The 72089-nt window shown below is 38.8% G+C and overlaps 4 protein-coding genes, 1 long non-coding RNA gene and 1 pseudogene across 5 annotated transcripts; 3 read left to right on the forward strand and 3 right to left on the reverse strand.

Annotated features, from left to right (window-relative positions):
* Positions 1-5323: 5323 nt before the first annotated feature.
* On the forward strand, positions 5324-8737 carry LOC122028998 (vacuolar protein sorting-associated protein 27-like). Its single transcript, XM_042587964.1, has 3 exons — positions 5324-5429; positions 5537-5597; positions 7304-8737. Exon 3 carries the CDS (start codon positions 7307-7309, stop codon positions 8735-8737), a length of 1431 nt encoding a protein of 476 aa, XP_042443898.1. The 5' UTR covers positions 5324-5429; positions 5537-5597; positions 7304-7306.
* Positions 8738-12820: 4083 nt separating this feature from the next.
* LOC122030114 lies at positions 12821-14267 on the forward strand. The gene is made up of 3 exons (XR_006125312.1): positions 12821-12913; positions 13021-13081; positions 14209-14267. It is a non-coding gene; the product is annotated as an uncharacterized LOC122030114 (long non-coding RNA).
* A 352-nt stretch (positions 14268-14619) lies between these two features.
* On the reverse strand, positions 14620-17501 carry LOC122030533 (G-type lectin S-receptor-like serine/threonine-protein kinase At5g35370). The gene has a single exon (XM_042589746.1). The coding sequence runs from the start codon at positions 17432-17434 to the stop codon at positions 14828-14830; it is 2607 nt and encodes an 868-aa protein (XP_042445680.1). The 5' UTR covers positions 17435-17501; the 3' UTR covers positions 14620-14827.
* Positions 17502-26445: 8944 nt separating this feature from the next.
* On the reverse strand, positions 26446-27667 carry LOC122030102 (protein FAF-like, chloroplastic). Its single transcript, XM_042589258.1, has one exon. It carries the CDS (start codon positions 27636-27638, stop codon positions 26649-26651), a length of 990 nt encoding a protein of 329 aa, XP_042445192.1. The 5' UTR covers positions 27639-27667; the 3' UTR covers positions 26446-26648.
* Positions 27668-41365: 13698 nt separating this feature from the next.
* On the reverse strand, positions 41366-41928 carry LOC122029802. Its single transcript, XM_042588933.1, has one exon. It carries the CDS (start codon positions 41861-41863, stop codon positions 41495-41497), a length of 369 nt encoding a protein of 122 aa, XP_042444867.1. The 5' UTR covers positions 41864-41928; the 3' UTR covers positions 41366-41494.
* A 19189-nt stretch (positions 41929-61117) lies between these two features.
* Positions 61118-65259, forward strand: LOC122028999 (annotated as a pseudogene).
* Positions 65260-72089: the final 6830 nt, after the last annotated feature.

The following is a 72089-nucleotide window of genomic DNA, read 5'->3' on the forward strand; positions in this document are numbered from 1 at the left end:
AAACATTGGAAACACGTTATGCTAAGAATAGTTGTTGTTGTCAAATGTCTTGCTATACATAATTTGGCATTTCATGGTACACATGACAAAATTTATAAAGATGGTAATGGTAATTTTTTGGGTTTACTTGAAATGATTGCAGATTTTGATCCAATAATGCAAGAACATTTTCGACTCATTCAAGATAAAAAGATTTATTATCATTATCTTAGTCATAAAATTCAAAACGAGTTAATATCTATTCTAGCCTCCAAAGTCAAGAATGCAATAATTAAAAAAAGAAAAAGAGACAAAATATTTTTCAGTAATTTTTTATTGTACATCGGATGCAAGTCACAAAGAACAAATGACTCTCATATTAAGATGTGTAGATGTTTCAGAGACTCCAATTAAAATAAAAGAGTACTTCTTAGAATTTATAAATGTAGAAGATACAACTGATTTAGGTCTTTTCAATGAATTGAAATTTGTTTTACAATCTTTAGAACTTGATATTGATAATGTGAGAGGGCAAGGTTATGATAATGGATCTAATATGAAAGGCAAAAATCAAGGTGTGCAAAGAAGATTGCTTGACATTAATCCTAGAGCATTTTACATACCATGTGATTCTCATTCTCATAACCTAGTTGTTTGTGACATGACAAATTCTTGTGTTAAAGCAAAATTATTTTTTGGAGTATGTCAATATATGTACACCGTGTTCTCTAATTCAACAAAAAGATGGAATGTTTTATTTGAATAAATTGATGGATTAACTTTAATATCATTGTCAACTACAAGATGGGAAAGTCATATTGAAATAGTTAAAGCAATACTATCTCAAGCTTCCCAAATTAGAGAAGCTTTGTTCAAATTAGCATAAATAAGTGAAGATAGAAAATTAAGTAGAGATGCTGAAACGTTAGCATCTGGTGAACTTTCAAGTTTTGAATTTATATTAAACCTTGTTATTTGGCATGATATTTTGCATAAAATTAACTTAGTTAGTAAAAAATTATAGTCAGAGGATATGCGTCTTGATGTTGCTGTAAAATAATTGTCTGGTCTTGTTTCTTTTTTTGAAAAATATAGAGAAAATAGTTTTTCTTCTGCTATGGTTAATGCAAAAAAAATAACATCTGATATGGAAATTGAGCCTGTATTTCCTACAAAACGTAAAATTAGTAGAAAGAGGTATTTTGATAAGATTGTTAATACTGAAAGGGAAAATCAATCACTAAAAGAGTCTTTTCGAATAAATTATTTTATCTTAGTGATCAATATTGCTCTTGGGCAATTGAAAAGTCAGTTTGAATAGTTGCATTATTTTGAATATATATTTGGGTTCTTGTATGATGTTGCAAAATTAGTTTCGATAGATGATGATGAATTGATGAGTTCTTGTGTGAATCTTGAAAATACTTTAAAAAATAGTGACACTTCTAATATTGATGCAAAATATATGTTTTCAGAATTACAAGTTTTGAAAGTAATGTTACCCAGTGAATCTTATGAAACAAGTAAAAAATGGTCTTCCATTCAAATATTAGAGTTTTTAAAAACAATGGATATGTTTCCAAATATGATGATTGCTTATAGGATATTATTGAGAATACACATAACAGTGGCATCTGCCGACAGAAGTTTTTCAAAATTAAAATTAATAAAATCTTATTTACGGACCACAATGACTCAAGATAGGTTAAATGGATTAGCAATTTTATGCATTGAAAATAATATTTTAGAAAACATTGAATATGGTGATATTATTGATGATTTTACTTTTAAAAGTACATCACGAAGACACTTTAAATGAGTTGCCTTTGTGTTTTTTTATAGGTGTATTACAGCATTCACTCTTATTTTTTTTTTTTTATTTAGTGAGGAGGAAGGGAAGAAGAAGGTTTACAATGTTTGTGAGTGATACTTTGGATTTAGATGTGAAATTAATGAGGAGACATCCAACAAGCTAGAAGGTTTGTGTTAATTATGATGAACTAATATTTTTTTATAAACTAAAATTTATTTTACTTTTGTACTGAGTAACCAAGTAGGTCATTCTCCATGGAAAGTTTTTGCTCACCACATGATGCCTTAGTCAATTTGAAATTTTAAAAAATTATAGTATTTTTAATTTTTGTTATTACTATGATTCCTATATAAAATTTAATTCATTTATACTGAGTTTTAATTTTTCTTATCAAATAAAGTATATAAGCAATGTAACTTTTTTTCTCAACATCAAGTCAGCTCTAACACCCAACTTGCCTTAACTACTATAACAATTGGAATCTTTAGGAAAACTAATAATTTAGCTACTATAAAAAAAGTTAATCAGATCTTGTCGAGAATCTATTTTTTGGATATTCATCGTTTTCTATGGTTACTGCTTAAGCTATAGTGATAGAAAGTTTATGTATAAGAAAATTGTCATCTGATGAGACATGTTTATTAAGTGCAATGTTTTAAATCATGGATCGTTAGCTCAGAAAGTTTATTTGTTTAACTTAGCTTTGCCATAGCATGTGGAAGATTTTAATTCAATAAAACTACTTTGGATCTTACTATTTGTGCATGTCTCTTTATGGCTACAGGAACCCCTAAACTTGGGCATTGTCATTAGCTTTTCTGATCATGGTTGTCATCTTCATTTTGATCCTTGGTCATGGGTGTGGTTTTTTATAGGATGCTCAACCTTCTTTTATGCCCTTTGTTTCTAAAATCTATATGCATTGTCTTATCAATCCTCTGGCAACTCATGTTCTAAAGGCTATACATTCCTCAACCTAACTCATTCAGGTTACAATACCTTTTTTGAGCATATGATGTTAGATGATCAGCTATTGTTGCCTATAAAGTAGGGTTGAAACTTCTTCTCTCGTGTTACTTCAAATCAATCTAATACAATATAATAGTTAAATAATTTATTATAATAAAAAAAAATAATTTAACTTTCTGTAGGGTCAATTAAAATGAAATTAAAAAAATTCTAGATATCTAAAAAACTATTTTTTTTATATATTGCTTCTAAGTGATGCTTCCAGAACATCAATAAGCATGTTATTACTTAAGTTTTTTGTTTTGACTTTATTTGTGTGATTCTAAAACATTCCACCACCACCCATGGCATTTATTTCTTTGTTGAATATGTGGATCGAAAAGATATAGAAATTCTAAATATTGATTCATTTTTGTAAATTCCCCATAAATGAGCTTCATTTTTTTTTCCTTGTCTACTGCTTGGAGAGGAATAATGGTTCACTGTTGGAGGTCAACATATTCCTTTTGGTGAATCACCATAGGTAAGTTTATTTTGCCTTTCTCTGATAGTTATGGTATGTTTCCTTAAATTATCTCCCATCATCTCTAGTGAAAATATTGCTGCTATATATCTAGCAGTCACTTCTTTCTGGCATGCCCCCTGCACATCTCTATTTTCCTCAATAAATTGCAAAGTTTTATCGTAGTTTCACCCAAATGTGTTTCCATGACTTACAAATTTTTATGATTTTTGTAGGATATCTGGACTGAACTTAAACCTCCTTGTGGAATCTATCAGAAGCAGGTGAATGATTTTACATTTCAAATATATTTTTCTTGTGCTCTATTCTGAACTCCTGAGTACTACTTTATAGGGACTAGTGTTTGGAAAAGATTTTAATTCTTAACTACTTTGCTGAATAAATTGTTTAAGTTGCTCAAACTCAAAGTGAATATATTTGTGATAGCTCTTCCTGATGTTCTCTTCGTTCTTCTAGATTCGTTGATGTTGAAAATAAGGATTATGGAGGTAAGCTGACTAGGCTACACTTCTTTATTATTTTTCAGTTTAGTGTCTGAATTTTGTGTTACATTACCCTGCTTCTCTCTTTGCATTCTTTGTGTTACATTACTCTGTTAATCTCTTTGCATTCTTAAATTAAAATTTTCTTCATTGTCAATGTTCTTTTGTTAAAAAATCAAGTGATTACTCTTTATAAACACCTTTTGCATTCTAAATGAAATTGATTACAAATAGAATTGTTATTCTTGGATAATTTAATAGTGTAGGAATGGAAAAAAAAACTTTATTTCAATAGTTTTAGAATTGATACTGCATTCTTATTTCTATGTTAGAATGGTAGGAATTTATGTGTAAATAAAAAAAAAACAATCATCCTAGACAAAAAAAAAATCTTATTTCCTTATCATATTTTAAAAATAAAATTTTATAGATTAAAATAATTATTATTTAGATTAGTGGAAAGATAAAATTAGAATATAATTAATAATTTCGTCCATAACCTTTAAACCGGCTCTACACTACCTTTGATGCATTATGGAGAAGTGCATGAGCACACCAATTGAGCTAACTTTTCCTCTTCCTCCGTGGAAATTGGTTCCACCTCTGGGCATGGAAAGGTCAGGGTTGTTCAATGAGGGAAGATGAAGCGCGAAGATATTTCCAACAACTTATTTATGCCGTCGATCACTGCCATAGCAGGGGAGTTTACCATTGCGATTTGAAACTAGAAAACTTACTACTCGATGATTAGTGTAACCTGAAATTTTCAGACTTCCTATTAAGTGCATTATCGCAGCAAGTCAGGGATGATGGCTCGTTTCATACCACTTGTGGCACTCCAAGTTATGTTGCTCCAGATGTTCTCAATGATAGAGGCAACGACGGAGCAACTGCAGATTTATGATCTTGTGGAGTCATCCTATTCGTGCTGCTTGCAGGTTACTTGCCTTTTGAGAATCCGAATATTATCACCTTGTATAAGAAAATTTCATTTACCGAATTCACATGTCCATCTCCATCTTGGCTTTCCTTCTACTCTATGACATTGTTGTCAGATGTTATTATGTCAAGATCGATATTAACTGAATTGTGATTTGATTATGTTAAGTGTGGAAAAAAAAAAAAAAAAAAAAAAAACCATGCCACTCACCCACGTGCACATGCCCTCCCCCACACCCCCTTTTTCCTTTTCCCTTTTCTTTTCCCCACCGATGCCTCAAAACCCTTCTCTTCTTCTCCTTTCCCTTCTCTAGCGACGACGAACTGCGGATTTCTTCCTCATTCTTCTTCTCCAAGCTTGCAACCCCCTTCTCTTTTGTTTTTCTCTTCTCCAACGACCACAAGCAACAAGTCTCTTCTTCCTTGTTGCTGTCCTGCTTCTCGGCAACATCGTCGGAGCTCCTCGGAGTGTGCCGGAGCTCGCCGGACCACTAGGAAAGGAGGGAAAAACAAAGCCCTAGTTGCTCTCTCCTTTTCCCCTCCAACAGCAGCACCTTGCTGCCTTTTGTTTCCTCCAACAGCAGCCCTAGCTGCTGCCCTTTTCTTGGCAGCACTGCCGGAGCTCGCCGGAGCTCGCCGGAGCTAGCTGAGGCGGCCAACGACGAAGGGAAAATAACCCTAGTTGCTGTCCTCATTTCCAGCAGCCACACAAAACCCTTAGAAGGTATATTTTAGGTTGCTTTGGGTTAAGTTAATGTGTAGATTTTAGGTCATTATTATTATTAGATAGTATTTTGATTATTTAAGTTATGTTTGATATTGTGTTTGTAGATCCGAGCTCGAGTGGAGCACGGTGACCTGCCGATACTCGGAGATTTTTGCTGTATATAAGGTGGATATATCTACTCTTGTCTATTTCCTTGTGCATGAAAAAAATATATAAATTGGAATATGTATATGTTGTATTATTGTTTTCAAAATGGGGATTAAACTGATATTAGAAATAGCGAAATGGGTTAGAATATTAAAATTATTGGAGGGTAAATAATTGATATTATTTCTTGTTCATATGTGGGTTCATATTGGGATTGATATGGGGAGGGTTGTTTTTAAAATTAAAGAAATATTCGAAATTTATCTTCTGTTGCTACCTTGTCTCTTTTGACTTGCTTGACCTTTCATACTTCATGCTTTTGATACTCTATCTGTTGATACTTGTAACTTTTTATCTGTGGACCCTATAATGATAAACTAATAGATTTGATACGAAAATATTACCTTGATTGACCAATTAATATGAAAAGAGAATAATCATGATAAATGGATGAATATAATCATAACGGTGAATTAATAAAGATAATAAATGAAGAATTAAAAAGTGAAGACCATGAGCCTAGCTTTATACCAGAGCTCTATATTAGAGTACTGGACCGCCCACATGTTATTGTGGTAGCGCGGTGGCCGCGGTCCAGAGTACCTGACCGTACACCCGAGGCGTGTTGGCTTGATGTAGCCCTCGGTCAGTGTTTATTATGTCTTCCACCGGTGAGGGCTGATAGCCCGTACGTCAGATGACGTATGCGACAGTTTTATACTCTTAGGAGGCTTTTAGCCTATCCATATGATATTTCACTCTGATGATATTGGCTCCAGTGATTCACTTTTTAGTTGATTTATCAGATTCAGACTATTGATATACATGTTGATCTTACCATGATAACTTATAATTGAGTGATTAAATAATAAGATTGAAAATTTGATTTTATTAATGATGACAAGTGATGATAAGGTGAAGATCCTAAACTCTAATCTAAAAATTTTACCTGATTATAGATAATGAGAAGATGATTATACATATATATGTATAAATGTAGAACTTTAAGAATAATCCTAAAGTTGTAACAAAAGATGATGATTTATTCTACTTCCTTGACTTCTTCAAGAAGATTAAATTCATGCACATCTTTCTTGAGTATCCACTTAGCCATTTGGCTAATTTGCTACATTCCTTGGTCTCCAGTTTTGCAGACACAGGGATCCTTTTGATATTACTGTTGATTTTGGACTTTCATAGAGTTGCTCAGAGATCTCGACGTGTTGATTTTCTGGTTTGTTTTACTTTTGTTTCGCTGTATTTACATTTTGCACTTTTGTTACAGATGTCGTTTATCTGTATAGTAATTGTAGTCTATGGATAGATATATATAATTGATACATTTCGTGGTTATTTTGTTTCTATTTTCTGTATGTTCCAGCCGTGGGGGCTGATGAATATGTTGTTTATGTTTATATATTGTGATGTATGTATGTATGCTTCATATTGTCACCGGTACAGGGGAGATGCTGCCGGATTTTTGTCTGGCAGGGACTCCTCTGGGGCGTGACAATTTTATTGGTATCAGAGCTCGGTTTTTCGTTTTCTGTTCGTGGGTTTTGGCTTTATTTCGAGATTTTTGTTTTCAGTTTATGTACTTCTCGAGCAAAGGAATTTTTATACAAGTCGAGTTGTATCTCTGAGCTATAGGATTTACGGGGCATTCTTTGTTTTAATTATCGTGATTATAAATGATTATTGAAAATTTTCATCTGATTTCATAGGCAATGCCACGAGCCCGTGGTCGCGGTTGGGGCGGTAGTCGTGCCCGTAGTCGCAGGCGTGGTTACGACAGTGGTAGTGGTCGCGGTCGTGGTCGTGCATGTCAGCGTGCCACTACTACTGATCTTGGTTTGGATGAGGCTCCTATCTCTCCATCTGAGTTGGTACCGGGAGCTCAGGTTGGTCCCAGTATTGGAGTCGGTGGTCAGACTGAGGGACAACCTCATCTTGTTGCAGCTCAGGTAGCCGTACCAGCCATTCCTACAGCATCGTTTATTATGGAAAAGGCCCGTATTCCTTTGCTTGCTAGTTCAGCAAAGGATCGTTTTACGCTGTTCCATGGAGGCACCGATCCTTGGGTGGCGCGTACATGGTTGGAGGATATTGAGGGCACTTTTGGGTACATGTCCTGTTCAGACACAGAAAAGGTAGAGCTAGCCGCTTATCATTTTCGAGGGCAAGCATCCACATGGTGGAAGATGCAAAAGACAGTCTTTGGGGATCAGATTATCTCTTGGCAGTCTTTTCGAGAGGCGTTCGAGAGACAGTATTTTCCTGCAGCATTTTGTGTTGCTCGACGCCAGGAATTCATGAGTCTCAAGCAGGGTGACCGAAGCGTGCTAGACTATAGTGCAGAATTTAGCAGACTTGCTGAGTTTTGCCCACATATGGTTGCTCAGGACTCAGACCGTATGTTTCACTTTACACAGGGACTGGCAGCATATATTCGGATCAGGATGTCTGGATTTCCTGTTACTACTTATCGAGAGGCACTTGATCGAGCCATATTTATTGAGATGACTCAGCAGCAAGTCTCTCAAGAAAGAGAAGCCAGCCGACAGACCTCGCAGAGCTCACACTCTAGACAGCAGAGTCGAGGTCGTCGATCTCGTGGTCAGGATACGACTAGAGAATCTTCACGGTCACGAAAGGTGGCCAAAGTATCACAGGGATCTAGTCGCCCAGTTCCATCACAGCGGGGCCAGATATCGGTGAAGTGTTTTCAATGTGGTGCACCAAATCACCTGGCATCAGAATGTCCATTGGATAAGAGTATATGTTTTTATTGTAAACTGCCCGGACATATGCAGAAAGATTGCACTTTGAAGGCACAACATCAAGCAGGAGGATCACAGTCTCAGCAGGCTCGACCTACCTCACGACCTCCACAGTCTCGGCAGCAGAAAGGCCCGCAGAGATCCCAGCAGTCTCAGCCACGAAATCCCCCACCTACACAGTCTGCTCACCAGCCACAACTCTATCATTTGCAGTCCCAGGTGGAGAGTGAGTATCACTCAGTACCTCCACTTCAGCAGTATCTGCCAGCTCCATCTCAGCAGTACTTGCCAGCTCCATCTCAGCAGTATTTGGTGGCTCCACCCCAGCAGTACCTGCTACCTCCACCCCAGCAGTACTTATTACCTCCACCCCAGTAGTATCAGCCACCATTATCTTATCAGCCTTCGACCCAGTCATACCAGCCTTCGCAGGATCAGAGTCAACCCTCTTCTTCTATCCAGAGGGGTCAGCCATCAGGTCTTGAGCCGGGACATGTTTATGCTTTGACTCGTGAGGAGGCACAGCGAGCTGGAGGATCTGTTATCCGAGGTATTATTTCTGTTTATAATATTCCTGCGGATATATTGATAGATACGGGTAGCTCGCATTCCTTTATTTCTCCTGAGTTTGTATGCAAGATTAGGAGGGTCCCAACTCTTCGACCTTATGGATTATCAGTAGTGACACCCTCAGGTGGAGTATTGATGTCAGATCAGGAGGTCAAGAGTTGTCCTTTAAATTTCGATAGCCATATCCTTACAGTGGATCTCCATGTGCTAGAGATGACTGAATTCGATATTATTTTGGGTATGGATTGGCTGTCAGAGCATCATGCCACTGTCGATTGTCGAGCCAAAGTGGTGACTTTTCAACCCGTAGATCAATCATCATGGGAATTTATTGGGATCAATGATCGAGGGGTATCTATTATCTCAGCTCTCCAGGCTCAGCAGTTGTTGGCTCGGGGATGCAAGGGGTATCTCTTGTCTTTAGTGAGTTCCAATGTGGATAGTTCTGTCCAGCTTTCTGATGTCCACATAATACGTGAATATCCCGACGTATTTCCTGAAGAACTTCCTGGCTTGCCACCTCGGCGACAGGTAGAGTTTGCCATTGAGTTGCTTCCTGGCACAGCTTCAATATCGAAAGCTCCATATCGGATGGCACCAAGAGAACTGGAGGAACTAAAGATTCAACTTCAGGAGTTGTTAGACAAGGGTTTTATCCGTCCTAGTGTTTCTCCTTGGGGTGCTCCAGTGCTCTTTGTTAAGAAAAAAGATGGATCCTTGAGGCTCTGTATTGATTATAGGCAGTTAAACTCTGTAACTATCAAGAACAAGTATCCTCTACCTAGAATAGATGATTTATTTGATCAGCTTAAAGGTACTTGTGTGTACTCAAAAATTGATTTAAGATCAGGCTATCACCAGTTACGAGTTAGAGATACAGATATTCAGAAGACTGCCTTCCGTACTCGATATGGACATTATGAGTTTTTGGTAATGCCGTTTGGGCTTACCAATGCTCCTGCAGCATTTATGGATCTAATGAACCGGGTATTCTTAGAATATTTAGACCGGTTTGTTATTGTCTTTATTGATGACATTCTGGTATATTCGCGATCAGAAGAGGAACACGAACAACATCTCAGAATAGTTCTAGAAACTTTACGGAAGGAACGCTTATATGCAAAGTTTAGTAAATGTGCTTTTTGGCTTACTTCTGTGGGATTTCTAGGGCATGTAATCTCTAGCAAAGGGATTTCAGTAGACCCCCAGAAGATTGAAGCAGTTGACCGATGGGAACAACCAAAGTCAGTGCAGGAAATTCGTAGTTTTCTCGGATTAGCTGGGTACTATCGGAGATTTGTGGAAGGATTTTCTAGTATTGCTGCACCTTTGACTCGATTAACTAGAAAAGGAGTCAAGTTTACTTGGTCTGAGGCTTGTGAAGCAAGCTTCCAAGAGCTCAAGCAGAGATTGGTGAGTGCTCCAGTATTAGTTATTCCCTCTGGAGATGATGGATTCATTCTTTACACGGATGCATCTATTCAAGGATTAGGGGCAGTTTTGATGCAGTATGATAGAGTAGTAGCTTATGCTTCTCGTCAGCTAAAAGATCATGAGAAGAATTATCCCGTGCATGATTTAGAATTAGCAGCCATCATTTTTGCCCTTAAAATATGGAGACATTATCTCTACGGTATTACCTTTGAAATATTCACCGATCACAAGAGTCTGAAATATCTTTTCACTCAGAAAGAGTTAAACCTTCGACAGAGAAGGTGGATGGAGTTTCTGAAAGACTATGACTGCACTATCAACTACCATCCTGGAAAAGCTAATGTAGTCGCAGATGCATTGAGCAGGAAGTCTAGAGGAGTATTGGCAACTCACAGGGTGGCAGTTACAGATCTAGTCAGACAGTTTTCAGAGTTAGATTTAACTGAAGTAGGGCAAACACAGCATGGTATACTGGTCTCCTTGATCGCACAGTCCCCATTGGTGGAGCGGATTAAGGAAAGTCAAATGGAAGACCAGTATCTCAGATCTATAGCTAGTGAGTTGGAGTTAGGCCCCAAGCCAGAATTCACACGTGATATGGATGGATCTCTTCGGTTCTGAAGCAGATTATGTGTCCCAGAGGTACATCCTGTTAAGGAGGATCTCCTTCAAGAAGCCCACCGATCGAAATTTGCAGTTCATCCTGGTGGTACACGGATGTATCGAGATTTGAAGCGATCATATTGGTGGAAAGGTATGAAAAGAGGTATTGCAGACTTTGTAGCTCGGTGTCTAGTTTGCCAGCAAGTTAAGGCAGAACACCAGAGACCGACCGGGTTACTTCAGAAGATTGTAGTGCCGGAATGGAAGTGGGAGCATGTCACTATGGATTTTGTCACGGGGTTACCAAGGACCCAGAGGAGACATGATTCAATCTGGGTGATTGTCGATCGGTTAACTAAATCAGCACATTTCTTACCGATTCGTAAGACAGAATCTCTAGATCGTCTAGCAGAGTTATATTGCAGAGAAATTATTAAACTCCATGGTATTCCCCTCAGTATTATTTCTGATAGAGATCCACGTTTTACTTCGAGATTCTGGCAAAGTTTTCAAAAGGCGTTGGGAACCGAGCTACGCTTTAGCACCGCTTTTCATCCTCAGACTGATGGACAGTCAGAGCGCACTATCCAGACTCTAGAGGATCTGTTGCGTGCTTGTGTGCTAGATTTTGGGGGTAGTTGGGAGGACCACCTACATTTGGTAGAGTTTGCTTATAATAACAGTTACCACTCTGCTATTCAAATGGCACCGTTTGAGGCACTCTACGGCAGAGCATGTAGATCTCCTATCTTATGGGACGAGGTCGGTGAACGTCAACTCTTGGGCCCTCAGAGTGTTCAGCAGGATGCTGAACTAGTACGAACTATTAGACAAAGACTGTTGACTGCTCAGAGTTGCCAAAAGAGTTACGCAGATAAAAGACGAAGAATGTTAGAATTCACAGTAGGTAATCACGTATTTCTTCGTGTTTCACCCATAAAAGGAGTTAAGAGATTTGGGTTAAAAGGGAAGTTAGCACCCAGATTTATCGGACCTTTCCAGATTCTTGAGCGGATTGGTGCTATTGCATATCGACTTGCGTTACCCCCAGCTTTAGCAGGAGTACATAATGTTTTTCATGTTTCTATGCTGCGGAAATATGTTCCGGATCCAACACATGTCTTGAAGGATCTTATAGTTCCCCTACAGTCTAATGCGACATACGAAGAATTCCCTGTTCGTATTCTAGATCGCAAGGAACATCGGTTGAGGAACAAATGCCTTCGTCTCGTAAAGGTTGGGTGGCAACACCACTCTGATCAAGAAGCAACTTGGGAGCGTGAGGAGGATATGCGTATCGGATATCCTCATTTATTTACCTCAGGTATCAATGCGTCTCAATTACTTAAATTTGGGGACCAAATTTCTTTTAGTGGGGGAGAATGTTAAGTGTGGAAAAAAAAAAAAAAAAAAAAAAAAAACCATGCCACTCACCCACGTGCACATGCCCTCCCCCACACCCCCTTTTTCCTTTTCCCTTTTCTTTTCCCCACCGATGCCTCAAAACCCTTCTCTTCTTCTCCTTTCCCTTCTCTAGCGACGACGAATTGCGGATTTCTTCCTCATTCTTCTTCTCCAAGCTTGCAACCCCCTTCTCTTTTGTTTTTCTCTTCTCCAACGACCACAAGCAACAAGTCTCTTCTTCCTTGTTGCTGTCCTGCTTCTCGGCAACATCGTCGGAGCTCCTCGGAGTGTGCCGGAGCTCGCCGGACCACTAGGAAAGGAGGGAAAAACAAAGCCCTAGTTGCTCTCTCCTTTTCCCCTCCAACAGCAGCACCTTGCTGCCTTTTGTTTCCTCCAACAGCAGCCCTAGCTGCTGCCCTTTTCTTGGCAGCACTGCCGGAGCTCGCCGGAGCTCGCCGGAGCTAGCTGAGGCGGCCAACGACGAAGGGAAAATAACCCTAGTTGCTGTCCTCATTTCCAGCAGCCACACAAAACCCTTAGAAGGTATATTTTAGGTTGCTTTGGGTTAAGTTAATGTGTAGATTTTAGGTCATTATTATTATTAGATAGTATTTTGATTATTTAAGTTATGTTTGATATTGTGTTTGTAGATCCGAGCTCGAGTGGAGCACGGTGACCTGCCGATACTCGGAGATTTTTGCTGTATATAAGGTGGATATATCTACTCTTGTCTATTTCCTTGTGCATGAAAAAAATATATAAATTGGAATATGTATATGTTGTATTATTGTTTTCAAAATGGGGATTAAACTGATATTAGAAATAGCGAAATGGGTTAGAATATTAAAATTATTGGAGGGTAAATAATTGATATTATTTCTTGTTCATATGTGGGTTCATATTGGGATTGATATGGGGAGGGTTGTTTTTAAAATTAAAGAAATATTCGAAATTTATCTTCTGTTGCTACCTTGTCTCTTTTGACTTGCTTGACCTTTCATACTTCATGCTTTTGATACTCTATCTGTTGATACTTGTAGCTTTTTATCTGTGGACCCTATAATGATAAACTAATAGATTTGATACGAAAATATTACCTTGATTGACCAATTAATATGAAAAGAGAATAATCATGATAAATGGATGAATATAATCATAACGGTGAATTAATAAAGATAATAAATGAAGAATTAAAAAGTGAAGACCATGAGCCTAGCTTTATACCAGAGCTCTATATTAGAGTACTGGACCGCCCACATGTTATTGTGGTAGCGCGGCGGCCGCGGTCCAGAGTATCTGACCGTACACCCGAGGCGTGTTGGCGTGATGTAGCCCTCGGTCAGTGTTTATTATGTCTTCCACCGGTGAGGGCTGATAGCCCGTACGTCAGATGACGTATGCGACAGTTTATACTCTTAGGAGGCTTTTAGCCTATCCATATGATATTTCACTCTGATGATATTGGCTCCAGTGATTCACTTTTTAGTTGATTTATCAGATTCAGACTATTGATATACATGTTGATCTTACCATGATAACTTATAATTGAGTGATTAAATAATAAGATTGAAAATTTGATTTTATTAATGATGACAAGTGATGATAAGGTGAAGATCCTAAACTCTAATCTAAAAATTTTACCTGATTATAGATAATGAGAAGATGATTATACATATATATGTATAAATGTAGAACTTTAAGAATAATCCTAAAGTTGTAACAAAAGATGATGATTTATTCTACTTCCTTGACTTCTTCAAGAAGATTAAATTCATGCACATCTTTCTTGAGTATCCACTTAGCCATTTGGCTAATTTGCTACATTCCTTGGTCTCCAGTTTTGCAGACACAGGGATCCTTTTGATATTACTGTTGATTTTGGACTTTCATAGAGTTGCTCAGAGATCTCGACGTGTTGATTTTCTGGTTTGTTTTACTTTTGTTTCGCTGTATTTACATTTTGCACTTTTGTTACAGATGTCGTTTATCTGTATAGTAATTGTAGTCTATGGATAGATATATATAATTGATACATTTCGTGGTTATTTTGTTTCTATTTTCTGTATGTTCCAGCCGTGGGGGCTGATGAATATGTTGTTTATATTTATATATTGTGATGTATGTATGTATGCTTCATATTGTCACCGGTACAGGGGAGATGCTGCCGGATTTTTGTCTGGCAGGGACTCCTCTGAGACGTGACAGATTAATCTTTATTTTTTCTGATCCGGCGGGATAGTTCAAATCTGTGCTTAATGCATATACATCGATAAGTTTTTGACCAAAAACGGAGCTATCATCACCGGGGAAACAAATTCAACTACGCCTAAACTTTCTATACATATTTTAAAATTTTAGACGGTAATGGAGAGACTCTCTTTAGCACAAGCTGCAATCTGTTTTCCCAGTACAATCCGTTTGGAATGAGTCACGTTGAGGCTGGACCCAAAGCCTATGCTATCTCGGCCCAGACACCTCCTGCGACGACAAGTAGGAGAGCAGCGGCGGCGTCGCCGATGACCTCCCACTCGTGGTGCTTGTTGCCGATCCTCCTTGCCTCAAGTGCAATTCCCGTGACCAGTGTCCGTACAGCCTCAAATATTTTAGCGAGTTCGGCCGCGGCTCACCTACCGGTACCGTCCCCTCCAGCATCGCCACCACCGCCGTCATGCTCGGCCGACTCCCCGGCTCCTCGTGCAGGCAGCACAGGGCCACCCTGACGATCCTCTCCAGCTCCGCCCAGTTCACGTTCCCCTCCAGCCTCGGGTCAGCCAATTCCTCGTACCTACCCTGCTCGTGCATCTCCAAAGCCAACATCGGGAAGTACGGAGACGGGGAGCCGGTCAACTCTGAGTCGCTTCCGTCGGCGCGATTTTTTCGCCCCCGTAATATCTCCAGCAGCACCATCCCGAAGCTGTACACGTCTGTCTTATCGGAGATGGCGGCGTTGGTGAGCCATTCCGGCGCTAGGTAGCCGCGCGTCCCCCTCATGGTGGTGAAGAGCCCAGACTGCTCCGGGTTCATCAGCTTGGCCAACCCGAAGTCCGCAATCTTGACCTGGTTGTGATCGTGGAGCAGGATGTTCTCCGGCTTCACGTCGCAGTGGATGATCCTGTGCTCGCATCCGGCGTGGAGGTAGGCGAGCCCGCGCGCGGCTCCCACCGCAACGTCGACCCGTTGCTTCCACTCGAGAACGACCAGGCTGGAGCTACGGACAAAGAGCGCACGGTCGAGGGAGCCACGGTTCATGTAGTCGTAGACCAGTAGCCGCTTGCGGCTCTCCGCGCAAAAGCCGCGAAGGCGGACGAGGTTGACGTGGTGGATGTTGCCGATGACGGCGATCTCAGTGCAGAATTCCCGCCGGCCCTGCTGCGTGCTGGCGGCGTTGATCCGCTTCACGGCGACGAGGGACTTGTCTGGGAGTTGCCCCTTGTAAACGCACCCGAATCCTCCGGAGCCGATCACCGTCTGGAAGTTGTCGGTGGCCGCTTCGAGCTCAGCATAGGTGTACCGGGTGGGCAGACCGGGGATCACGATCTCTTCCTCTTTCTCCTCCTCCTCGTCGTCGGACAACTCAGCAAGTGTCGGCCACTTCTGCCATCTGGAGACTGATTTGGTCCGTGTCTCGTCTCTTCTCCCGCGCTTGTTCCTTCTCCACCTTGCAAAGCAGAAAATGGCAATCGAGATCACCAGCAGAGTCGTTGCGGTGGCTGGTAATAAGACGATTACCAAACGGGTGGGAGAGGAAGGTGGTGATATCCGGCCAAATGTCTTGACATAGACGATGGGCGTCGCGTCGCTGTTTACCGTCTCAACGGAAAATAGGGAGCCGATTCGGTGTTGAAGGAAATAACACGACTTGGACGAGGCTCTATATAAGTAGCCGAGACAGGAGCAATTGGCGGAACAGAGATCTTGGCAAGTCGAGATGTTCGGTGGGAAATTGTTTGGTGTGGAGAATTTAGTCCCGAAGTAGCCAATTCGGCTTCCCAAGCTCATAAATGACGGCGGTGATCCAGCGTCGCCATCGTTAGTGCATGAGGAGGAATTCGTGAAAACAGAGCTGTTGACAGGGGAGCATCCGTTACCCGACGCAGCGAAAGAATCCGGGCATCTGCAGGTGGAGTTGTTGGCCCACGGGACGCAGAGGCCCAGCGAGCCACATATGTTCGGGAGATCGCAGTTGTTGCTCGGCGCCACGAGGTCGGTATCGAAGAAGGAGGTCGACAGGGACTCGTTCGGCGAGAAGCTCATTTGCCGAAACCGACCGGTATGGTCCAGCTTTGCCATGTGGAATCCGTTGGAGGAGGGCGAAGCCGTGGAGGGCAAGATCATCTCGAAGACGGCAGTTTTCTGGTCGCCGGCGAGGAGGTAAATCCCTGTTGCGTTGATGGAGAGGTAAGCAACCTGCAAGTTGGAATCTTTGAGGGAGCGTGCGTCCGAGGAGATCGACCAGTAGAGTTGCGAGGTCGGGGCCCACTGCAGCACGGCGTCGTTGGAGGTGACGAGGAGGCGGTAATCACCAGGGGCCGGGTCGTTTTCATCGGCGGCGGAAGTGAGCAAGGAAGAGACGGGGAGGAGCTGGTTAGGAAGGAGCGTATCGGTCGGGTAATCGAAGGATGACCAAAGGGAAGCGTTGGCAGCGTCGAGGAGACGGAGCTCGCCTGAGGGGAGCAGCTGGAGGGCGGCGGCGGCGGCGGAAAGGCGTGGGGTCGACCAGGCGGGCGAGCCGTTGGGGAAGGAGAGGGCGAGGCCGGACGCCGTGAGGGAGAGAGTGGCGGATCGGGGCACGGGAGCCGCAGGGTTGGCGGTCCAGACGGTGGTGCTGGAGCGGGCGTGGATGACGACGACATAGTATCGGGAATCCTGGCCGCCAGGGTTTTGGAAGGCAACGGAGAAGGCTGAGGACGAGAGGAAGACACCGGAGTTTTCGACGAAGTCGAAGTAAGTAGTGGAGAAATTGGGGTACAGGAACTCGATGGCAGTGTGTCCGGCGAGGGAGTGGAAGGGAAGGAAGAAGAGGAAGGAGAGGAGTCGGAGATGAGGAGGGGACAAAGAGGCCATGAAGAGAAGAGAAGAGAGAAAGAACGGCCATTAAAAGACGAACAAGTTGTTCGGCAATGCGGAAATAGATTTCAAGAGTTTGTTAGGAAGGCGTTGACTATAGAGAAGAGATTGATTGAACGGCGGCCTACAGGAGGGCAGGTGGCAGGTTCTAAGTTGTTGCTTGGTATCAAAAAAAAATGCAACTAGAGGATTAGGGAACAACTGGGGTATGACGATTAATAGCAATCGTCAAAGTGTTTATCCGATATCGTTGACAAAACGTAGTTGATGAATTAGACTCTTCACATCGTTTATAAAGTCATTCAGTCACTTTCCTTCTCCTCGTTCCAATATAAGTGAATGAATTCACACTCTTACACACTTAAATATAGCATCGTATTGGATTGATTTAAAATATAAGTTAATGGAAATGGTCAACGTCCAATTTATTCATGAGAATGCATCATACATAATAACCTACGAAATATTTTTCAGCAATTTATCAAAGGTGCATGTAAATTTTCAAATTCACCATCAAAATATTTTTCAACAATTTATCAAAGGTACATATAAATTGTTAAATTGATCAAAAGGTACACACTATTTTGATATTTATCAAATAAATTATGATCTTCTTATTCTACCCATCCGGTCAAAATTGACTTTGTCTCTTTCTCTTTTCTATTTCTCCTCATCATGCACACTCTTTTCTCTTTTCTCTTTCTTCTCTTTTTTACATGCGTGATGTGAATTCAACGAGAAAGATATCTCAAGAACTCATAACGAATTAAAGACAAAAAAAAGGAAGGTCTAAGACGATAAGATGGATGAAAAGAAACTTCGACCCAATACTAGGAAAGCAAAAACCTTGATATAGGAGATGGAAGACATCACAACTTTAGGATTGAGGTTGATAAGTCTTAGAACGCCACAAGGAAATGCCTTGATAACATCTAGTTCAATGAAGAACCAACAAGCGAAAGCCTCACCGTGCTTTAGATTGAAAAATATGTCAAAGATACATGTGTGACCATCACCCCCTTTATTATAGCTAGAGAGTGACAAAAAAATCCTAAAAAGCCAAAAGAAAGTCCATTTAGTAAAGGCATATATAGACTATGTAACGACCGCACTTCTATACCCTGACTCAAGCCACGGGCGTTACTCCTTTCATACTACTAAGGACATTATTGTATGTACATTGTTGGGTTCAGAGATCTACTCTGAACTTGTTTCGACTGCTAAGTAGTGGTTTGGGAGCGAAATAGAGCTAAGATGAAGTTTAGAATTGATTGAGAATCTGGGCCGTGTGATGATGACCGGCCATGTAGCCTTACTAAGCGTTTGGGCACGGCCGTGTGTCCCACACGACCATGTAAGACCCTCCTTGCTGGAGCAAGGCACGGTCGTGTGGCTTCCACACGGTCATGTCACCTTGGTCGTAACGAAGAGGGGCATGGATGTGTGGCTCACACGCTCGTGTCACCTTGGCTGAGTCAAAGGGGTGCACAGCCGTGTGAATCCACACGACTGTGTCATTTTGCCTGAGGAGGAGAGGTGCATGGTCGTGTGTGGCACACAGCCGTGCAACCTTTCCAGAGACTAAGCCTTGCATGGCCGTGTGTGGCACACAGCTGTGCAACTTTTCCAGAGACTAAACCTTACATGGTCGTGTGTGGCACACGGCCGTGCAACTTTTCCAGAGACTAAACCTTGCATGGTCATGTGTGACACATGACTGTGCAACTTTTCCCAAAGACTAAACCTTGCATGGCCGTGTGTGACACACGACCGTGCAACCCTGGCCGAGAGGGAGAGGGTTGGGGTCGTGTGACTCCACACGGCCGTGTCACAAGCGTGTGGGGATCACGCCCTGCACCCAAAAAGGAGTGGTTCTCCCCCTTTGTACTCCTTCTTGACTTATCATTTTATCCCACAACCTTAGGGAGAATATTTGACACTTCAACTACTACCAAACCGCAAATTCATTGTACACCATTCTTAATAGTACTTTTACACTAAGCGGAGATAAGAACATATGTCCATCAGCACCAAAATCTAACATGGTCAGATACTAGCAAATTTCAAGATCGCTTCCCACTGTTCCGTCACCCCTACCATTAAACATTGCTCCTACTGCCCCTTCTTACTCCAGCTTTCCCTTACCTTTATCTGCAGTATAAGGAAATGCAAACTATAAACAAAGGCTTAGTAAATACCATCTACTAACAAAACTACGCATTAAAGAGAACATGCCTTTTTATTGTAAAACTGCTTGGAAAGAGAACAACAAACATGCACTTGAGAATAGTTCACGCTAAAACATATGCTTTGTAAATATGCACATGATATGTATTTTTAAACAGTTTTAAAATGCTAAACACCAACTTAAACCTTGCTAGTAATGTAATGGAACAGAAATCCTAGCATATTATAGAGTTCACCAACACTACACTTTATAACGCAAGTTCTCCACTTAATGATGGTTTCACTTCAACAAACCAATGCACTTTGAAAACTTTATCATACATATTAGTGAACATAATAATCAACTTTCTTGGGCCCAACAATGTACCACTTGCGTGCATCCTTAATAAAATTCGAGGTAGCTAATCCCAAACCTATTAAGGTACTACTAGGTGAACTTATGCCTAGGGGCAATCTAGGAGTCCATCCCATGGACCTTGTGTGTACATGCCATTTTAAAGTAAAATACTTTCTTCTACTCAATACTTTCTTCTAATTACACTTGTTGTCATTTCGACAAACACCTTATGTGCACTTAATCCCCCACACATATAGGGAAGCATCTTAGGTCACTTGATTATGCTTCTTAGTCCCAGAAACTTAATGGGAAGCAAATCAAAGTACTCACATGCTCTTAATCCCAAACTTAGAGGGGCATCTTTACATATCATGCATTATATCTTCTTTAACATGCACTTTAACATGAAATTTCGTAATCATGCATACAACCATACAAACCTACCACAAATAGGTTCCTTCATGCATAATCGAAACAACTTATACTGCAGGTGAGGAGTACTTACATCCTTTCGCTAGATCTTACTCTTATAGGGTGTAAGAAAAGCAACACTCTCTTTTGTATGTCTTGATCTCCAAACCACCCACCTCGTACGTATAAATCCTGATGAAAACTCCCCTCTAGATTCTCTTCTTGAAGAACCTAGAACTTTGGAACCCTAGAGTTCTTGGCCAAAACTACAAGAGAAGAAGAGGGAAGGAGTTTCGGCTAGGTATGGGAGAAGGGAAATGAAGAGATTTATGTTTTGATCTCATCCCTCACCTTTTATACTAAGTGAAAGTTGAAGCATCTCTTCTCCCAAAATCTGCTTATAAGGAATTGTTTCCTATTGCTAGTGTGATGCTTTACCACCACCCTAATGGAAACTTTAACCAATTATATATAAGAGGTCTTGGGTTCAATCCTACCCAAGGCCATTTTTAAATCTATTTTTTTATTTCTTTTTCTCTTCTTCTAGTTCTTTTTGCCTTTTTGAACAGAGAGAAAATTTACGGGTGTTACAGTCTACTTAGCCATTTTAATCTTATGACATTATTACAACCTAAATAAAGGTAGAAATTGAGTCCAAATTGAACCTACACATCCATACTACATAGATATGAGACTTAAATGTTAATTCAACTCATCTAAGGCTTGAATTAGGTTGACTAAGCCAAATGACTTACTCTTGGTCAAACCTTCTTCAATGATAGTTTTGACCTTCACATCTTCAATTAGCACATTAAGTGCTTCTTTCATCATTTTAACCTTAGCCCTTGTAATTGAGTCTCCATTGATACATAATGGATCATCATTAATATCTAAAGTAGGTTGAGCATAATCCATATCATAAGTTTGTTGCGCAACTTATTGTTCTCCTTCTTTTACTACATCAATGTGTCGACTTGATTTCTTCCTATTCTACCCTTCTGGTCAAAATTGACTTTTTCTCTTGTTCTTTCTTTTTTCTCTCTTCTTTTTCCTCTTTCCTCTCTCCTAAACTCTTTTCTCTTCCTCTCCTCTCCTCTCTTTCTCTTTTTTACATGTATAATGTAAGTCTGATATGATTTCTTCACATTCTACCCCTCCTACCAAAGCTGACTTTTCTCTTTTTCTTTTCTTTTCTCTCTTTTCTTTCCTCTTTACTCTCTCCTATATATGCAAACTCTTTTCTCCTTCCTCTCCTCTCTTCTCTTTCTTCTCTTTTTTGCATACATAAAGTGGGTCTAATATGTAAATCATATCAGACCTCGACATTTAGGGTTTAGCTAATTCATTAAATAATTGTTAACACCTCCGGATAAAATGAAATAAGCAATAGAGAGCACTATTGGACTTCTTATAGCCTCAGAAATTTACAGAATCTGAAATGATTACAATCTAAGATATCTAAGTCAATTAATAGGTTTTGACTGAAATATACTGATTGACCTAGACAGGTCCGATTGAATCCATTTTATGTCCTATAAATTTTTGAAGTTGTAAGAAGTCTAACCATGTCCTCCATTATTTATTTCAGCTTCTCCCGAGATGTTAAAATGTAATAAGAAAAAATCGGTAAAAAAATCACATTTATATCAAGCGCACATGTAGTTTTTTGCGCATTTTTTCCTTATTATATTTTAACACCCTCAGAAAAGCCAAAATAAATATGTAGGACACTATTGGACTCCTTGCAACATTAGAAATCTATGAGGCCTGAAATTGTTGCAATCTGAGGTTTCTAGGTCAATTAGTGGATTTTGACTGACCTATTACAAGGTTTCTAGGCCTTATTACATTTGACCTAGATATGTCGGATTGGATTCATTTTAGGTCCTATAAATTTCTGAGGTTGCAAGGAGTCCAACGGTACCCTCTATTAATTATTTCAACTTCTCTAGAGGTGTTAAATGTAATAAGGAAGAATCGGTAAGAAACATTACATTGGGCCTGATATGAATCATATCAGACCCAACATGGGTCTAATATGATTGTATATCGGGCTCAATGTGGACATGATGTAGAATTAAATCAGGTTTAACGTATACATGATATGAAATCAAATTAAACGCCTCCAAAGAAACCAAATTAAACAATGGAGGGCACTATTGGACTCATTGCAACCTCAAAAATCCACAAGACTTGAAATGATTGCAATCTAAGATCTCTAAGTCGATTAGTGAGTTTTCACCGAAACTCATTGATTGACCTAGACAATCCGATTTGACCCATTTTAAGTCCTATGGATTCTAAAGTTGCAAGGAGTCTAACGGTTCTTTCCATTGTTTATTTCAATTCCTCTGGAGGTGTTAAAATATAATAAGAAAATTTTGACAGGGGCCAAATAAACAATAAAGGACAACATTGGACTCCTTGCAACTTTAAGAAACCACAAGACTTGAAATTGTTGCAATTAGATGTCTCTAAGTCGATTAGTGGATGTTGACTGAAACTCATTAATTGACTTAGACGGGTCCAATTTGATCTATTTAAGGTTCTATGGATTTCTGAGGTTGTAAGGAGTCCAACGATGTTCTCTATTTTTTATTTTAGTTTTTTCAGAGGTGTTAAAATATAATAAGGGAAAAAATTAACAAAAAAATCACACGTTGGACCTGATATGAATGATATTAGGCCCAACATGGTCCTGATATGATTCTATATCAGGTCCATGTTGGGCTTAATATAGAATCATATCATGGCCACTGTATGTTTTTTTTGTCTATTTTTTCCTTATTACATTTTAACACTTCCGGAAAAGTCAAAATAAATAATGGAATGCACTGTTGAACTCCTTACAACTGCAAAATCTATAGGACTTGAAATTGTTGCAATTTGAGGTTTATAGGTTGATCAGTGGATTTTGACTGAAACCCACTATTGATCTATATAGGTTCGATTGGATCCATTTAAGGACCTGTGGATTTCTGAGTTTGAAAATAACCTAATAGTGTCATCCATTGATTATTTTGGCTTCTTCGGATATGTTAAAATGTAATAAGGGAAATCAGCAAGAAACATCATATTGGGCCTGATATATTTCTATATTAGGCCCAATGTTAGCCTGATATGGAATCATATTAGGCTCAACATGTGTCCCCTCGAGATGGACTAGTGGCTAGTGCATGGGGTGTTGCCACAATAAGGTCTGGGGTCAAATCTTGGCTAGTAGCCAAGTTCCTACCCTCCCCTATGCACTAGTCATTGTCTGGGCTAATGGCCCCCATGATTTACCTCCTCCGTGTTGGCATAGGGACGGGTTGGCGGAGGCGCTGAGGGCGAGCGAATCACCTTTTGCCACAATATTAGGCTCAACATGTGGTTTTTTGACAACTTTTTTTATTACATTTTAACACCTCCAGAAAAGTCACAATAAACAATGGAGGATACCGTTGGACTCTTTGCGACCTCCAAAATCCACAAGACCCAAAATGGATCTAATCGGACCTGTCTAGGTCAATTTATGGGTTTCGATCAAAATCCACTAATCAACTTAGAGATCTCATATTGTAACAATTTCAGGTCTTGTAGATTTATGAGGTTGCAAGGAGTCCAACAGTGTCCTCCATTGTTTATTTCGACTTCTCCGAAAGTGCTAAAATATAATAAGGAAAAATCGGCAAAAAATCCTACAGTGGACCTGATATGATTCATATCAAGCCCACCATAGGGTTTTTTGCCGATTTTTCCTTATTATATTTGAACACATCCGAAGAAGTCGAATAAATAATGGAGGGTATCGTTGGACTCCTTGCAACCTCATAAATCCATAGGACCTAAAATGAATCCAATTGGATCTATTTAGGTTAATTAGTGGGCTTCGTTCAAAACTCACTGATCGACCTAAAAACCTCAAATTGCAACAATTTTAGGTCCTGTAGATTTTTGAGGTTGCAAGGAGTCTAATGATGCTTCCATTGTTTATTTCGACTTCTTTGGAGATGTTAAAATGTAATACGAAAAAATCGACAAAAAAAAACTCATGTTGGACTTGATATATTTATATTAGATCGATTATATCAGACCCAACGTGGATTTTTTTAATAGATTTTTTTCTTATTACATTTTAGCATCTCCATAAAAGCCGAAATAAACAATAAAGAGCATCATTGGATTCCTTATAACTTCAAAAATCTACATGACCTAAAATAGGTCCAATTGGACCTATCTATGTTAATTAGTCAATTTTAGTTAAAATTCACTTATTGACCTAGAGATTTCATATTGTAATTATTTTAGGTCTTGTGAATTTCTAAGATTATAAGAAGTTCAATAATGACTTCTATTGCTTATTTCGTCTTATTTAAAAGTGTTAAAATATTATTGAATGAATCAGTTAAATCTTAAATATCAAGGTTCTGATATGATTTGTAAATTAGGTTTACTCTATGCATATAAAAAAAATTGTATATTAGGCTTACTTTATGCATATAAAAAGAAGAAGAAAAACAGAGAAGAGATAGAGGGAAAGAGCAATGAGATTGTACATATCTACGAGAAGAAAAAGGGAAAAAACGAGAAAGAGAAGAAATCAATTTTCATATAATGAAAAAATTAATAATTAAGTCCTTTGATAAATCTTAAAATGATAAATCTCAAAATAGAATGCATTTTGATTAATTCGGAAACCTACTGTACCTTTTAATAAATTGTTTTAGTAAATTGCTGAACATTTTTACTTAACAATCAGTGGCTGCTATTGTTTTCCTGAGGCACGCTAGCCAAGAACACATTCGTCGCCCCATCACCGTCTCTCTAATCACACAATTAAACTCTGTAATTTTGAGTTCTCTAGCAATTTACATTGATCTAAACAAATTACGTGTTTATCAAGGCTCAAAATACCATCCGTTCTAACCCATCAAAATAAAATAATAAGCAAATAAAACTTCCAGCCTTGCGACGACACATAAGCTTTTCATATTTTGAAGATGGTGTACTAGGAGGAAAACAAGGACTTCAGGGGAATGGGACCCAGATTATGAGGAATAGAGTAAATGAGAAACACTGGTAAACACCTGACCCTGTTGGGCAATGTTAAGATTGCATATATATTCTCTTCCTGTACCTCAGACTTTCTTGCATATTCACATAAAGAATGCCCTTGTTTGCAGCTGCCATGTTGACCACAGGCATGCACATTTGTCCAAATGTGACATTGATTGTTTATTCACCAAGCATAAACATATTTTGCACATCAAAACTGACTTGTCGCCCTTTAAGACGAGGAGACTAGCAAGTTACTATGTTGATAATTCATATCCTCGATAGAACCCTTGAGAAAATAAGGTGCTTAAACTAGAATTGACCTTCAGGATACAAAGACTGGAAGAAGAGCATTGCTGCTAGATTAAATTATATCACCATTATGGAAACAAGTCAACTGCCACTGTCATATCTTTGCAGACGAGTTCAAGATTGACAGGTACAATAAAACACCCTAACAACGTTGCAAGAGTTCCATGCTCTTTTTAGGACAATTCAAATCTGTGCTCGACATATTACAAATTTAAATCTTAATTTCATATTTGAAGTTTATTTGAGTACAGTAGCTGCCAAAAGGCTCCTTTACAATTTCACGTGGAAACTCCATATACATTATTAATGTTAGCCTACATCACTTCTTATATAACTAAAAGGTATAACAAAAATTTAATTAATTATTTTAGGCAAAGCTAACTTAATATTTGAAGTATGGAGATGCGGGGGATCGAACCCCGTGCCTCTCGCTTGAAGCGAGAGGTCTACCATTTGAGCTACATCCCCAATTGAAAATTGTATGCTGATATATTTATCAATCGAAAAATCAACTGACCTTACTGGCTTCAGATAATTGACGAGAAATAAGCATCCTCCCTTGGCACAGCCAAACAAAATAGAGATCCTATTCTTAGGCCAAAACTCTCTGTACACAACTTCTAAAATTTTAGACGGTAACGAAGCATCCCTTCGGCACAAGCCGCAATCTTTTTCCTAGATAAATTCCCTAAGCAAAACTTTCTAGACCTGAAAAAGTGAAACGTCGCTAAACAAACAGGTATTTATGTTCATAAACATAATTATGCCAAACGTGAAAGGGCACAGTCATCTATATGATTCATGAGTGTTTATAATCAACGACGACACAAATACACAATAATTGGTAGGCAAAGCAGAATAAAACATGGTATATGGTCTCGATAATTCGAGAGGTAATTAGATAGGAATACAAAGAAATGCGGTGGATTAATAGGAAGTTGCAATGCAGGGATCACAAATGAACCAAGCTGTCCCCCTCAGCTCGCTGCACCTCCGCAGCATCTCCTCCCGATCGCGCCGCTTCGATGTCAACGACAATTCGTTGCTCTGCTCTGCCTTCCCTCCGAGTCCTAGCGTCGCCATCACAGTTGTCGCTCCAGTCGCAGCTGTTGTAACGCTTTCGCCGCAGCTCGCCTGGCCGCCGCCCTGTTGCCGGGGCTGGCTGCTCACTATCGCCTCCGCTCCCTCCTCAAGCTCCTTCTCATCTGCTTCGTTTTCTTCCATAATGTCTTCCTCGAACTGACGTCTCTCTTCTGCTTGCTGAAATGCCATAGCGTCGGACGCAGGCTCCACGAAGCATAAGATTAGGCGCCCGTACTCGCGCTGGGCGTGGAGGTACTTCCTCGACGGCGACGGCACAGCCTCTATCACCAGGCGACCGTCGCGGCGGTGGGGCCGCATTTTGAGGCAGGGCCGCCCGTCGCTGAGAGCGATGGACCGAAGCGGCGGCGGAAAACACCGAGCCGACGTCCTCCTGCCGATGGAGCAATGGTAGTTCACCAGCATCGTCCCCTTCGCTTCGCGATAGCGCTCCTCTGCTCTGTCGACAACCACGATGCTCTCCTCGTGCACGAATTCAACGCTCTGCTTTTCCGCATGCTCTGTTTCAACGGCGTCATGGAGTAGGGTGAAGTCGTCGGAGCCGGTCTCCGACCCGAGTCTCTCCGTGCAAATCTGGAGGCTCATCGAGCTCAAGGAGCGACGTCGAACTAGAGGATGAAGGTAAGGCGCCGCTGGCGGCGGCTCGGTTACCTTCTCAGCCTGAATGCGACTCCATATGCCTAATTGATTATTGGGTCTCAGCTTGTTATCTTCCACGGCGATCATCTCCACCGGAGCATGATTTTGCTGCTCCTCCCGAGCCAGCCATCCGTGCTTCTCGATCTGGAATGGAGATTGAAGTACATCTACCGACATCGTAATCAAATCACTCGGAGGTGGAGAACAAAGTCGACTAGAAATAGCGGGAGAATGGCGGTATTTATAGGAAAGAACAAAGGAGATTCTCTAAGTGCTTTACTTGGTGCTCCACCATCATCAATTCATTATTTGACTTGCTTACACTGGATTACTTTGAAAAGTTTCTTTTGCGCAGGAGAAAAAATATTTTTTTTTTCAAAGGCTTACTATAAGATCTTAATGATATTATCAGTTCCAAAAAGATAAATGCTCCATCTGAAAATCTGAGGAATTTGTTCGTGTATACTGACATTTTAGATCAAGTGAGCAGGTCCATCCTAGCAATTCGAGAAGAAAGACGAATTATGTGATTATGATATTTCAAAAATAAAGGGCATGGTCTTACAAGACAAGACTCTAAGCTAGCTTTAAAAAAATCATCCTAGCTTTTGGATCAACGATTCAGAGCCTCTTGGTACAAGCACTTCAATGATCAAGTTTACAATTTAAGTAACAGAATATTTCCGTTCAAGATTCTCAAGTACACATCAAGAATACCTTTGCAGTACAAAGCCAGGGACATGAACCCGATAGTTTAGACCTTTTGAGTACAACGGCGATGAGGAATACCAGCATTCAATTCCACCGTAGCTTTGCTTTTTCAATGCATGCCTTTTGATGAATTCTTGAGCTATGATCCTTGCTAGCGACGTTCGTCGCTCTATTAAACTAATGCACTAATCTATTTGTTTAACCAAGCTAAAGATTCCTGGCTAGATCTTTTTAGGTATTCATTTTCCTTTTATTCTCCAGGCGTAGCTTTGGTGTCATCGCGACCCAAGCGAAAGCCTAAGCCTCGTGTAAACGCACTGAATTACATCCTTTTTTGTTTATGGTAATGAGAGTGACAAACAGAGCAGTGCACACTGCACTGCGCTCGCCTGATTTCCAAATTGAAGAGCACAATGAGTCGCGTCGAGTACAAAGAAACAAGATGATACTACATAGTCAATTAGCGACTTTATTTTCTATTTTTGTTTTGGTCGAATTGACAAAAGTCGAATCGTCAATTTCCCAAATTGTGTAGCTAGTTATGCGATTTATCCAATCGCGTAGTTGGGTTTGGGAATATTGTCTATCGTGTAGTCTCATGTGGGTTCATTTTCCATTTTATCCTTGCTCCTGTTAGCACGACAATCTCATGTGTGTCCAAAGCAAAGATCACTCCGAGCCATGCTCGTGTTTTCTCGGAAAAGTGTGTTTAGCGATGGCCCCTAAACAGTGCAGCTTATTTTCTAGCAAACGGTGATTTTCTAGTGCATGAAAAAGACAAACGGAGATAAGATGACAAACGTCGGGCCGAGGCCAGTATTTTCTGACGAATGGTGCAACTTCTTGTCAAGATAATGGTTTCATCTCTTATGAGCATTTTAACTTATTGTATGCAGAAAAAGTCATCGGAAAAAACCTAACAAATGTAGTTCCGGTGTAACTTTTTCTCCAACGAACAATGCAGTTTATGTCTCTGACGATTCTCAAGAGGTAGTTATTTCCGACCACACACCTCCTTCCTAACCACAAAGTTAGAAATTGACGAAACCTCACTCCAGGCAGTAACTTTGCTAGTTTTATGTTGTTGTATTAGAGTAAGATTCAAGTGAGGTGTTGGCCATTGGGTGTAAGCAACTGTAACGTTAACTTTAAAAATTTCTAAGTACTCGTTAAATTTTGTCAACTAGCATTCCAGATAATCTATAAATAGTATTATTGGTGCAATATCCCTAGGTCAAGATTGACCTGGTTGACTAAGCTTGAGTTGGCTCAAGTTTGAGTCTTGATATTTGGGTTTCGATGTTTGACAATACATGGAGATTAATTGCAGATGCAATCGTCCGATTATGGAGATTGTTGATATAATTCCCCTCTGGTCAAGAGATGACCAGTTTGATGTGAAGAAGAGTCAAATAGGTCAAGGTTGACCGGATACTTGACTGGGAAAGCCCTAACTGGAGGGTAGGCAGTTAGAAAATCCTAATGAGCGAAGCCAAGTGAAAGACCTAGTGAGTGAAGCTAGGCAGGTGAAAGTCCCGGTGAGTGAAGCCGGGCAGTGGGAAAATCCTGGTGAGTGAAGCCAGGTGAAAACCCTAATTAGTGAAGCTAGGTGAAAGTTCTGGTGAGTGAAGCCAGACAGATGGAAAGCCTTGGTGAGTGAAGTCAGGCAGATGGAAAGTCCTAGTGAGTGAAGCTAGGCAGATAGAAAGATTTGGTGAGTGAAGCCAGGTACGTGGAGATCTAGGTGGATTAAGGTTGACCGGACACTTGGTGTTAGGAAGCCCGAGTAAGTCAAAGGATTGACCGGATACTTGGCACGAGGAAATCTAGATAGGTCAAGGGTGACTGGACATCTGGTGGAAGTCCAAGTGGGTTATGAACCATTCACACTTTGGAGGACTTGTTGAGGTCTTGCGTTATGGATTTCGGAGGCAGTTGGGAGGACCACCTGCCATTGGTAGAGTTCGCCTACAACAACAGCTATCATTCGGCTATCCAGATGGCATCGTTTGAGGCGTTGTATGGTAGACCTTGTCGGACACCCACCCTCTGGGAAGAGGTTGGGGAGGCTCAGCTGGTAGGACCTCAGAGAGCTCAGCAGGAGGCAGAGTTGATTCGTACTATCAGACGGAGGATGTCAGAGGCTCAGGACCATCAGAAGAGTTATGCTGATCGGCGACGGAGACCCCTGCAGTTCTCTATTGGTGATCATGTATTTTTGAGAGTTTCACCCACGAAAGGGGTGAAGAGATTTGGTCTTCGAGGTAAGTTAGCTCCACGATATATTGGATCATTCCAGATCTTGGAGAGGATTGGAGCAGTAGCTTACCGTCTGGCGCTACCACCATCTCTAGCAGGCATTCACGATGTATTCCATATATCTATACTGAGGAGATACGTATCCGACCCAGCACATGTTCTGTCAGATATATCAGTTCTCATTCAGCCTGACGTTACTTACGAGGAGGTTCCTGTACGGATTCTGGACCATAGAGAGCGTCAGTTGCGGAACAAAACTGTCCGGCCGGTTAAATTCGGATGGCAGCATCATTCTGACGAGGAGGCTACTTGGGAGTTGGAGGATACGATCCGAGCTCGATATCCTCATCTTTTTACTTGAGGTCATGGGTTAGAGTTTCTTTCAGCATTTATACTGTTTGGTTATATTCGAGTGTTTGCTGTTGGTTATAGCGAAATTTGGGGATCAAATTTTTATTAGTAGGGGAGAATGTGAGATATCGAAAAATTAAATAAATAGGGTTATTTTAGAAATAGCCTTATAGAATTTTTTTCGAAATTTTTAGAAATTTTCTGAGAATTTTTCAGAGTTCGTACAATGGGTTTAGAGGGGATTGATCGGCGAATTTGGATAAAGCCTGTTTGGGATACCCGTTAAGTGAGGAAATGTTTAATTATAAATTTCCTTTTTCCCAAATACGCCACTCAACTCCTCCTTCCCCGATCCCCTCTGCTCACGCTGCCTCTCGCTCGCGGATGAATCAGCGCCGACAGGAACGGAGCTTCGACCTCCGGCGATCTTCCTCTGCCGGCATCGACACCTAGTAAGCCCAGATCCAGCCGAGGCCCTTCTCCTTCTAGCTCTGATCTCTTCTCCTCGCCACTGGTTCTCTCACGGGGATGAGCCGACGCTATTGAATCGAGCCCGATCCACTCGATCGCCGGTGTGGAGGAGGCAGTTAGGGCTCCGGTGGTAAGTAATCGAACCTTCTTCTTCTATTCCTCCAACTCGTGCCCTAGCACAGTCGCCCATTTCTTTCTTTCCCTTTGATGTCGATCCTTCTCTGTTCTTGAGTCTCATGTTCTTCGCGGCTGGATTAGGTTACGGATTTGGAGACGTTGGGGATCAGTGAGGTAAGATTTAGTTGTTGGATAAGCTGTTGTTTGATTCTTGGATTTCAATATTGATCTGATCAATGAATTCCTGCTTGATTCCTGTTGTAACTGTTGTAATGCGATTGATTTCAATCTTGATCTCACCTTGATCCGAATGGTAGGGAAGAAATCCAGCAGGGAGGCTGTGTTCTGGAAGTGATCGAAGGTGATCTTGGGTTCCAGCAGTGACGATCCTCGGTTGTGGATCAATTGATGAGGGTTGTGAGGTGAAATTGAGTGTTGTGGATCAACAAGCGTGGTTGTGAAGTTTTGTTATGTGCTGTGGTGTTCTTTGATCCTTTCTTGGTTCCGGCAGCACACCAACCAGCAGCCTCCTAGTTCCAACATCAACAATAGCTAGGATTGAGGTAAGGTGTAGTGATGTTGATACATGATTAGAGTGATTGATTAGTGTATGAAGGTTTTTGATTTTAGATGTAGATCATGGTTAGATTTGATTAATCTAGATGGTGATACATGTTATAATTAGTTGTTGATTGTGTGTAGAATTAATCTAATGGAATGGTTAGGATTAGGGTAATTAACCCTAGTCAACCGTTGGATTTCTAATCTAATTGGTGATTAGGGATTAGGTAACTAATCCTAATTAACCATTAGATTTAATTATGTAGATTGAGGTTGTGTTGATTAGGGTTTTGCCCTAATTTAGTTTTAGGGATTTTATTTAGCTATTCATTTAGATTTCGCTAAATAAAATATATATATTGTTTGTTGACACAGGACTCTGATTCGAGACGGGCGTCTTGACCTTGGATTGCTTGATTGTACCTTCTATTTAAGGCGGGTACCTTTTGACTTATCTTTTGATACTGTCTTATGATATGTATAGTTTATATATAATTAGTAGTGGTAGATGGTAGATTTATCTCTTCCCTGGTCTTAGCTTAGTTGATACCTATCACATGCTTCTTCTGTTAGTTGCTTTACTTTAGAACTTGATGCTTTTATCTTTTGCTATGTATATATATGTTTATGGAGATGGATAGGTACATTTAGTGTTACTTTCCACTGGATTAGTGTTACTTTCCACTGGATTAGTTGCTGTAGGTACTTGTTATATGTTGTTGGATTTATGTTGCTTATATCTCTGTTATATATGCGTTTACCTTTTTGGCACCTATGCATATGGAGGAGGATATGTTCAGGTATGACATACTGTAGCCGCACGCACCATATTACATGATTGCATGCTGGGCGATTGACGACTCCATTATTGTTGAGCTCGTTGGCCGGCTACATGAGGGCCTGCACACAGCGTGACCACTGCATGGGTAGTAGCACAGCACTCAGGGTGTGTATGGTAGGTTGCTCGATGGTGCACCGCCGGGGTGCTCATAGGTAGCACGATACAGCGGGGTTGCAGCCGGGATCCCTCCCCGTCATCGAGTACCGGGAGATGAGAGCATTGCGCTCCCTCACTATGTTTGAGGTAGGAGGATAGGTGTACTCCGACAGCATGCCGTCCACTCTGTCACTCATCAGGGGTAGTGACGGCAGAGTGCACGGTGTCACAGCCCTACCCAATCGGTCTCACCATCGCGTGTGAGATGGCTAACTGGCGTTAGGGGTGACCATGTCATATTTGCATCATATGCACAGATTGCATTATTTGTGATTGATGCATTTTGGTGATTGCATATGATTGACATGCATACAGGTTATATGCTTTTGCTCTGACTATTTTTATCTATGTATGTTCACAGTCAGTTGCACAAGCCTCGCAGGTCAGTACAATTTATTTCAGTTATGCATTTCTTATTATTCTTGCAGTAGACTGTATTACATGCTTATTGTGGTTACTGCAGTTTATTCGGTTATGCATACCTATTATACTGTTAGGAGACTGTACTATATGTTATATTGTTAGGATACTGTACCGTAGGATTGTTGCTGGTAGTTATATGTTGTTGTACATATCTATTGGATTACCTACTGAGTTCTTTGAACTCACCCCGTTGTTACTATTTTTCAGGTTGAGGCCGTCAGGAGAGATTCCAGTCGCTAGCCCCTTCGTTATGAGGATTTCTTATTTTAGATTTCTGTTATGGTTTCTATGCATATACTGATGATGTGGGTTTGTATTGTGGACATTGAACATTTAGGTTTGCTACTTTTGTTTTCCGCTGCGGATTTTCTCATTACTTCGTGGATTTGTTTTCTTCATTGTAGTGGAGTAGGATGTTTACATATATCTTCGAGGAGTTTATATCGTCCTTCCTTATTAAACTGCGTGGATTGATTATATGTTGAACTGTGTGGAATGTTGATATAAACTGCGTGGTTTGTTTCTTATTTGTATTATATTGTTCCGGCCGTGTGGGCCGATGTATAGATATATGTATTCTGGATTCATATTGTCACCCGTACAGGGGAGATGCTGCCGAAATTTCTTCGGACAGGGACTACCTGGGGCGTGACAACCACCATATGCGATATACGAGAGGCACAAATTTAATTTGTGGAGGATGTAGATGGAAAGCTTCATCTTTATGAACGATTTTGATGGCGTCATGGCACTGAAATGAACAACCCAAAACTCGGAAGCAAACCAAAAGGTAATAAAGTTAATTTCATATCTATTACCTAACAAAGTTACATGCAGGATAGGAAAGGTCGAGGATAACCGCGAGTTTTGGATCTGCCTGACCAAGCTTCACAAGGAACCGTTGGAGTTAGAAAATCAAGTCAAAATTGAATCTACACCCGAGTCAGATCCAACAGAGAAGCCTATTGAATTAGAGGATGCGTTTAAGGTCAGTATAGTTTACCAAAATATCCTTGTCAGTAGTTGTTTAAATTATCTGCATGATAATCTAGATAATTATGAAATTTTCCCTAGTATGGTGCATGACAATCTAGATTTTGATTAAGTCAATCAAGACTTTGATCAAATTGGCATCAACCGTAACTTGGTCAAACAGAATATTATCGAAATCAATTCAGACACATTAATTAATTTAGAAAACTTAAAATTAAATAAAAATTTAGAAACAATTAATTCAAACATTAAAATAAATTTGAATTCAAAAAATAATGAAATAGATTTAGATAAAATCAATAAATACCTTAATAAAGTATTTAATAATCTAGATAATATTGGTTTAAAAAATTCTATCCAAAACCAAGATAATTCAACTAACAAAAAATTAAATTTTAAAGATAAGACTAATCTAATAAATTTAACTAATAATATAAACTTAAAAGACAAAGAAAATATAAGGATAAACTCACATTTTAATAAAATTAAACCAAAGTTAACAAATTCAAAATTAAATATTAAAGATAGCATCTTAAACAAAGATAATCTAAAAAATTCAAAATCAACAACTAATACAATATTAAAAGATAAACCTTTAAAGAAATATAATTCAAATTTAAAAACTAATAAAAACTTAAACACTAAAAATAATATTAACTTAATAAAATTAAGATTGAAACAAAATTTAAATACTCCTTTAAAAAAAGGACAATTTGATCCATTTAATTAGTTCAAAATTAAAAATTTAAATTTAAGTTACAAATTAAACATTAAATCTCAAATAAAATTAACTTTAATTATACAAAAATCTTAAAAGGAAAATCAGTAATTTAGGGGGAGACTTCAAATTAGTTGGCACCTCCAAAATAACAACTTACCCAGTAGGATAATTAGGATTAGATTAAAAAAGGGAATAAAAGTTTAACTTGACCTACGACACTGGTGAAGTTTTGGATGATAGTAGGTTAGGGAAACTATGCATGTCTAGAAAGATATGACTTCGACCTGGTGTATTTGGCTTAGTGGAACTAACTGAAGCTACCTCTTACGAATTCTAACTAGTTAGACCAAGGTTTTATACTAAGTTCAGTGGAAATGACTATTTGGAAAACTTCAAAGGTATGATTACTCTAATGATGTCCAGATGACTCACCATAACCTAGAAGTTTATCCAAAGAATGTCTGTTTGTTGAGTCCAAAGTTAAACCTGAATCTAATACAAAGTTAAATCAAACCCTGAAATTGAACTTTACTCATTTTACAAAAATTATAGGATTCTTTGATTGAAAACATAGATTGAGTGAAATGAGTAAGGACTTAAATTAAAAAATTAAATCAAACATAAATTTAAATTAAGAGTTAAATTTAAAATAAATTAAAAATTAAATTAAATTTAAATTAAATTTAAATTAAATTAAATTAAACTAAATTTAAATTAAAATCAAATTAAACTAAATTAAAATTAAAATTAAAATTAAATTATTAAATAAAAATTTAATTTAAATTAAAATTCAATTTAATTAAAATCAAAATTCATTTAAAATTTAAATTAAATTCATATTAAAATTTAATTAAAATTAAAATTAAAATAAATTAAATTAAATTTAAAAATAAAATAAAATAAAATAAAATAAAATAAATCAAATTAAATTAACTTACAAATAAAACTTAAAACTTAAACTAACTTAAAATTAAAATTTAAAACTTAAAAATTAATTTAAACTTAAAATTTAAAACAAAACTTAAAACTAAAATTAAACCTTGAACTTGAAATTTAAACTTAAAATGAAACTTAAAATTAAACTTTAAAATTTTAAATTTAAACCTAAAATTAAAATTAAAATTAAACTTTAAACTTAAAAAATTTAAACTTAAAATTTAAAATTAAACTTAAACTTTAAACTTAAAATTTAAAATTAAACTTAAACTTTAAACTTAAAATTTAAAATAAAATTTAAACTTAAAATGAAAAAAATTAAACTTAAAACTTTAAATTAAAATTTTAAACTTAAAATATAAACATAAAATTAAACTTTAAAGTTAAATTAAAATTAAAATTAAAATTAAAATTAAATTAAGTTAAACTTAAATTAAACCTAAAAACTTATAATTAAAATTAATTCTAACCTATGTTACTTAACTTAAATTTCAACCTAATTTAACAATATAAAATTAACAACTTATTTAATTTGAATCTACCTAATTCTTAACCTTAATTAAAAAAAATAACCTAACCTACTTATCTTCTAATTTATTAATTAGTCTATTAATACTCTCAATCAAAATCCTTTTAAAAATTATTTTTTAAAATCCTTTTAAAATTATTTAAAAAAATCCTTTTAAAAAAATTATTTTAAGAAATCCTTTTAAAAAAATTATTTTTAAAAATCATTTGTAAACTCTTTTAAAAATTATTTTAAAAACTCTATTAAAAATCATTTTAAAAACTCTATTAAAAATTATTTTAAAAAATATTTTAAAAATCCTTTTTTCTTTTTAAAAATTATTTTAAAAGACTCTTTCGAAATCATTTTAAAACTTAGACACTTAACTTAAAACTTAAATCTTAATTAAATTAATTAAAATTCAATTAAAACTTTAAACTTAATAATTAATAACTAAATAATTAAAAATTAATTGTTCAATCTAACTTTATTTAAGAACTAAGATTGACTTGATTATTATCTTGATTTAACGTAATCAACTTTACTCTAAATCATTTTAAATCAAACTTGATATTACATTAAAACATTAATTAAAATTTTAACTACTTTATCTTAACTAAAGATCCTTAAAATTATTTAACTTGGTTTAATAACTTTAATAAATTTAACTCTGAATTAATACTTAAATTAAATCTAAAAACAAAAAAGTGAAATAAATAAAAAATTATATTATAACTAAGACTTTCATTAAATCAATTAACTCAATAAATTAATACAAAATTTAAGTTGTTTTAATCAAATAAGTATTAAATTGAGTTACTTATTATTGAGTTTGTAACAAATCAATTCTTAACTTAATCCTAGAATAATTGATTATTGATAATTTAAATAAGCTTATTTTAATCAAACTTATATAAACAAGTATATAGAAATTCTTATGTAAATAATACACTTAATGAACATGAGTGTTACTAATACTAAAATCCCCTAAAAACACTTAGATATAAAAATGTGCTAAGACCTTGAAATTTAATATACCCAACCCCCAGTGTTAGCTTAAGAAGGAGTGTTGACTTCAGGAGGAGTGTTAACTTTATGAGGAGTGTTAACTTCAGGGGAGTAATAAATTCAAAGGGGATCATTTTTTTTAAAACTTATTAAAATATTTAATCATTTGTTTAAAATTTTTCTTCTGTCTTGAAAATGTTACTTCTATTTTTAAAAACCTTATTTTAAAAATGCTCTTAAATCTTCTTTTGAAAAATCTTGATAGTTTATTTTTGATATTTACAGAAAGTTTTTTAGAAAATGTTTTAAATCATTTTTGTAACTTAAACAATTCTGTTAAGATTATTTTGTCAAAGTCACTTTGAAAATATTTTTTTTCAAAAAAAAGGTTTTTACAAATCTTTACTTTAAAAAATCCTCTTAATAATAAAATCCTTGCTTCAAAACTTTCATTGAACATATTACTTAACAATTTTTCTTTGAAAATTTTCTTCTTTGTAAATTTTTTACTTTTCTATACAAGTTGTTTAAAAAAAAAACAAAAAATTTAACTTTACTTAGAAAAATTTAAATCTTTGGAAATAATTTTTGAAAAGTTATTAATTATGAAAACTTACTTGTAAAATCACTTTTGTCACTTAGAAAATTACTTTTGTGAAAACTAAAAAAAGGGTTACTTTAGTTTTCTTTGATGTTTACTTAGAATTTTTTTTCTCAACTATTTTAAATATACGTTGAAAGATATTTTTTGCAAACACTTTGAAAAGTTTTTTTGAAAAATGTTATATGTCTTTCGCACATTGTTGGTGCAAAACCTAATGGAAACTAACCTTAAGTTTATATTATTTTGATGTGTGTCAAAGGGGGTGAATGATATCTTAAGTTAGAAAAGTTAAAGGAAGAGAGTTATCTTAAGTTAGAAAGTTAAAACATTTCGAATCTCTCAAACTTTTCGAATCTCTCAAACTTTAAGAATTAACCCTTAAAGACCCAAGCCTAACTTAAGAAAATTGTCAAACATAAAAAATGGGGAGATTGTTAGTGCAATCGACCTCTAGGGTTTTGATGTTTGACAATATACCTAAATTTGGTCAATTTAACCAAGGGTTGATCCAAACAGGACTTGATGTTTGGGAGAGAGAAGTCTAGTCAAGACTAGATGACTAGAAAGGTAAGTCCTAACCAAAGGTTAGGCAAAGTGGAAGTCCTGATGAGTGAAGCCAGACCCTAATGAGTGAAGCTAGGTGATGGAAGTCATAGTGAGTGAAATCGGGCCCTAGTGAGTGAAGTTAGGTAGTGGAAGTCCTGCGAGTGAAGTCAGACCCTAGTGAGTGAAACTAGGTGGTGGAAGTCCTGGTGAGTGGAGCTGGGCCCTAGTGAGTGAAGCTAGGTGGAGGAAGACCTGGTGAGTGAAGCCAGGCAATGGAAGTCCAAATGAGTAAAGCTAGGCAACCCTAAGGGAAGATAACCCTAGGTTATACTTGAATTCTGTTAACACTGTTTTACCTTATCATTTTATCTATTGTGTTAACTCAGTGTTGCAGGGAAGTCCAGATAGGTCGACGGACCGACCGGATATCTGGTACGAAGTCCAGCTAGGTCAACGGGTCGACCGGATAGTTGACACAAAGTCCAAACAAGTCGACGGGCTAACCGGATGTCTGGCAAAAGGTAAGTTAAGGTAAATCACTAAAGGGGAGTGACTTGGTGAGGACACGTTCCCCGTTTGAGGGAACTATAGGCGTCGATCCAACTTAGATCCATTTTGAAAATCTAAGTTGAGATCGTGACTAGATTCTGGTCTCGATGAGACAGAATCTAATTACTACTCTGTGTATATATATATTTGTGCTAACTTTTATTAGGGTAGTATAATATTTATTGCCTCGGACTAATCTTTTTCTTGCAGGAAAAAAATTTTTGCTGGAAAAAGGGGTCGAGTGCCCAGAAGGGATCCGAGGGCCCGGAGCTAGTCCGGGCACCCGAAATGCAAAAGTTTATCTCGTCGCAACATGGAGCGCGCTAATTGGTTGGGCTGACGTCATGCTCCGGGCGCTCAGAAGGGATTCGGGCGCCCGGAGCTATCTATATAAGGAGGCCTACACCTGGAGTAAAGTATAACAACTTCTTCCACGACTGCTTTGTTGCGCACTACTCCTGCGACGTTGTGAGACTTCTCTGACAACCTATGACTCAATTTCCTTTTCCTATTGTCGGTATTATTTTAATAATTCTTGTACTAAAGTTTGTAATATTTTATGAATTATTAGTAATTGTCCAACGAAAGTACTCGACGAGTGCGGACCTTGAAGTAGGAGTTGACGAAGGCTCCTAACCAAGTAAAATTGGTTTTGTTAGCGTTGTGCTTATTATTTTTCACTGCGTACTCGAATTACTAACAAATTTTCGACAATCGTTATTCATCCCCCTCAAGTGAACTTTACAATCCAATAGTTCTCTCATGCTATGAATTGTATTGTGGACTTTCAGTATATGAGTTTAAGATTCAATCATACACAGAGAATATACACTCAATTAGTGAAACTTTATTTATCCAATAAATATGTAGAAAATATAAGATGATTGTCTTAAGACACCTCTCAAATATAATAAGGGCGCTGATGGAGGACACGAACAAACCTAAATCTCATAAAGAAAGAGGTTAGAATGACATCGGGGGTGTCCTTATGATGCTGCTCCGATGCTCTAGTGGGGTGTCTGGGTATTGGAGAAAACTAGGAAAGGTTCTGGAGTCCAAGGATTCGTGTGTGCATACTTGCGCCCACAGAGCGGACGATCTTTTAAAGGGCTATGAATGTGCATGTTCTCGTCCATTTACCATGTATTTCGCGACATGCACTTCTATTACCAAATGCTTTTGGATGCATGCTGGCATTCTCCATATCTCTTAAGAGAAACAATCCCATGAATGCAATGGTTACAAAGTTTCCTTATCCCCACACACCCTTTCTTTTTCATGGTCCACATAAGACGTGGGCCCAAGCTAGGGGTGGATGAGGTCGATATGGAGAGGCCTCGTTGGAGACGAGGTCGGTGACTGTGGCTGAGTCTAGAGAGTCCGAGGCCGAGTCTAAGACGAGGTCGATGACTATTGCCGAGTTTGGAAAGGGGTTGACACCCGAGGCCGAGTTGGAGATGAGGTCGGGGCTCGAGACTGAGTCGGAGATGACTTTGGTGACTATGGTAGAGTCAGAGATGAGGTTGATGACTATAGCCAAGTCGGGAAAAGGGCTGGTGCCCGAGGCCAAGTCGGAGACGGGTCGACGCCCGAGGCTAAGTCAGGAAAGGGGCTGGTACCTAAGGCCAGGTCGGAGACGATCTTATTGACTATGGCCAAGCAAAGACAAGGTTAGTGCCCGAGGCTGAATTGGAGATAAGGTCGATGCTAGAGGTTGAGTTGGAAGATAGGTTGACGAGTGATGTCGAGTGGGGATGGTATCTGCAACTACGGCCAAGTCACAAATAGCTGAGTTGTCTCTGAATGAACTTGAGTCCTTAGGATGAGTGTTCTAAATAGGCTCAACCAGACACGAGCCCCTTTCCAGCCAAGTCTAATATCCCCTGTCGTTGACCCGCCTTGACTTATCACGGCCACACAGGATTCGTGGGAGCTAAGCCTCCACCACATCATTCACATGGAACAAAGTAAAGGTTTCTAAAGTCAAATTTGTTTCCTGATATGATCCATGTTCGAAGTTTGGTAAAGTTTGATGCAACTGTAGATTAGCAAGAGTATAATTTTAGAGCAATAGAAATGGTGGTAAAACCCATTGCCCAGTTTTTAAGAACAAAGAATTGACAAAGCCAATGAAGTACAATTCAACAAATTTCCACATCAAGAGATCTTCTTCATCATATGATGTTCAATTCACCAGATTTCTGGGAGTACATGAAAAAAGAAGGGGTAGTTATACATGAATGGTTGGAGTTGGACGCCAAGCTGCTTCATCTACAACTCAGCTCCGCTTCACAGGGTCGAAGTTGGAGACGGCGACAACGGCTCCTGCGATCACGCCGACCACCACCCCGCCGGAGACGATGCTAAGGAGGAAGTTCTTCAGCGACGGCGAGATGCCTGGCTGTGCCGCCTCTGCCACCTCCGGGATCACTAGCGCGGCCACCATTGCGGCCGCTGCCAGCCCGCCCAGGGCCTTTTCCTTCTCCGATGATGATAGTGCCCGGACCTTGAGCTGGGCGCCGGGCCGCCGCCCCGACGCCGTGTGAGCAGGCAACATGAGTGGCTGAAAGAAGGTTTCTGAGCCCGTGAAGGGTCGGCTGAAGCTGATCGCCGGCTTCGACATGGTGACAGCGGAAGTCAATGCCATGGAGGAGAGGCAAAACGGGCGAGGCAACGTGGCGCTGTCTTCCTGTGTAATTGAAGAATGGAGAGTAGAAAGACGATATATCGATAGAGGTAATTGGTTCGGATTAGTTTCCGTTTGCCAGGTCAGCGTGTGGATCATACGTGGGATGTTGTGATTGCCGGAAACATGGTTAAGGTTATCCTCTCGGTACATGGGACAGAATTAGGGGGATAAGGTTGTGATAAGAAAAGAAAAGAAAATTAATGTGATGCGGAGAATGCATATACGGCCGGGCCACAAGGGCAGCTGCTCTCGGCCGTCGGGGCCGCACCCAAAAAAAGATTAATAATAATAACGATAAAATAAATAAATAAATAATAACAATAATAATTATAATTATAATTGATGTGGTGATAAGAAAGAGTATATTTGGCACGAGTCAATTATCGCAGTGTAATTCAAAATTAAGGCGGTTAACATTAGGGCTTAAGAAAGGTTCGACTACACTCGAGCGGGAAGCAGTTTATGGACCGATCGGAGGGATCCTTGTCCGATCAGCCATCTGAGCAAACAAATATAGTTAACTCGGTCAGCAGGAGAATAAACTAAGCGGGTCGAGAGCCCGAGCCGAGTGGACCACCCGTCTGGTTCAGAGAATGACGTTGGCATTATACGCATAATGAATCAATAAAATAATAAAAGAGGAAAAGACATATAATTAATAAAGAAAAGAGAAAACTAAATAGAACACTTCATCTATCATTAAAAGAAAAAAAGACAAAATAAAGATATCCTCTATCGGTAATCAATATCATTAAACAAGGAAAGATGGAGGGTCACCAGAAAAGGTATAAAAGGGGATGTCAGGTATGAAGAAAGGCAAGAAAAAAATTTATCCTTAGTACTCTCACTTTTTTCTTCTCCTACTTCTAACTTGAACGCCGGAGGGCCAACGCTAGAGACCTCTTCCCTGATTTTGATTTTTGTTTTGCAAAAAGGAGCGAGATCTTCATCCCGTCAGCAGAACTGCCACCACTCCGACTTTCCAATTTTGCGCCTTCGGACGGGATCATTTTGGCGTTGTCTGTGGGAGCGTAGCCTGAATCTATGAGAAGATGGAAGACGTTGGATGATTCACGACGGTAGCACTGACGTAAGAGGAGCTCAACGCACTAATACAAGTCCGGGCGGCAAAGATAGTGGAGCAACAACAATAAGAGTTGGTCGATCGTCAAGTGCAAGAACCTTCAGCCTCAATAGTGGGGCAACAGACTGAACAACACTCCGCTCAGGAACTGAACAAGATGTCGATTGGCACCTATAGGGAAGCCCCTAATGCACAGGTCCTGTTATGGGCTCCAGTAGAGAGGGGTTGCGTGGATAAAGATCGGGGATCATCCTTTGATGAGGCACCCGTTCGAAACACAAGAAAAAGAAAACCTAAGGAGGACAACTCGCCCGAACGGATCAATCAACAGTTTTCAGAGGGTTCTAAATGACCCTCTGCTGAAGCACTACACTCCATTAACGATTGGAGAATATAATGGGATGACTGACCTCGACGACCACCTGGCCAAGTTTGACAATGCAGACACGCTACAACAATACACGGACGGGGTAAAATATCGAGTCTTCCTTTCCACGTTATCTAGATCGACACAACGCTGGTTCAAACATTTGCCGAACAGCTCTATCCATAGCTTCAAAAACTTTCGAGCGGCCTTCCTGCATCACTTTGCTAGCAGTCGCCGCCACAAAAAAATGAGCGTAAATCTATTCTCACTAAAACAAGGGCCCCGAGAGGCCTTAAGGGCATACATCCAATGCTTTAATCATGTGGTGATAGCCATCCCGACGGTCTCCTCGGGCGTATGGGTAAACGCTTTCACTCAGGGGCTCACTAAAGGAGAATTCTTCCAGTCACTCATCCGGAAGCCGCCAAATGGCCATCTACAGAAAAGGGCCAATGAATATATCAATATAGAAAAAGCCCAGGCGGCTAGGAAAAAAGAGGCACCCACCGAACCAGTGGGGGCGTCCGAGCGGCGTCAACCGAGCAGCCATCAACCTCCTAAAGGACCTCGATCAGGAGGAACTCAATCACAACACGAGCCTAGGATGCATGTCGTGAAGCACGTTGGGGTCGGACGCCCAAAAGCCTCCAAGGGCAAAATATAGACATTGATGTTTTGCTTTTTCTATCAGTCGACGACTCATAATACCCCGAGACTACTACCTGGCTAACAAACAGGCCCCAAGAAGGTAGTATCGTCAGTCACCATTGTCTGATCAGAGATATAGGCGTCGATCGGCTGGGCGAAGGGAAGGCGAAAGGACAAAGGTCGAACCACGCCGCAATCAATCTCAACAACGGAATAATCCAAGTCTTGTTCAAGGGCAGGCCGAACAGAGACGACCCTTAGCTTGAGAGGAAGAAAATAGGAGAAACGCCACTCGGGGGGAGATAGGAATGATCACCGGAGGGTCGATCAGCGGTGATTCCAATTGAGCAAAAAAGCTGCACGCTCGACGGCTTGAAATTCACACGGTCGGCTATAACAAGGAGAAGGTCGAAGGACCTGAGATCAGTTTCGGCCCGAAGGATTTGGAGGGGGTAGAGATCCCATGATGATGCCCTGATTATTCGAGCGGTAATAGCTAATTATATTATTCACCGTACTTTTGTTGACACAAGAAGCTTAGTGAACATTATATTCAAGAAGGCGTTCGATCAATTGCAAATTGACCGAGGCAATTTACTGCCCATGATGACTCCACTCTACAGGTTCACCGGCAATGAAGTGTTGCTGATCGGCCAACTGTGTTTGGCCGTCTCACTCGGGGGCGAGCCATTGAAGAGGACACGGACGACCAATTTCATCGTGGTTGATGCGCCGTCAGCTTACAACGTCATTTTGAGCCGAGCCGCCCGACGCTAAATGAGTTCCGAGCGGTGGTATCCACTTTCTGCCAGAAGATTAAGTTCCCGGTAGGGGATGAAGTGGGCAAGGTCAGAGGTGATCACTTGGCTGCTCGGCATTGCTACGCCGAGATGGTAAGAACGGAAGCACGAGCCGCCTGGAAGATACCGCACTTGGAGGTGAGCGCTATCATGGAGAAGCCTCCTACTCTGGTCTACGATGAGAAGGAGGAGGTCCAGATCCATCCAAACCGATCGGAGGCGACAACTTTTATCGCCGCCGATCTAGAGAGCGAGAAAAAAGCAGAGTTGGTTGCCTGCCTTAGACGAAACTATGACGTGTCCGCCTAGTCGACGAACGAATTGTCTCACATTTCTCCGAGCGTGGCTCAGCACGAGCTACATGTCTGATCGAACTCCCGACCGGTTAAAAAGAAGAAGAGAGACTTCATCTCGAAGCATAATTTGATCATCCGGACAGAGATAAAAAAATTACTGGAGGCCGGCTATATAAGGGAAGTCCAATTCCCGAGTTGGCTCGCTAACATGGTACTAGTCTCCAGGCCAGACAATAAATGACGAGTCTGCATCGACTTCCGCGACTTAATAAGGTATATCCGAAGGACTTCTATCGGTTGCCTCGGATAAACCAAATAATGGACTCCACAGTAGACTATGAATTAATATGCATGCTCGATACATACTAGGGCTACCACCAAGTACTGCTCGCCAGAGAAGATCAAGAAAAGGTCAGTTTCATCACGACCGATGGAACGCCATGCTATTTGGACTGAAGAACGCCAGATCCACCTACCAAAGACTGATGAATAAAATGTTTTAAAGGCAGATCGACCGAAACATGGAGGTATATGCCAATGACATACTAATAAAATCCCTCCGAGCGACCGACCTCTGTACGGTGCAAGGAACTGTCGGCGCAAGGAACTGTCATTTTCTCGGGTATATCGTGACCGAGCGGGGGATCGAGGCAAATCCAAGTAAGGTGAAGACTCTGCAAGACACACCTCCACCTCGCAATTTGAAGGAAGCCCAACGGCTGACTGGACAGATCACCACATTTTCAAGATTCATTTCTAAGATGTCCGATCGAAGTCTACCCTTCTTCAAAGTACTACATCAAGCTACAAGATTCCAATGGGACGCAGAGTGCAACCAGGCTTTAGAAGAGCTCAAGGAGTATCTTAACTCCTTACCTGTGCTAGCCAAGCTGAGCACCGAGGAGCCTCTTTGGATCTATTTGTCATCCACTAACATGCAGTCAGATCAACATTGGTCAAGCAAAATGACCATGAACAACAGCTTGTATATTTTTTAAGTCATATATTGAAAGATGTTGAATCTTGCTATATTGGTCTGGAAAAGTTAGCTTATGCTCTGGTGCTTACCGCTCAAAGACTTTGTCCATACTTTCTTGCTCACCCAATCATTATCATGACCAACAGTACCTTGGGAAAAGTCCTCCTCAACCCAGAAACGTCCATGCGGCTAATTAAATGGATAACCGAACTTAGTGAGTTTGATATCCAATATCAACCCCGAACGACGATCAAAGCTCAAGCCTTGGCTGATTTCATCACAGAAATCTAGAACGCGGAACTTGAAGCAACCTGGAGAGTATATGTGGATGGTTCTTCCACCTGACAAGGAAGTGGGATCAGCGTACTGCTGATCTCACCAAGAGAAGATCGAATACAACTCTCCGTCCGGTTAGATTATTGAGCCACCAACAATGAATCTGAGTATGAAGCCTTGATATATAGCCGACTTACAAGCAATACGGCATGTCAGAGTCATAAAAGTCCTCATTCACTCAAATTCTCAGTTGGTCGCCCAATAGTTATCAGGGACGTTCAAGATTAGCAGCTCCTGACTCAAGTTATATGCAGAAGCCTTCAAGAAACTAAAGACAAATTTTCAAGAAGTCACTATATAGAAGATCTCCCGATCGGACAATCAAGCAGCAGATGAGCTGGTTAAGTTAGCTAATTCATTATCACCAGTCGTGATCAGCCAGCCGATCGAACAGGTCTTGCTGGTGGCGCACATCGACTAGATGGAGGGAGTGGTCTGCTCAAGAGATTAGAGAATGTCATAGATCGAATTCCTCCGATCGGGTATCATGTCGATCGACCGAGAGGTAGCGCGACTATTAAAGAAGAGGGTCGGACGATTCACCTTGGTCGGAGATCAACTGTATAAAAGAGCCTTCTCCAGACTTTTGCTTAAGTGTGTTGAACCAGAGGACGCAGAATACATCCTACAGGAAGTGCACCAAGGCTCCTGCGGAAGCCATCCGGGCGACTGTTCACTGGCTCAAAAGATCCTCCTGTCTGGATATTTTTAGCCAACTCTCCAAGAGGATGCTACTCGGACAGTAGTCACCTGTTTGTTCTGCCAAAGGTATCACAACATCTCACATCGACCAACTGAGGAGATAAAAACATCCACAGTATTTTGCCCGTTCAACCAATGGGGCATGAACATCGTGGGACTGTTTCCTATGGCAACCGGTCAGCGAAGGTTCTTGCTCATTGTTGTGGACTACTTCTCAAAATTGGTGGAGGTCAAACCATTGTCAAAGATAAGTGAACAGATGGTCGTCCAGTTCATCTAGCAAAATATCTTGTGCCAGTTCGTCATCTCCCGATGGCTCATCTCAGACAATGAGAGGCAATTCGTCGGTCGAAAGCTCAAAGAATAGTACGAAGGCTATGGTATCCATCAAGCCTTCACCTTAGTGGCTTATCCCCAAAGTAATAGCCAAGCAGAAGTCACAAATCAGGGGATTCTCAGAGGATTGCGAGCTTGGCTCGACCACGCAGGAGGCAGCTGGGTCGACGAACTCCCTAACGTCCTATGGGCCCTATGCATGACCCCGAAGGAGGCGACCAGCGTGACACCATTCCATCTAGTGTATGGCGGTGAAACACTAGTCCCGGTGGAAGTCGAAGTGGAGTCTGATCGGGTGCAACACTACGACAAGGAGAATAACAAGCGAAGATTGATGGAGCTAGACTTGGTTAATAAAGCATGGTACAAGGTTGTCATTCGGTTGATGGCTTACCGGCAGTGAATGAAACAGAGCTACAACAGGAAGGTTATCCCGCGATCCTTCCAGGTCGGCGATCTAGTATGGAAGAGGATAAAGTTGGTTGGCGATGTCACCAAACTCGAAGCTCCATGGGTGGAACCCTATAAGGTCGTGCAAAAACTCTGCTCAAGAGCATATTATTTGGAAGACAAAGACAGAAGACGGCTGGAACGATCGTGGAGTGCGAACCACCTCCAACCCTATAAGGTCGGGTAAGAGGTGCATGAATAATTATATTTACCTGTATATGCATACATGTCTTCCAAATGCACGACAAATATGAATAAAATCGCAAGCATTCCAGACTTACGAGTCAGTCAGACATATTAAGTCGAGCGGTGACCTTAAACCCTTGTCTTCATTAGCGGTGACCTTAAATCATTGTCTTCATCAGCTGTCGAGCAGCAACCTTAAACCCTTATCTTTATCAACAGTCGAGCGGTGACCTTAAACCCTTGTCTTTATCAGTGGTCGAGTGGCGACCTTAAATCCTTATTTTCATCAACGACCGAACGACAACTTTAAACCCTTGTCTTCATTAACGGTCGAGTAGCGACCTTAAACCCTTGTCTTCATCAGCGGTCAAACGACGATCTCAAACCCTTATCTTCATCAGCAGTGGAGCGGCGACCTCAAACCCTTGTCTTCATCAATGGTCGAGCAGCTACCTCAAACCCTTGTCTTCATCAGCAGTCGAGCGACGACCTTAAACCCTTGTCTTTATCACCGGTCGAGATTCTTGTCTTCATCAGCAGTCGAGCGGTGACCTTAAATTCTTGTCTTCATCAGAGGTTGAGTGGCGACCTTAAACTCTTATCGTCATCAGCGGTCAAGCAACAACCTTAAACCCTTATCATCATGAATGGTCGAACGACGATCTTAAACCCTTATCTTCATCAGTGGCCGAGCGGTAACCTTAAACCCTTATCTTCATCAGCGATCGAGCGACGACCTTAAACCCTTGTCTTCATCAGCGGTCAAGCGACGACCTTAAACCCTTGTCTTCATCAGCGGTCGAGTGGTGACCTTAAACCCTTGCAGTTATCAGCGGTCAAGTGACGACCTTAAACTATTGTCGTCATCAACGGTCGAGCGGCGACCTTAAACCCTTGTCGTCATCAGCGGTCGAGCGGTGACCTTAAACCTTTGTCTTCATCAACGGTCGAGCGGCGACCTTAAATCCTTGCCTTAATCAACTGTCGAGCGGCAATCTTAAACCCACGTCTGCGCCATGAAAACGGTCAAGCGTCAACATTAAAACTGGAGAAGATCGATCAGCTAAAAAACCAGATCGAAAGAACACAAAGCCACACTTCGGTTTACGCGATATCTGATCTAAATACAAGTCAAAAATGTCGAACGGCCAGAATGAGACAAAGAAAAATAATGGTTTGCCAGACTGACTATCATTCATTGATATTTCAAAAAATATAGAAGTAAAACCCACATGAGCAGCTTTACCCAAGATAATCTAAAATATCATCGAGCAACGACTCAGTCAGCTTATCCCAGCTAATGATCTTGCTTGGCAAATCGATGGGGAGGTAGTCGCCTTCTTTCAATTGATCGAGAGTCCTGTCGATAGCAAGGTCGAATAGAGGTAGTGTCCGATCGGTGACCTTGTTGTTAAAAGCATCCGAGTGGATGTAAGCCTACTTCATGAGGTCGAACTTGCTCGACTCGGCTCCCTGGTAAGTCTCTAATGTCGCTTGGGAAGCTTTCAGCTCTTCCTTCAACTTGGCCAGCTCTTCATCTTTTTCGGTGAGCTGGGTCTTCACTGCGGTCTGGTTAGCCGATCGTCCATCATGCTCAGCCTTCAATGTGGCCTCCACCTCCTTTAAGTTTTGGGCCAACACCTGTGACTCCTTATTTTTGATCTCCAAGTCCTCTATGACCTAGAGCTTTCTGGTGTTGGCCAAATTGAGCTTGGACTCGAAGGAGCTGACCTATTTAACAAACCGAGCTAATTGATCAGCATGCTCGGTGCATTTGCTCTTCTCCGCCTCTAGCTGTTCAGAGCTTTTATTCAGATTGGCTCTTAGTTGAGTCATCTCAGCACTCATCTGCTCCAGCTACACCTGGGAAGTAGATGATTGGCCGCTCAGGGCTCACAGTTGCTTGACTTCCTGCTCTAAAAATATGAGCCTTTGGAACATGGCCAAGATCTCTACCCAATACTGCAAGGAAATAAGAAATTTTTTAGGGCTGAGTAGCGACAAAAAGTAACTTGTAAAATACTTACCCCAGTGTGTTGGAATGTATATTAAAAGCCTAGCTTTTTGTATAAACATTTATTTAGAAATAAGAATCACATTGTTCAAATGTCTACATTTATGCTAAGTGTAGTTGTCCATTTAATTTATATTATAGATAACATGGTGTGAGGAGACACACAGAAAATCATGTTATCAGATCCTTATAAATTATAAATAGTAGCTCACAACCAAGATGGAATGGAAAAACCATTGGAGTGGTTGTAGTGTAATTTCTAAATAAAATTACACTTATACACTATGAGTGTATTGAGCATGACCATTTGAGGTAGTTTCTTTTTATACTGACTATATAAAAGAACAAAACCTCCATTATTATAGAAGTGTGTACTCTTAATTATGATATAGTAACAAGCACGTATATTTAATATTTATTTCTTTAATTTATCAAAGGGTCCGATTTAGCTCGTTAAATCAATAAGCCCGATAAGTTGGGAAATGATATTATTTATATGGTGTGTTGTTGATTATAGAATGAAACTGTATCCTAGTAATCTAGGTTGATAGTGTCCCCTTGAGGAGCTCATAAGGATTGTCATGTAAACCCTGCAGGTGGACCTAGTCCGGCATGATAATGAAGTTGAGTGATACTACTCTTGGAGCTAGATATTAATTAAGTGAGTTGTTAGTAACTCATTTAATTAGTGGACATTTTATATCTTAAACACAAAGAGATTAATGCACTCATAATAAGAAGGAGTCGATAATATAATTTGGGATTGGGGCGGTAGTTCAATAACAACTCTTTAGTGGTATGAGTTATTATTGATGAACTTGAGTTGGGTGTTCGGGGCGAACACAGGAAGCTCAAGCTCATTGGGAGACCAAAACCAATTTCTCCTCTCGGTCCTGTTGTAGCTTCTATAAAACCTTGTATCCACAAAGTCTACTTCTTACCTAAGTAATGGGTCGGCCGCATCCTTGCTTGGTGCAAGGGGTCGCCCAAGCATGAGTTTGGAAGCCAAGAGGTGGCCGACCATAGCTTAGTACCCAAGCTAAGGGTCGGCCACATGGAGAATAAAAGGAAAATGAAGTTTTGTTTAAAATAAAATATTGTTAAAATCTTTCCTTATTTGTAGTTATTACAATGGTTAAAAGAGAGATTTTATTTTATTAAAATCTTTCCTTTTTTGTAGTTATCTACAATGGTTAAAAGAGAGATTTTATTTTATTAAAATCTTTCCCTTTTTGTAGTTATCTACAATGGTTAAAAGAGAGATTTTATTTTGTTAAAATCTTTTCTTTTTTGTAGTTATCTACAATGGTTAAAAGAGAGATTTTGTTTTGTTGTCTTTCCTTTTTGTAGTTATCTACAATGGTTAAAAGAGAGATTTTATTTTGTTAAAATCTTTCCTTTTTTGTAGTTATCTATAATGGTTAAAAGAGAGATTTTATTTTATTAAAATATTTCCTTTTTTATAGTTATCTACAATGGTTAAAAGAAAGATTTTAATTTTCCTTTTATAGCCATCCTCATAGTTTTAAAAGAGAATTTTAAAATTTTAAAATCTTTCCTTTTATAACTATCTACAAAAGATTAAAGAGAGATTTTAATTTTATTAAAATCTTTCCTTATTTGTAGTTATTTGTAATGTTTAAAAGAGAGATTTTAATTTTTGATAAAACTTTCTTTTTTTAGAACCATGATTTAAAAAGAGAAGTTTTAATTAATCTTTCCTTTTTTTGTTGTTGTTGTTGGATCGTAGCGTTCGCTAGAGGGGGGTGAATAGCGAAAAAAAATTATCGAGAATACGCAGCGGAAATAGAAAGCAATGCTAACACAGACTAATTTTACTTGGTTTAGAGTCTTTGTCGACTCCGGCCCGCACTCGTTGAGTGCTTTTATTGGGCAATCACTAATAGTTCGTAAATAGAATTACAATATCAAGTACAAAAACTATTAAAAGATAATACTGACAACAATAAGAAAGAACACTTGAATCGCAGGTCGTCGGAAGAGCTTTGCAGCGTCGCAGGAGCACATCAGAGCAGGGAGTAGAAGATCTTGTTCTCTGAGTTGTTGTTAGAGCTCCGCCTTTGACCCTCCTTATATAGGAGGCTCGGGGCTCTTAGAACCTTCAGGGTGCCTCGACCATGACGTAGTCGACCCAACCAGGAGGCTCCACGTGGCGGTGACGCGAAGATAATAGAATTTGCCTCCGGGTGCCCGGGTACCTCCCAGGCACCTGAACCCAAATTTTCCAGCAGACTTCTTCCTACAAGAAAAACTTTAGTCCGAGGCAATTATACCCTGCAACACAGATTGTTACCACAGTTTTATAGATAAGAAAAATAGTAATTAGATTCCGTCTCTCCGAGACCGGAATCTAGTCAAGATCTCGACTTAGAGTTCTGAGATGGTTCTAAGTCGGATCGGCGCCTAAGTTCCCTTCCAGGGAACGCGTCCTCACAGCCACTCCCCTCCAGTGACTTACCTTCACTTACCTGCCAGACGTCCGGTTAGCCCTTCGACCCGTCTGGACTTCGTGCCAGCTATCCGGTCAACCCGTCGACCTAGCTGGACTCCGTGCCAAACGTTCGGTCAACCCGTCAACCCATTTGGACTTCGTGCCAGCTATCCGGTCGGCCCGTCGACCTAGCTGGGCTTCGTGCCAGACATCCGGTCAACTCGTCGACCTGTCTGAACTTTTCCTACACACTCGGTCAGAGTGTTAGATCAACAACAAAACTAACTTAACATATTTTGTCATTCATCAAAACCTGGGTTCTACCGTTAGTACTAACTGCACCAACAATCTCCCCTTTTTTGATGAAATGCAAACTTGATTAAGTTAGTGTAAAATGCAAGTTAAAACAAGCATTAACAGGTTTTTAAGTTAGTTTTTATTTTTAATTTGTTTTAGCTAACTTAACCACCCTAACCCTCCCCCTTTGACATTCATAAAAAAGAAACATTGATCTAAAATACAAAATCTTTTCAAAAAGAATGTAAATGTAAATCAGATTGACTCAGGGGAATTTACTCTAAAAAGTATCTATTTAGCTTTAGTTAAAAAAACTGGTTAAGTTAGAAAGATAATTTAGTAACTTTTTATTATATATTTATTAAAGAAAAGGTTAACGAAATTTTCAAAACCTTTAAAACATAAGTTTTATAAAGGTAATTTTACAAGAGTAAAAATTTTCAAAATAGTTTTATAGGTTGAAAAGATTCAAGTTTTAAGGAAAACTGATTTGAAGTAAAACTTAGTTTATAAAACGTTTTCAAAATCCAATTAAGTAAAATCATGTTTTGAAAAAAATCCAATTTTGAAAAGAATTTTTTTAAAAAAACTAACTTTGTAAAGTTTTAGCTTTTAAATCAAATTTTCAATATTAAGTGAACTCTATTTTCAATTCTAATTTTCAAACACTAAGTCAAAAGTAATAGTTAAATTTTCAATTTCCAAAAACTAAGTAATTTTCAAAACAAAGTAGAGTTCAACTTTCAAATTAAATTTTCAAAAGCAAGTAAACTCTGATTTTCAAAACCAAGAAAAAGAATCCAATTTGCAAAATTGAGTTTGTAAAGTCTAGTTTACATAACAAGGAAATGAGAAATTTTTTAGGGCCGAGCGGCAACAAAAAGTAACTTGTAAAATACTTACCCCAGTGAACATCTGGGTATGATTGTCGACGAGTGCCCCCGGAGGCATGACCGCTACACGAACTCGAGTGTCGGCCTATATCTATGCTAGCGGTCCCTCAATGATTATTTGGTGCTCTGAGGCTCGAGATTCAGCGCTGTTAGAGTCGCGCCACTTGTTCGTGGGCAGATGAATGACCGTCATTATGTGGCACTGGCTACTCGGGGCAGACGAGGCTAAGATTGCTCTGCCCCCCGACTGAGATGTTGATACCGGGCGAATGTGAGACTTCTGAGTCTTCGGTGGTGGAGGTGGTAAGAAAGCAACCGACGGTGCACAAATTGTTCCTTGCGGTAGACCAGACAAGGACGACGTCTGATCGAATGAAAGCAAAATGTGTGGGATGACCGTCGCTGGCTCGGACATAAGTGTAGAGGTTTTGCCCTGCTCAGATGACAGACGTGGGCTTGTCCTGGTTAGAGTTTGTGTAGCGGAGGTAGTGGATTAGGCGGCAATCTCTGCATGACGCCTCTTCTAGCTTATCATCGGCTCCCTTGAAGAAGACGATTCTGAGGCCTCGACAACTGGAATTACTGGCAACCGCTCGGGTAGGTGATTCGCTGCGATAACCACTTCATCACCGATCATGCGGTTGGCTACTCCTTCGCTCCCTTGAGCTGGGACTCCCTTGCTCTCTCCGAGTGGATCCTCCTGAGAGCCGACCGGCTGTACGTCGCGACTCTCCAACTCAGCAACAGCAGCAACATTGATCTCTACGTCCGCGAGTTTGACTTTGCCCGCCAGATGTGCCCGCAACATGACTTGGGCTGTAAAAGAAAAGAAGAAATCAGTTAGATTCAAAAGTTAGACCAAGAAGGAGCGTACCTAGGCTGGACGGAAGTCTTGTCCAGACCAGGCTCAAGCTAAACACATAGAGGGCATCCTCCAGCAACAACTTGTGTATATGATAATTCTGACCAGTCAAGCTGGAAGCTGCATGAAGGTAGTCTGAGCGGCTCTTATATTTCTTAAGCTCTAGAGGGTTCAACACATCTAATTGCCACTTGGTCCGGAAATCCGACCGCTTGGGAAAGTGAACGAAGAAGTAGTAGTCCCTCCAATGCTTGCTGGAGGACGACATCTTGTCAAAGAAGACTAGATCCACTTGGGCTTGGAAGAGAAAAGTTCCCGGTTTGGATAGTTTAGGATAATAGAAATAGTGAAAGAGTCGAGGAGTAATGGGAATGCCGTGCAGGTGAAACAAAATGACGCCCCCACACAACAGCCGAAAGAAGTTCGACACTAGTTGATGGAGAGGAATACAAAAAGATTTACACACGACAGAGAAGAAAGGGTGGATCAGGAACCGCATACCAACGATAAATTGATCCCTAAAGAAGCATATGAGACCCAGAGGCGGCTCGTTCGAGCGGTCAAAAGCCTAAGGAAGATCAATTTGATAATCAGATGAAATTTCAAAGACAGCTCTCAAACTCTCAACATCACCTCCGTTGAACCTGGACTTAATGGACATATACCAGAGCCCAGGGACAGAGACAGGAGGTTAAGAGGAGCTTGCCATCGGAAATAAAAGTCGATGGGAAACAACGAAGATATTCGACTGAAAAAGAGGACGCTAAGAACAATGAATAGATTCAATTGAAAGGAGACGATGACTTACTAGAGAGATCACTGAGATTGTCGGAAAAGGTGAAGAGCGTAATGTCGCTGAGATGCTCACCAACGAAGATGAATACGTAAAGTGAGGAAGACGACGAAGCACACAAGGTTTATAAACCTCGTGGCTGATCGACCTCAACTGTTCGATCCAAGGTTACAAAAACCTAGAAGCAGATCCAACTGTTGATTTTGAAAAGGCGCACGTTTCGTCACAAGAGGATGTCTGCCTGTTACATCAAGCGTGCGGTGACAGTAAGGGACACGTGTCCTGTGGTCACCGAATAACATTTAATGAACTTAATTAAAAGGGTATAACAGCGTGCTCATCATAATTAGTAGGGATTTGCACGGTCTTTAAGAAATTTGGATGACATCATTCTTGACCGAACTCACCCAAGGACACAAATAACGGAAGACAATTTGCCAAGTGTTGCTACTCATCTTCTCGATCAGTGCAATGAACAAGCCACAGGACTGAACCCCGATAACGGCAAAATGCAGCAGAGCAACGTTGGCTTGTGGGCCAACTAGTGATTACAGATCGAACATAGTCTGATCAAACATATAGCATTTGGGCCGAATGGGCTATAGAGTCGCTAAAGACACATTTTGTCCAGTCAGTCGGACTTGTAGTATCCTTCGACTATACTTGAAGGGGAGGTTTGTGATGCGGCGATAAGGAAGAGCCTACCTGGCATGAGTCAATTGCCACTGTGTATGTCAAAGTCAAGGCGGTTAACACCAGGGCTTAAGCAAGGCTCGGTTACACTCGAGCGGGAAGCGGTTTATCGTCGATCGAAGGGATCCTTCTCCGATCGACCATCTGAGTAAACAAGTATAGTTAACTCGGTCGACAGGAGAACAAGCTAAGTAGGTCGGGAGCCCGAGCCGAGCGGGCCACCCATCTGTCTCGGAGAATGACATTGGCATTATACATATAATGAATCAATAAAATAATAAAAGAGGAAAAGACAGATAATTAATAAAGAAAAGAGAAAACCAAATAGAACACTCCATCTATCATTAAATGAGAAGAAGACAAAACAAAGATATTCTCTGTCGATAATCAATATCATTAAACAGGGGAAGATGAAATATCACCAGAAAAGGTATAAAAGGGGGATGCCAGGTATAAAAAAAGGCAAGAAAAATCTTTATTCTTAGTACTCTCACTTTTTTCCTTGCCTACTTCTAACTTGAGCGTCGGAGGGCCAACGAAAGAGCATCTTCCCTGGTTTTGATTTTTATTTTGCAGAAAGGAGCGAAGTTTTCATTTTGTCAGCGAAACTGCCACCTCTCTGACTTTCCAGCTTCACGCCTTCGAACAAAATCAATAATAATAATAATAATAATAATAATAATAATAATAATAATAATAATAATAATAATAATAATAATAGAAAAGGGTATCATTCTCAAGAACCCAATTAATTAAAATCAAATAGCTATTGAGTCATATTTTTTAATAACCAATTAAGTTTGTTATAATTGATTGTTTATTTAACTCATAGGTTTCCACTGTGAGGTTTTAAATGTATAAGAGCATTTTCAATAATTAAAGCTTTAAATAAGTTTTTTTTATTATCCCAATACACTATTTTAATAATATAAAAGTTTAATGAAATATTTTTAATAGTTAGAGGAGGTCTAAATAAGTTTTGTTGTAATTGAATTCATAGTATGAGTTGTATGACTTTATATATATTATATTAATTTTATGACAAAATAATATATTTGAATTTTTACTACTATTCTTAAAATACTAATCTTAAATTTTATTTTTACAATAATTTAAGATTTTTATTAAGCTTTTTAGATTTTATAAATTTTTTACAAATCTTATATTGGAGATGCTCTAAAAATTTATTTGAGTGGTGCAATGGAGTATCATTTTAGTTTTTTAAATATCTAAGGATCGAATTTTAGCTACAACAAATTAATGGATAATTTTAATGAATGAGTGACTTAAGAACTTAATGAATAGTCTAAGCACTTTCCAATTTATTCTCTAGTGAGAAACTTACAATTTATCTAATTTACCTAAAATTATTCGACATAACCAGGATATTTGAGCAATGGAAATATGAAATCGGGACAATTAAATTATCAATAATAATTATTAGTTAAATAAAAGTTATAGAGGTTAGTTTTAAGTCTAAAATATGAGGGTCTTTGTGAAAAGTAAGGGGTCGAAGCGTAGGCCCACAAGTCTGCTTGATCTGAATTCATCACCGAAAGTCACCGTTTCTTCGGTTTTCTCTTCGTGGTAGCCCTCTCTTCTTCGGCATCGCCGGAATCGCATCGGACGCTTCCTACCACCGCTACAAGAAGAGGGGCCATCTTCCCTTCTACGCCGCCAAGGTTGGCCTTTTCCGTAACCCTAGATGATATGCCTAATGTGACATTGATCTGTTATATCCATTGGTTACCTTGAGGTTGTTGCTTCCATCTGTTTCCGTAAGATCGATGCCGCTAGAGAGCGACCTTTCTTGATTTCTTCTTTGGCTTGAAAACTATGTGCAATGCAAGATGTGCTTGTTGTTTTTTCTCTGAAAAATGTGTTTTTTTAGGTCTGGTCTAAATGATTAAGTTTCTTAGGGTGAAATGGTATGACTGGTTGTTGCAACACTTTTCTTGAGCAATACTTCGTATTTTTATTATTATTATTTTTACGATCTCTAAATTTTTGACTGTGGTTGATGTTGTATCCGTTTTATTCAGTATTCTCAATTATTGACATGAAAATCATACTTTTTTTAAGTCATGCATACATTTTAAATAAAAGTAGGCGGTCGACACACTACATGGTGCCTAGACAGTAGATAGAAGCATTGACGAGTATCATTAAAATAATATTAAAATAAAATATAAAAAAATAATTAAAAAAACTGACATTGAATTAATGGTGTTCACATTTGTTATTCAAAATTTGTAGATATAGTGAGGGCATGGATTCAATGCGCATGGTGATGACAATGCTTACAGGATATATGGTAGAATCTAACATGTCTATAATAATGTCTAAGTAACTGTACAGGATAACAACAAATATATTATGCATAGTATCGCTAGCAAAGTGTATTAATCAATCAAATTAAATTTACAATCATAAGTAAATAAGTTATAATAAATAAACAAAAATTAACAAAAGAAAAAAAAAATCATATTTCACATTGTAGTGAAGAAAACACAATATACAAATAGATAGACATATAAGAAAGTGAAGGAGGGATTGGGTGGTGTTGGGTGATTAGAGTTTTATTCAAGTGAACTAATTAGTTAAATAAATTATTTTTTTAATGAACTTGGATTGCTCGCCTGAATTGCCTAAGATGCCTAGACTGCCTGGGCTGCTGGACTGCCTAAGCAGACTGCATTTTTGGAATGCCTAAAGGGGAGTTTTTAAATGACTAAGTGAAGCAATTCCCTTCCATTTTTGGCTAGCAACCGCTAGACCACAGTTTACAAAATTGTTTATTATCAGTAAAACTATGGTTGGAGATGAAATGTCAAATTGTAAAAACAAGAATCTATTCAGTAGCTTGTTCTTGTGGGAAAATACAGATAAAACTTTTCTTACTATCATTCACTGAATATACACTGTTTATATACAAGTATGTCAATCAAAAAAAAAAAAAAAGAAGGAAAACTACTCTAATCAAGTATATAATTTGGTTACAAATTAATCCCTACAGATTAGGTATTATAATTCATCCAATCCGATGAAATCAGTGATAAGATCTTTCCAAATATATATCCAAATCTCAACACTCCCCTCAAGCGCATGAATGGATATCTTCCATTCCAAGCTTGCTAATCATACGTTGGAAAGATATACCCGATTGCCCTTTTGTAAGAATATATGCCAACTGGTCTTTGGTTGAGATAAATGGTGTGCAAATTAGCTTGTTATCCAGCTTCTCCTTTATGATGTGTTTATCCACTTCAATGTGTTTCGTTCGATCATGTTGCACTGAGTTATGTGCAATGCTAATTTCTATCTTGTTATGGAAATATAATCTCATAGGACCATCCCACTTTACTCTTAAGTCATCCAAAAACTATTTTTAACCACAATAGTTCACATATTCCAAGTGCCATTGATCTGAATTTGGATTCTGCACTTGATCTTGCCACTACACTTTATTTTTTACCCCTCCATTTTACAAGATTGCCCCCAAGAAATGTACAATAACTTGAAGTTGATCTTCTGTCAACTAGAGAACCCGCATAATTAGCATTTGTATAGGCTATTAGGCTATTAGGCTTTTAGTATTATGTTTCTTGCTTTCTTAAACAAAATTCCTCTTCTAGCTATTCCTTTCAAATATTGTAGAATTCTATGAACAACTTTGAGGTGCATCTCTCTTGGATTGTGCATAAATTTGCTGGCCACACTTACAACAAAAGCTACGTCGGGTCTTGTGTGTGACAAATATATCAATCTTCCTACAAGTCTTTGAAAGGAATTCTTATCAATGACTATACCTCTACGGGCATCACATAACCCATGGTTAGTTGTTATGATGTAAAAATTTCTTGCTTTGAACGAGCCACTTCAATCCCCAAGAAATATTTCAATCAGCCAAGCTCCTTAATATCAAATTCTTTTTCTAAGCACCGCCTTAATCTTTGCATTTCTTCGACATTATTCCCTATTACCACAATATTGTCCGCATGAACCGGCAATGCAATTACTCCCCCTGAATTTGAATGTTGCACAAACAACGTATGATCCCCTTGGCATTGCTTATAACCCGACCCAATTATTGCTTTTGTAAATCTTCCAAACCAAGCCATTGGGGACTTGCTTGAGTCCATACAACGCCTTGTTTCCATATAAATTTCCTCCTCGAGATCATTATAAAAAACAACTGGAGCAAATGTTTCCATGTAATCTAGGCCATAGGTTTGGGTATATCCTTTTGCAACCAAACACGCTTTATATCTTTCCAATGAACCATCTGACTTGTATTTAACTGTGAACACTCATCTGCATCCAACTAATTTCTTTTCTTTCGGCATCTTAACCAATTCCCAAGTTTTATTTTTCTCCAAGGCTTCCATTCCACTTTCATGGCATTTCCCCACTTCTTGTTCCCTAATGCTTCAGTTAAGTTTTTTGGAATGGGAATAGAATGTAAATTGGTAAGGAAGGCTTGATGATTATGGGATAAGTTCCGGTAAGACAAGAATGAATGCAAAGGATGTTTGGTGCAGGCTCTAACTCCCTTTCTTAGTGCTATAGGTATCTCCCAATCATTTGGCTCTGTGGTGTCATGGTTTGATTCCTTAGGGATTGGAGTTGCTTCTTCAATTGAGTCCATAATAATCTCAGGAGTTTGAACATTATGGTTAGGTGGTTGAACTATAGCTTGAATAGGTGATGATTGAACATCCTTAGTGAAAGTGTTGACCTTCGGCCTTCTGGAATAAAATTTTAGGGGAGATGTAGTGGTGTCTTGAATTCCTTGTTCCTTGATCATTTCATGTGAGCTGGATAGATGGGTAGGATTGAAATCAGTGACAGTAGATGATGATTCTATAGTGGCAGAACTAGATTGACTCGGAAACTCAAGAAGAAACTGATCTTTTGCTCTATCTTTACTCAAATTCTCCCTTTGAAGATAGGAATTAGGAAAATAGGGTGTTGCTTCATTGAAGGTAACATCAGTAGATAAAAAAAAAAAATTAGTTGGGGGGATGGAAGCATTTGTATCCCTTTTGAGTGGAAGAATAGCCAATGAATACACATTTAAGAGCTCTTGGGTCAAGTTTTCCCCTTATGCGGATGAATATGGACAAAGGCAACGCTGCCAAAGATCTGAGGGGTCAGGTTGTTTGAAACTGTGAAGTTAGGGAAGAATTTAGTGAGAATTTCCAAAGGACTTTTAAGCTTAAGGATCTTTATTGGGAGTCAATTTATGAGATAGACTGATGTAAGAACAGTTGCTCCCCAAAAATGTTTAGGAACATTTTTATTGAATAAGGACGCTCTTGTGATAGCAAGAAGATGACCATTCTTCCTTTCAACTACTCCATTTTGTTGAGTGTGAACACACGAGGATTCATGAATGATTCCTTGTTTTTGAAAGAAATGAGTGAGTGCTTGATTGAAGTTCTCCCTAGCATGATCTGAATGAATTCTTTTGATTCCATCATCAAGTTGAGTTTTGACCATGTGATAGAAATTCTGAAAGATAGTGCTTACATCAGATTTATTTTTCATTAAGTATATCCAAGTCACTCGAGTACAATTATCAATGAAAGAGATAAATCATCTTAATCCAGAAATGTTAGGTATTGTGGACGGTTCCCAAATGTTACTGTAACAACAACAACAACAACAACAACAACAATCAAGCCTTATTCCACTAGACGAGGTCAGTTATCCCCAAATGTCACTGTGAATAAGTGAAAAAGGAACAAATGCCTTTGTATTATTGATTGGAAAGGAAGAACGCTTGTGTTTAGCAAGCTCACAATCAATACAATGAAAATTCTTAAACAAAGACTTGTTGACCAAGGACGGGAACATAAACATAAGAACATGAATTGATGGATGACATAAACGACGATGATAAAGCCAAACTTTATCTTTATTGGAAATGGTGGACAAGGATAAAGGAAAGGAACTCACAACTCTAGTTGTATGTTTTCTTTCGGATGGTAAAAACCTTCTCTTTCACTAGCATGTTCTTCTTGAAACATACAATGAGATGGGTAGAAGATGACAGTACAATTAGAATCTTTAGTGAGCCTTTTGATAGAGACTAAATTCGTAAGGAGTTTAGGAACAAGAAGAACATTTTTTACAGTGAGATTATCATTTATATAAACATCACCATAGCATGCAACAGTGATAGTGGATCCAGTGGCTACTGTGATCTTCTTTTGGCTAGAACATGGGGTATAGGTAATGAATTTTTTAGAAGAATAGGTCATATGGTCAATGGAGCCTGAACCAATCACCCATGTGCTTAAATTTGAAACATTAGGATAACAAGAGGTAGAATAAATACTTGAAAAGCCCAACGAACATGTACCTTCTATAGATGGTGCTTAGTGTCCCCAAGAAATCCTTAAACTTCTCAATATCTTCTTTGCTTAACCTAAAATTTGAGTTTTCTTCCCTGCTTGGATGACTATTTGCAGTATGTGCTTGTCCTCATTCTTTTTCAGTTTTGCCGGAGAAATTTCTGTTCATGTTTGAAGGTCTCCCATTTAGTTCTCAACAAGTCTTCTTGGTATGACCTGATTTTTTACAGTAATTGCACCCAAGAGATTCCTTGAAAAAAACCTTTGAAAATTCTGCTGGCTTATTGATTTCTTCAAGAGGCTGTGAAGTGACAAATTTCATCACAAGGGCTGACCCGTTAGAGGCCTGATCTTCAAGCATAACACTCCTCCCTTTTTTAGTGCAGATGATGGAGATGGTCTCATTTAGAGACAGTAAATCCTCTTTTCCCAAGATATGTATCCTTACTGCATCAAATTCAACATTAAGGCTGACCACATCAGTCCCACACTTCATTTCGATACACTAATAGTGATCCAATTCTTGCCAGAAGCCTTGCAAGAGGTTGGAGTACTGAGTGATTGTACAAGTTTCTTGTTCCATGGCTGAGATTTTGATCTTAATCTCATAAATTTGGGTTGCATCACGAACTTTGGAATATGTTTGCTTGATGGTATCCCAAATTTATTTGGCTGTCTCAAGGAACATGCATGTGTCACTGATTTTTGGAATCATCAAATTCGACAACCACGACATCACTAATGAATCTGTTTCATCCCACGCAGCAAACTTGGGATCTTTTGAATCCGGTTTTGTCTTGAGTATATGACTTTACCTGTCTCTTCCCTTCAAGATTATGCGAACAAGTTGTGACCACTTCAAATAATTCTTTCCATTCAGTCGATATGCCGCTTGAATGTTATGTAAATCACCAGCTAAAATGAGGGTTGGTTGGTTTGTTGAGTGCATATCAGTGTTGGAATTATTTTCGGTTGTTTCCGACATGATCGATTAATCGGAACCTCAAAGAAAAGTGGATTCCCTGAAGAAAAGTGAAGAAATAACTGACAATCCCAAGATCAATCCAATAGCTCTGATTCCATATGGGAAAATAGAGATAAAACTTTTCTTATTATCATTCACAGAATATACACTGTTTATATACAAGTATCTCAACGAAAAAAATAAGGAAAACTACTCTAATCAATCCTATAATCGGGTTACAAATTAATCCACAATTCATCCAATCCCATGAAATCAGTGATAAGATCTTTCCAAATATATATCCAAATCTCAACAGTTCTCATACCTACATCTCTGTAGCAAGAGTTTAATTCTTGAATCAAAATGATGATATTTTTGATGCATGCTTTTTTTGTTGATTTCTTACGGTGAAACGTATTGCTACTTTGATATACCCTTTTGCTCTTCAGATTGGTTTTTTGTATTATTTTTTTATGGCTATATTTTGTTCTCAAAATGTTTACTAATTTATGCATTAACATTGGCCACAGGGCTTTTAAAAGAGAAAAGGGTGCCACTTAATGAAAATTTGAATGGAGATTGTCTTGTAGATGCCCCCTATAAGTTTGATTTCTGAGAAGATTTTGATTCAGAGTTACTTTGCAAGAAGATGCTGATATCAGATGTGGCTAAGTTTCGGAATGCTGTTTCCAAGGATTACTGCCTCGAGATGTTCTATGATAGCCTCTCCACATGGAGATTTGTTGTGAAAGTTGATAAGGCAAGGATCTGGGAACAACAAATATTACCTTTACCAACTTATTCATTTTGATGTAATGTATAATGAGGATCGGGTGATTGAGATCAGTGTTCACCATGAATGTACCCACAATGCTAAGTGGAAGGAGACAAAAACAACATTGAAAAGAGGATGGAAAAGTATTCGCATCCTCTTCACAGCCTCATCGTTTGGAGATTCATTGGTTCATCATATACCCGTGTTTCTATTCTCCTATTGACTGGGTTTCTTGCAACAATTCTAATGCAAATGCTGAAGAATGATTTTGTGAAGTGAGTACCAAGCTCCTAACTCATAATTGCTATGCTTCTTTGTTCTAGTCTATTCATGATGGTGAATCAATGACAAAGCAGTACCATAACATGTTTAAGATATCTGCTAGCAAACACAATATGTAATACCAAGTTATATAATTGAGTTAAAGTCATTTACCCCTTATTTTGTCTTGACTTTGTTTGCTAGAGGTGATTCATTATATCTGGTCAGTTGAGTGTCAGTGTCTATCTATGAACACATGGGGGATTTGGTTTTACCAAGAATGACAATACTTTAAGTTAGTTCAATTAACCAAGTTTGGGTGTGTTTATATTAATGTTTTATGCAAAGCCTCATATTGATATCCCTGAATAATTCTGCTTTATTCAATTTTATGTTTGGTTCAGTAGTTAAGCTGATTATTTCATAGGGTGGGCATGTTCATCATGTAATAGTGCATACTGAAAAAAAATCTTATTTTAGTATACAGCAACTTGTTTTATCAAATAAACGTGGTAATCTTAGGTGTCTGATGATCATAGATGCCCATATGAGCGGAATACATTGATCCTATATGCTTATCAATACCAGGAACTACAGGTTTGGTAGCAGGCATGATTTGATTGATGGATCTTACAGAACACAACCTCCACTATTGTAGTATCATTTATTAGACAAGTTAATTTGAAAGTCGGACATTTTTTCGTGGCAGTTGCATATGTTTGATATTATTCATAAATACTCATTTATATTTACTCTTGTATTTCATGATGTATAATTTTGCATGTACTTTATAAGAAATGCAGATAAAGTTGCATACGGTATTTAGTATTTCCACTTTAAACATAATTAAGCATTTTTTGTTCTAAGTACTTATAAGCTTATCTCCGCTTTTTCATTTTAAAGCCACCAAGATGCTAAGATACTCGTGTAACTTCTAGTTACCATTTTTTTACTGTAAATCACAGGTGGTCAAATCTCATGATCGTGTTAACTGTTAATAGTTATTAAGCATTGATTATTTTTTTTTTCAAGTTGTTTTTTTGTTCCTTTTTACATGATTAGTTTGTGTATATGGGTGTTGTTGAGAATTCTTTATATTGTTCTGATGGTTTTGATTTGTTCTTTTCTACTTTCCTAGGTAGGATTAGTTACAACTGAAACCTTTCCATTGTTTAGCGTATTTGAGAGGCAAAATACTAAATCCTTATTATTTTTGAGATATCATAGATTGCATTACAACTACTTCCCAATGGTTATGATATAAAGTCTTGGGAATTTTTTTGATTACACTCAAAAAATGACAAATTGGGTAACAGCGAGATTATTCAAACTTCCTAACTAACCTCTTGCATTGTTTTGGCTGAGATAGTAATTCCCCTATCATAGCATTATTATGATGGTAAGAGTCATTGAAATGTTAACCTAGGTTTTTAAAGGTGCGCCCGAGGCGTGCCTGAGGCGCCAAGCGCATGAGGCGTTGGGGAAACCGCCTTCTCCCATGCGAGGCGGGCGCCATTCGTCAGGCGCGCGCCTGGGTGCGCCTAGGGCACCTTCGCACCTCAACTGAGGCGCGATCATGAGCGCAATCCATTTCTGGATTTTTAACAAAAAAAAACCTATTTCAAACCAATTTGATTTGGAATTAGGGCACCGAGAAGGAGAAGAAAAGGAAAAAAGGGAAGAAGAAAAGAACCGAAACCTGAATTTGAAGAAAAGTCGCGTTGCCACCGTCACCAAGGTGTTTCCTTCCACCGCAGCTGCCCTCGTCGCTGAGTTGCGCGTCGCCCAGGTATGAGTTGTTTTTTTTTTCTATTTTTCACTTCTTCATCTATTATCTTCATCTTATCTTATTCTGTTATTGCTTCTTTTTCTCTTCTTCGTTATCCCTGTTCAATTTTTCTTCGTTTCTTCATCTTCTTTTCTTCTCTTTATTCTCGTATCTTCTTCTTCCTCGTCTGTGTTTTTTTTTGTTGAGTTGTTGGTTCGCATTCTTGTTGTCCGATTTTGTTTGTTTGTTTTTTTTTTCCATTTTTGCATACTGTGTTGTTGCTGCCGGTTTTGCTGGCTACTGTAGCTGACGGTTTTGCTAGCTGATGTGTTTTTTTCTTTGTCCTATTTTTTCATTCTGTTTTCCTGTTTTTCTTTGTCTTTTTTTTCTTTTTTTCTATTGTTCAATGCTGGTACAGTTGCTTTTCTTTTGTTGGACGTTGGTACAGTACGTTTCCATTAAATTACTTTTTTATTTTGTTTTCGATTTTTCAAATTATTTTCTTGTTCAATTATCATGGAAGGTAGTAGTGATACTCCAACATATATATCAAAAGATCTGGCATGGAATTATTTTCAAAGAGTTAATCCGGATAATAAAAATGATTTGATTTGTAACTTTTGTCAACAAGTTATAAAAGGGGATATTTATTGTGCAAAATATCTTGTTGGGGGTTTCGAAATACTACGACTTGCAAAAGATGTCTGTCTTATGTACGTGAAGAAATTTAAAATTTCATGGAGAAAAAGATGGAGAAAAGTAATCTTTCTAAACTTGCGACATTAGACTTTGAGGATGTAGGCCCTCTGAGTGATGATATTGGTATGAATGATATTGGAGCTAAAGCTATGCCACCTATAAGTATAAGTACAAGTTCTAGATCAGTGAATATGTAAAAAAAGGCTAAGACAAATATGTCCAATGGATACATATTTTGCTTTTAATGTGTAAAAAAATGTTGAAAGTAAAAGGGGTAAAGAGAGGCAAACCACGATAAATGAGGCATACAAGAAAGAATTGAGGGAAAAAACTTGTATGACCATAACTGAGTGGATGTATGATGCGGCAATTTCTTTTAATGCCGTTAACTATTCAAGTTTCAAAAGGATGTTAGACTTGGTTGGTCAATATGATGTATGTCTAGAAGGACCTAGTTATCATGAGGTGCGGGTTCTTTTTTAACAAAAGCTGTTAATAGTGTGACAAATGATTACATTAAGTCATGTGAAATAGAATGGACCAAGCATAGATGTAGTTTGATGGAAGATTGGTGGGCGGACAAAAGGCATAGGATATTGATTAATTTTTTAGCGAATTCTCCTAAAGGTCTAGTTTTCATCGAATCGGTTGATGCTTCTGATTATGCAAAGACTGGAGAGAAAATATTTCAGTTGCTTGATCGATTTATGGAGCGTGTAGGAGAAGCAAATGTTGTCCAAGTTGTTACAGATAGTGCAAGTAACAATGTGCTTGCAAGTAAGGATCTATTTAATTTTTTTTTTATCAATATGCTTTTTCTTAGATATGTTAAACTTATCTAGTTTTCTAACTTCTTTTTTAGGAAAGTTATTAGAAGCAAAAAGACCGCATTTGTATTGGAATCCTTGTGCTACTCACTGCGTCGACTTGATCTTAGAAGATATTGGGAAATTGCTTAATTTTAAAGTAACATTGAAGAAGGCAATGAGTGTGAATGTTTACATTTATGTTCGCCCCGATATGGTAAATATGTTGAGGCAATTCACAAGACAAAAAGAACTTTGTCGAGCGGGTGTCACAAGATTTGCTACTGCTTTTCTCACTCTTGAAAGGATGCACCTACAGAAGCAAAATTTAAGGAAAATGTTCATTTCAAAGGATTGGACAGAGAGTAAATGGGTAAAAGAAGCGGCGGGAAAGAAGGTAGCTAAAATCATCATGACACTCAGATTTTGGAGTAGTACTGTGCATATATTAAAGATCTATGACCCTTTAGTTCGTGTTATGAGATTAGTTGATGGCGAAAGAAAACCTGCAATGAACTATATTTATGAGGCTATGGATAGGACAAAAGAAACAATTATGAAGTCCTTTAAGGAGAAAGAAGAGAAATATAAAGAAGTGTTTGAGATCATTGATACGAGATGAGAATGCCAAATTCATCGACCTCTGCATGCTACAGGACATTATTTTAATCCAGAATTTTTTTATTTATACACAACTTCAAATATTTATGGAGAAGTGGTGAATGGTTTGTTTGAAATTATGGAGATTGATTTCAAGCGCTGTTGAGCAAGATAAAATCACTACCCAACTCTCTATATATCGAAAGGCAAAAGGGTTATTTGGGAGGAATGTGACAATTAGACATAGAAGAGCATTATCTCCAGCGGAATGATGAGAATGCTATGGAGCAAATACCCCAGAATTGCAGAACTTTGCTATTAAAGTGCTTAGCCTCACTTGTAGTGCTTTCGGCTGTGAGTGCAATTGGAGTGTATTTGAGCATGTATGTAATAAATATAAATGTATAATAGATTAATACTATTAGTATGCTACTTTTATAAGTAAAAAATATTCTTTGCTATTTTATTATACTTATTGTGATTTTTGACATTTTATAGATTTATAGCAAAAAAAGGAATTGGCTAGCTCAGCAGTGCTTAAATGATTTAGTATTGTGAAATACAATCGTGCTTTAAAACTTCGGTATGATTCATGTGATAAGATCGATCCCATCTCTTTGACAGATATTGATGACAGTAATGAATGGTTGATGGGTAGAATGGATGGAGAAAGTGATAATGAAGAAGATGAGTTAGTTTTTGAAGGTGATGGCTTGACATGGGATGTCGTTGCTAGGGCTAGTGGAGCTGAAGAGCCTGAATATTGTACTAGAGGAAAAAACATTGCATTCATGACCTCTAGTTCACATACTAGGCTTAAGCAAGTCGAGAAGGGAAATATATCTTCCTCAGACACTCATCTCTAAGACTTGGAGATGAAGAAGAAGAAGAAGAAGAAGAAGAAATTGAATTTGAAGAAGATGAAGATAAAGAAGAAGAAGAATACAATGAGGATGATTTTGAGCTTGATGATTAATTTGACTCATTACGCTTGTTTTGATTAACTTTGTTAGTTTAGATTTGAAAGTTGAAACTTGAAAGTTTGAAACTTTTATTAATTTTATCATGGTGTTGTTTTGCTTGTCATATTTGATATTTGTGTGTGTGGAATATTAATAATTATCATGTTTGACATGATAGTTCAGTAATCAATCTCATGTTCAAGAGGCGCGCACCTCGGGCACGCCTCACGCCTAGGGCTCTAGGAGCCCTTTTGCATTTCGATGCGCCTCGCACCTCTAACAACACTGATGTCAACCAATCTAGCTCCTAACTACCTACTTTTTTAAACATATCAAGTGCATTCTTTCTTTATAAGATATAAATGTCTCTCCTTTTGAGAGAGTGCTATGGAAGTACTTTAGATTACCTAAGCCCTTGTTTTGGATGTTTTGATAAAGATATGTATTCAACCTTATGATTCCTACATCATTGATATGGATGTAATGAGCAGACCCTGAGGATGATGTGACAGTCAAAGTTAAGATGAGGTGGAGGTCAAAATTAAGGTAGACAATGTTGTTAGAAGCGCAAGGCGCATTGAGACGCAAAGGGCTCTTAGAGCCCGAGGCGCGTGTCTCTTGAACATGAGGTTGATTACTACTAAACTACTGACACACTCATATAATATGTCAAATATGATAACTATTAATATTCCACACACACAAATATCAAATATGACAAATAAAACAACACCATGATAAATTTAATAAAAGTTTCAAACTTTCAAGTTTCTAATCTAAACTAACAAAGTTCATCAAAACAAGCGTAATTAGTTAAATTAATCATCAAGCTCAAGATCATCCTCATTGTATTCTTTTTCTTCTTCTTCATCTCTAAGTCTTAGAGATGAGTGTCTCATAGAGGAAGATGCATTTCCTTTCTCGACTTGTTTAGGCTTAGCATGTGAACTAGAGGTCATGAATGCATTGTTTTTTCCTCTAGTATAATATTCAGGCTCTTCAGCTCCACTAGCCCTAGCAACGACATCCCATGTCAAGCCATCATCTTCAAAAACTAACTCATCTTCTTCATTATCACTTTCTCCATCCATTCTACCCATCAACCATTCATTACTGTCATCAATATCTGTCAAAGAGATGGGATCGATCTTATCACATGAATCATACCGAAGTTTTAAAGCACGATTGTATTTCACAAATACCAAATCATTTAAGCACTGCTGAGCTAGCCAATTCCTTTTTTTGCTATAAATCTATAAAATGTCAAAAATCACAATAAGTATAATAAAATAGCAAAGAATATTTTTTACTTATAAAAGTAGCATACTAATAGTATTAATCTATTATACATTTATATTTATTACATACATGCTCAAATACACTCTAATTGCGCTCACAGCCGAAAGCACTACAAGTGAGGCTAAGCACTTTTATAGCAAACTTCTGCAATTCTGGGGTATTTGCTCCATAGCATTCCTATCATTCCGCTGGAGATAATGCCCTTCTGTGTCTAATTGTCACATTCCTCCCAAATAACCCTTTTGCCTTTCGATATATAGAGAGTTGGGTAGTGATTTTATCTTGCTCAGCGGCGCTTGAAATCAATCTCTCCATAGTTTTAAACAAACCATTCACCACTTCTCCTCAAATATTTGAAGCTGTGTATGAATAAAAAAATTTTGGATTAAAATAATGTCCTGCAGCATGCAGAGGTCGATGAATTTGGTATTCTCATCTCGTATCAATGATCTCAACCACTTCTTTGTATCTCTCTTTTTTCTCCTTAAAGGCCTTCATAATTGTTTCTTTTGCCGTATCCATAGCCTCATAAATATAATCCATTGCAGGTTTTCTTTCGCCATCAACCAGTCTCAGAACACGGACTAAAGGGCCATATATTTTTAAAATATGCACAATACTACTCCAAAATCTAAGTGTCATGATGATTTTTGCTACCTTCTTCCCCGCTGCTTCCTTTGCCCAATTACTCTCTGTCCAATTCTTTGAAATGAACATTTTTCTTAAATTTTGCTTCTGTAGGTGCATCATTTCAAGAGTGAGAAAAGTAGTAGCAAAACTTGTGACACCTGCTCGACAAAGCTCTTTTTGTCTTGTGAATTGCCTCAACATATTTACCATGCCGGGGCGAACATAAATGTAAGTATTCACACTCATTGTCTTCTTCAATGTTGCTTTAAAATCAGGCAATTTTCCAATATCTTCTAAGATCAAATTGACGCAGTAAGCAACACACGAAGTCCAATACAAGTGTGGCTTTTTTGCTTCTAATAATTTTCCTACAAAAGAAGTTAGAAAACTAGATAAGTTTAACATATATAAGAAAAAACATATTGATAAGAAAGAATTAAATAGATTCTAACCAGCAAGCACATTGTTACTTGCACTATCCGTAACAACTTGAATAACATTTGCTTCCTCTACACGCTCCACAAATCGATCAAGCAATTGAAATATTTTCTCTCTAGTCCTTGCATAATTAGAATCATCAACCAATTCGATGAAAACTAAATCTTTAGGAAAATTCATTAAAAAATTAATCAATGTTCTCTGCCTCTTGTCTGTCTACCCATCTGCCATCAAACTACAATCATACTTGGCCCATTCTGTTTCACACGGCTTAATGTAATAATTTGTCACACTATCAACATCCTTTTTTAGAAAAGGAACTCTCACCTCATGATAACTAGGTCATTTTAGACCTATACTATATTTGGCCAACTAAGTCCAACATCTTTTTGAAGCTTGAATAGTTAACGATCTTAAAAGGAATTGCTGCATCAT

Source organism: Zingiber officinale, chromosome 10B, assembly GCF_018446385.1.
Source record: "Zingiber officinale cultivar Zhangliang chromosome 10B, Zo_v1.1, whole genome shotgun sequence".
NCBI lineage: Eukaryota > Viridiplantae > Streptophyta > Magnoliopsida > Zingiberales > Zingiberaceae > Zingiber > Zingiber officinale.

Coding starts and splice junctions, on each gene's coding strand:
- LOC122029802 (XM_042588933.1), bottom strand. CDS start 41,863: ATGGCATTGACTTCCGCTGTCACCATGTCGAAGCCGGCGATCAGCTTC.
- LOC122028998 (XM_042587964.1), top strand. CDS start 7,307: ATGCCACGAGCCCGTGGTCGCGGTTGGGGCGGTAGTCGTGCCCGTAGT.
- LOC122030533 (XM_042589746.1), bottom strand. CDS start 17,434: ATGGCCTCTTTGTCCCCTCCTCATCTCCGACTCCTCTCCTTCCTCTTC.
- LOC122030102 (XM_042589258.1), bottom strand. CDS start 27,638: ATGTCGGTAGATGTACTTCAATCTCCATTCCAGATCGAGAAGCACGGA.